At 36.4% G+C, this 58,425-nt stretch overlaps 4 protein-coding genes and 2 pseudogenes across 4 annotated transcripts; all 6 read right to left on the bottom strand.

Annotated features, from left to right (window-relative positions):
• Positions 1-22,765: 22,765 nt before the first annotated feature.
• On the bottom strand, positions 22,766-25,245 carry LOC106399776 (myb family transcription factor PHL8-like). The gene is made up of 6 exons (XM_013840229.3): positions 24,369-25,245; positions 24,192-24,268; positions 24,026-24,074; positions 23,782-23,878; positions 23,617-23,689; positions 22,766-23,532 (listed from the first exon to the last, which is right to left on the bottom strand). The coding sequence occupies exons 1-6, from the start codon at positions 24,523-24,525 to the stop codon at positions 22,984-22,986; spliced, it is 1,002 nt and encodes a 333-aa protein (XP_013695683.2). The 5' UTR covers positions 24,526-25,245; the 3' UTR covers positions 22,766-22,983.
• A 6,208-nt stretch (positions 25,246-31,453) lies between these two features.
• Positions 31,454-32,407, bottom strand: LOC106398844 (uncharacterized protein At4g02000-like). The gene has a single exon (XM_013839346.1). It carries the CDS (start codon positions 32,405-32,407, stop codon positions 31,454-31,456), a length of 954 nt encoding a protein of 317 aa, XP_013694800.1.
• Positions 32,408-35,036: 2,629 nt separating this feature from the next.
• On the bottom strand, positions 35,037-36,770 carry LOC106400367 (annotated as a pseudogene).
• A 1,502-nt stretch (positions 36,771-38,272) lies between these two features.
• Positions 38,273-40,114, bottom strand: LOC106398845 (annotated as a pseudogene).
• Positions 40,115-43,763: 3,649 nt separating this feature from the next.
• Positions 43,764-44,540, bottom strand: LOC106397244 (MATH domain and coiled-coil domain-containing protein At3g58200-like). Its single transcript, XM_013837830.2, has 3 exons — positions 44,305-44,540; positions 44,033-44,199; positions 43,764-43,921 (listed from the first exon to the last, which is right to left on the bottom strand). Exons 1-3 carry the CDS (start codon positions 44,538-44,540, stop codon positions 43,764-43,766), a joined length of 561 nt encoding a protein of 186 aa, XP_013693284.2.
• A 6,188-nt stretch (positions 44,541-50,728) lies between these two features.
• Positions 50,729-54,205, bottom strand: LOC106380394. Its single transcript, XM_013820152.3, has 6 exons — positions 53,366-54,205; positions 52,788-53,111; positions 52,386-52,646; positions 51,837-52,174; positions 51,674-51,767; positions 50,729-51,506 (listed from the first exon to the last, which is right to left on the bottom strand). The coding sequence occupies exons 1-6, from the start codon at positions 54,203-54,205 to the stop codon at positions 50,799-50,801; spliced, it is 2,565 nt and encodes an 854-aa protein (XP_013675606.1). The 3' UTR covers positions 50,729-50,798.
• Positions 54,206-58,425: the final 4,220 nt, after the last annotated feature.

Below are 58,425 nucleotides of genomic sequence, written 5' to 3'. Positions count from 1 at the left end.
TTGTTGAGCCGCCATCTGGGTCTCCAACAAAGATATGCGATCATCCTTGTCCTTCAACTGAGCCGTAAGTACTTCTGGATCAACAAAGGGCGGTGGTGCAGAAGAAGGAGGAACCGACCGGGTGCGACGACCCAAACCGACCAAACGTCCCTTCTTCTTTGGAACCGACTGAAATAGAAAATATCCAAATTTAAATCAAGAAATAAATGAATTGAACTTTAAAAAAAGAACTTACGGATTCAACGATTTCGTTGATTCGAAATCGGGACAAGTTGGTCGAAGCCGTCGAATCGTCATCCTCGGTTTGAAGCTGAGACACTTCGTCTTGCACCTGAGTTTGGACCAGGGTGACCACTTCCCTCACAAGACCGTCATCAATCTGGCCGGTCTTCTTGTTGGTATACGCCCTCTTCATTAGGGCGAGATCATCAACCGGCTCGCCATCATTTTCTTCCGCCTTGAAAAAAACATAAATTAAACAAACATTAGAAATTAGAAGAAATGCACAAAAAAAAAATTTCAAAACTTAAATAATTGAAGAAAAAACGGCTGAACTTACCATGCAATCCCCCAGAGAGGCAATAGATTGAGCACCCAAGTTATGCTTGAAGACGCCATTCCCTTTACGGTCGCTCCTGCGGTTGGTGGAGTTGGTGGAAGAAGTTTCTTTCGTCTCTTCATTATCCCAATGCGCACACAACTCCGTCCAGACCGTGTTGTTTATCGACTTTGGGACCTTTTAATAAAAAAAAAAGAAAATAGTTTAGTAAATAAAAAAATAGTTTAATAAATTAAAAAATTGTTTAATAAATTAAAAACAACCTTGTTGATTTTCCACTTCTTCTTCCACTCGTGGATCTACTTCCCATAGTTGTCCATAACTTTATGGACGAAGTGGTGATAGATAAAACGCGTCTCATCGGAATTCCAGTTGAATTCTTGATGAAAAAAAATACAATTAGTAGAAAATTTATATTAAAAATTAAAAATATAAGTAAAAAATTAGAATACTTACCGCAAACTGACGAAACCACAGATGCTGCTTGTCGGTAAGGAAGTCAGTGAAAGTCGGATGTCCCTTGTCGAGGGCCGAGTACATCATACGGTTGATCCATGCGCTGATCCCGTTCTCGGATCGGTTGAACCTAATAAAAAGAACAAATTATTAATAATGAATCAAATTTTAATGAAAAAAAATACGTTTAATTACCATGTTTGACCCCGTCCATGTGGATACGGAGTGAGATAGGGAAGATGGTCACGACCGGGCTGTCGAACCAACTCCGCAACACTCAACACTCCTGGAGGACCCGGAGGAGCAAGAGCGGGTGCAGCAGCGGGAGCGATAGGAGCAGGAGCAGGTGCAGCAGAGGGAGATGTACGGTAGGAGCTGTGGGGCAAAGCGGAATCCTGAAAATGGTTAGAATCCCAAGACTGGCTCCCCGTACCACCACGACCACGACGCTGTCGAGGCCGGGTCTGATCATCATTAGACCTGTAAATTAAAAAAAAATATATTTAATAAATATAGAAATATATAAATTTTCGGGTCTGATCATCATTAGACCTGTAAATTAAAAAAAATATTTAATAAATATATAAATAGATAAAAAAAAAAATTAAAAAAAATCCCAAATAATAGTTTTTAATCACAAAAAAGTTTTATACATATTAAAAATGTTTAATAAATATATAAAAATAGTTCTAATAAACAAAGAATAGTTTTAATAAATAAAAAATAATTTAATAATTACAAAAATATTTAATAAATATAGAAATATATAATTTTTTTGTTTAAATCCCAAATAATAGTTTTTAATCACAAATTTTTTTATAGATATTAAAAATGTTTAATAAATATATAAAAATATTTCTAATAAACAAAAAATAGTTTTAATAAATAGAAAATAGTTTAATAATTACAAAAATATTTTTAATAATATTAAAAATGTTTAATAAATATAGAAATTTATATTATATATATATATTTTTTGTTTTTAAAAAAAATCCCAAATAATAGTTTTTAATCACAAAAATAAAAAAAACGTAAAAAAAAATTCAATTCAAGTGAATACCATAATCAAACTCGATTTTACACAATCCTACCATTCACCCTAACAAAAATCTATAAATATCATTCCAAAATCATCAAATCTACTTAAAAACCTAACAAATCTAACCTAAGAGAGTGGGATAGGGTTCATACATGATCAATGACTGAAATTGAGGAGGAATAGGGCGGAAATCGCGAGAGAGAAGGAGAGCTTCGGCGGAGAGGGTGAGAGAGAAGAGAGCTTCGGCGGAGAGAGGAAGAGAGGAAGAGAGAAATGGGGAAGAAGATCTGGTTCGACCTAATAAAATGAGGCGTCCGACGGAAAATGCTCGTCGGAATTTCCTCGGAAAAATTATATATTTCCGTCGGAATTTCCTCGGAAATCATTAATTCAATTTTCGCGAAATATTTGGCGGCTTGGTTTACCCGGTTAAATGAAAATATTCTGAGGAACCATGTTTCCTCGGAATACCGTCGGAATATTCCGAGGAAATTCCGAGGAAAAAGGGTTTGGGGTTTCAAAACATCGATTTTTTTTGCCGTATTTCATTTCTTATACAATTGTAATGCATACCATTGAGGATTCTTTGTATAGATGATCATAAACCATGAAATAACAAAATTTCAAAAATAATTGAAAGTATTCTTTTTACCATTTATTAAAGTGTATAAGTGTTTCTCTTATGTTCTGTGGTTTTCGTTCATGCAATCGTAAAAGTGTTTGTTATTGGATAAAACACCAAAGTTTGACTTCATAATCTGGTTAAAACACTTAATGAAGGTTATATACGTGTTATTCAATCCGCAAAACGTTGTTTTCGGTTTAAAAACCCCTAGTTCCTCGGAATTTCCTCGGAATATTCCGAGGAAACCCTTATCTTCCTCGGAATCCCGTCGGAATATTCCGAGAAAATTCCGAGGAAAAAGACTCTATAATCAAATCCCTAAATCGACAAGGTCTATTCCGAAGAAATTCCGAGGAAAACCTATCTTCCCTCGGAATTTCCTCGGTATTTCTATTAAAAAAAAAAAAAAAGTCGATGCTACTCTGAATCTGGATCTTGGTGAAACTCTCCAATCACTGGTTCATCCTCTACGTGAACGACGGCTTCCTCTCCGAAGTCGGTTAAATCGACTACAAGGCCAATTCCAACTAAATCTTCTGCTGCACTTAAGTTGCCGGATGTGCTTGGTTGTAGTGGATCTTCCAGCTCAGAACTTCCCTGAACTCGGCCTCTCGGGTTGAGTCTTGTAACAGCAACCCATGGATCATCTCTGTTTCTTATCCGGGGGTACTTGATATAACAAACCTGTAACATTTAAAAAATTATTAGTAAAATTATAAATTAATACACATGATGATGAATCATTCTGAATAATTAACATTTAATTACCTGATCGGCCTGAGAAGTAAGAATGAAAAGATCATAATATTGCAGCTTTCTCCTCGAATTTACTGATGTAACACCAAATGCATCTGTTCTCACACCTCGATCTAGAGTGTTGTCGTGCCAATCACAATAGAAAACAATACAGCGCAATCCAACCATGCCCAAATACTTGATTTCCAAAATCTCATGTATGTGTCCGTAGTATACATCATCTCCTGATGCAGAACAAACGCCAGCATCATAAGTCGTACTCGAACGTCTCCTCTTCTGAGTTGTGAATGCATATCCTTGAGTACAAAATCTCGGATATGACTTCACAACAAAGTTTGGTCCAACGACCATCTCGCGTATCCAATCGTCAAATGTTTCACATCTGGCCAAACCAGCAGACACCTATTAATAGCACATATATATGTTATATCAATAAATGTGAATTAGTATAAATATGTGATAAATGATATTTTAATTTGTTTAAAGTACTCACATAAGTAAACATCCATCCAGCAAATTCTCTCTGCTTTATTTCTTCTAGTTCGTCCTTTGTGGCGTATCTATATTCAAACCGCTTTTCTGCCATGAAAATCTTGTACATATGATGACAATAATATAATTAATTAAGATTTAAATTTTAACTTGTTAAAATAAAAATTTGTAAGCTAATTTATTTACCTCTCATATTGAAGAACATCTTCGCAGTTGGTGAGCAAATATGTTTGCAAATTACTTCGCTCCTGCTCAGTAAGTCGACTGTCTTTTGGTTTTCCGCTAAGTCGTCCAACGTCTGTGAAAATGTATGGAACCGTAACATGATATGTTGCCCGTTCACCTCTATCATCATGCCGAGCAGGTCTTCTATTTTTGGTCTGAACTTCTGCTGGAAAGTAGTACTCGGTAAAGTTTGAAGTTTCTTCATTGATCATCTGTGCGACTATAGAACCTTCCACCCTACTTAAATTTTTCACCATCTTCTTCAAATGGAACATATATCGCTCATACAGATACATCCATCTATACTGCACAGGACCACCAAGTTCCAATTCTCTTGCCAGGTGAATAACAAGATACTCCATAACATCAAAAAATGAGGGAGGAAATATCTTCTCAAGGTTGCACTGAATCACGGCTATGTTAGTCTTCAAATTTTCAATACCTTCTAGAGTCACTGATCTCGTGCATAAATCGCGGAAGAAACCACTTATTCCTGCAATTGCTGCATGAACATTTCGTGGTAATAGTTCCTCGAAGGCAAACGGAAGGAGGCGCTGCATCATTACATGGCAATCGTGGCTTTTCAAGCCAGTAAACTTTCCTTTCTTACTGTCGATATAGTTACGCAAATTAGATGCGTAACCGTCTGGAAATTCCACATCGTTTGAAATCCAATCAAAGAACGCATCTTTTCCCTCTGCATCAAGTCGGTATATGGGAAAAGGAGTCCTACCATTCTCATCAACATGAAGTTCTGAACGAGCACATATATCGACTAAATCCAGTCTTGACTTCAAATTATCCTTTGTTTTACCTTGAACATTAAGGATCGTGTTCATGAGATTGTCAAGAAAGTTCTTCTCAATATGCATGACATCTAAAATATGCCTTAGCAGATGATCCTCCCAGTATGGCAGATCCCAGAAAATACTATTTTTGTGCCAGTTATGTAGGTCTCCAACAGTATTTACCAGAAAACGCTCATGTCCACCGACGTCTAGCGTCCTTTCTGCACCAAAATCTCTTAGTTGTGTCTTCAAATCTTTCCCACAAATTTTCGGAGGTGGACTATCAAACACCCTCTTGTTCTTCGTAAACAAATTCCTACTCCTACGATATGGATGATCAGGTGGTAGGAATCACCTGTGACAGTCAAACCAACACGTTTTTCTTCCGCGTTTTAGTTGGAAAGCATCAGTGTTATCTTGACAATATGGACATGATAGCCTTCCATGCGTTGTCCATCCAGATAACATACCATATGCTGGAAAATCACTTATTGTCCACATTAGTACTGCCCGCATTTGAAAGTTTTCTTTACACGAAACATCGTATGTTTCAGCACCTTGAGCCCATAGTTGTTGCAACTCATATATTAGTGGCTGAAGAAACACATCAAGTGATCTCTTAGGATGCTCTGGTCCGGGAACGAGAATCGAGAGAAACAAAAACTCTCGTCGCAAACACAAGTTTGGGGGTAGGTTGTATGGTGTAAGAATGACTGGCCATAGAGAATACTGTCTTCCACTCTTGCCAAACGGGCTGAAACCATCAGTACATAATCCAAGGTAGACATTTCTTCTCTCATACGCAAAGTCGGGATAATTTGATTGGAAATGCTTCCACGCTTTTGCATCTGAAGGATGTCTGATCTCACCATCTGTTGAGTGCTCCGCATGCTATCTCATTGGTTGTGTTGTGCGTTCAGACAGATACAGCCTCTGCAACCTTTCCGTCAAAGGCAAATACCACATCCTTTTATATGGCACTGGAACTCTTCCACTCGTATCTTTATAACGAGGCTTCCCACAAAATTTGCATGTAACCCGCTGTTCATCCGCCCTCCAATAAATCATGCAGTTGTCGCTGCATACATCTATTACCTGATACGATAAACCAAGACCAGCTACGAGTTTCTGAACCTCGTAGTATGAACCAGGAGCTACATTATCCTCGGGTAGAATACCTTTTAAAAAATCAGCAATCGCATCCACACAGTCTTCAGCCAAATTATAATCTGTTTTAATGCCCATCAATCTTGTAGCAGGTGATAAAGTTGAATGACCATCTCTGCAACCTTCGTACAATGGTTGCTTTCCAGCATCTAACATATCATAAAATCTCCTAGCTTGTGCATTGGGTAAATCTTCCCTTCTAAAATGATCATTTACCATCTGCGCAGTACCTACACCATAATCTACATCCGTTCTAATTGGTTCTTCTAATCTAACCGCTGGCTAAGGTTCGCTAGTACTACCATGTTCATAATCAGTTTCCCCATGATGATATCAAATTTTGTAACTTCGTGTAAACCCACTCAAATATAGATGAGTCCAAACATTACACTCTTTAATAACCTTTCTATTTTTACAATTAGAGCAAGGACATCTTAACATACCTGTTTTTGCTTCCGGTTGTCGGTGAACTAACCCCACGAATTCGGTTATACCTCGTTGGTATTCTTCCATAAGCAATCTCGTGTTCGGATCCAAATGAGGTCGATCGATCCAAGAACGAAAATAATTTGAAGAAGACATGTTTTTTTATGAATCAAATTCGTGTGTAAAGAGAGTAAGAGAGAGGATGAAGATATGGAGTGAATGAAGAGGAAGATGGGTGCTTGTATTTATAGTTGAAATCCTGCCGACAGACCGAGGAAATTCCGACGGAATTCCGACGCCAACGGCTAGTTCGTCGGTATTTCCTCGGAATTAAATCCCCCAACGGCTCTCCAACGGCTATAATATATCCTCGGAATTCATCGGTTTTTCCCGAGGAATACATTTTTCCTCGGTATTCCATAAGAATATTCCGACGGATTGATATTTCCTCGGAATTCCGTCGGTATATTCCGAGGATACCAAATTTTGTGTTTCCTCGGAATATCCTCGGAAATTCCTCGGGATATTTCGAGGATTTCATTTTCCGCCGGAATGTCCGTCAGAATACCGCTGTTTTCTTGTAGTGTAATACTCTTCGAAAAGAAACAAATACATTATTATTTTTTATATAATTCTTTCAGAATGATTCTTTATATTATTATAAGATTCTTTTTAAGAAGGGAAATTTGCCCTTATAACCATACAAAAAACACAAATACAATATCTAACCAAAAACACCCTCTCTCTCTTTATTTCTCTTCTTATCTCTCTCTAACTTCTCACTACAAATCTAATTATCTCTTTTTGGGTTATTTGGCAAATAAACCCTTTCAAGAAAGCCTTAAAAAAAAAAAAATCCCCCCTCCCCTCACTTTGGGCTTCATAGGTCACTTTTTATGAAACAACATCGGCTGCATGTTTACTTGTGCTACTTCATCTTATCTTTTCACAAAATATTAATCAATATCGAAAACCACCATAACGTAATGCCTCAATAGTCGGTTTTGCCTACGATAGGATTACAATAAAAAATTATAGTCTTGACTGTAGAAATTATAATTAGATTCTAGCTTGGGAGATTCAGTCGATATTCACCATTACTAATTATGTGGGTGTGTTCGTTTATGCTAATTATGCCTCTTAATGCCTTCTTTCCCACCTTGTTGATTCATCCGCATATCGTACTCCTAGATCTGCTTTTCCTTGCTTTGCTACCGCGCTTCTAGCTGCCCTTCCTCCACCGTTAGTTGCCCTTCCTCCAAAGTTAGCTCAGTAGAGCATTTTCTCCTCCACTAATGTCATGGATTCAGTTCAAAAATGACAACAGTCTCTAGTTTACAATGGCTCATCATTGCAATGATTCAAAAAGACCCATTTTGGTTTAATATGGTTCCCGTAATGATAATAATAAAAAATCTTACCTTCATAAGGTACCATCTTTTTCTTTATATGACTTCGGACTTCCCCTTTCTTTGCTGGCTCATTTAAATTCTTTAATGTTGTTTTAGAGATTTTTTTTAATCACATGGTACTTGGAACATTCTTAAGCATCAGGTTCTGTCTCAAAGTAACATATTTTTAAACCGAGGATTGGATATTGCTTGCAGGCTCTAAAACAAACAGCAGAAGGAGACCAGTCGTTGGTCCAAAAAACAAAATACACAATTGCTGATTTTGAGTTCCCATTTTGCTTTTCTCCGTTCTCGAGGTTAGTCCTAAAGTTGTAACTTTTCCTTTACTTAAAAAGCCGAAAACATACATTTAAAAAAAATAAGATAACGTAATCTTGAATGTTGATCTTATATGAATTTGTTTTGTTTATATTTATAAGTGTGTGTACATCTATATATCTATATATTAAAGTAATAACATTCTTTTCTAAATTGTGGTCTTTGATATGACCAATGAGATCTCTGATGTGGTCGGAGGAAAGGAAGCGGCCACCATGAGAAAGGATCCAAAAGAAGTTAAATGCAAACAAAGCAAACTTGGGTTATAATGGATAGCTGAAGGTGATATTCCCTCGGTGGGTAAAGGTCTAGTGCACAATTATTAAGACAAAGAGCTGTTATTGGTTTACAACAAACAGGCATGCTCTGATGGACTAATAGAGTCGAAGCTCATAGTCCCAATCTAAAATTAGTCTGGTCCTAACTGAGTTGTACCACATGGACCAGATCGCATGGACCGGGTTTGTCCTTCGCCGGCATCAAGTTTAGAGCATGCTAGCCGGATATAATTTGAAGATTACAAAACAGTCCCCCCATAACAGCATTACTGGTTTCTAAAATGAATTCTTATCTTTAGTCCCTGACTCCCTCTCTGGAAATAACTGCTAATCAGGTTTGGTTTACATGTTCTTGAGACTTGCAAGTTACAATTGTATATTCTCTTTTTCTTTTATTATTACAATATGTTCCAAATGGGCATGGATTTTTGACTTTTAATAATATTAGGAAAATGGGCCTATATATGATTGGGCCGAGTATGAAACATAGAACTTCGACCAATATTTGGCACTTTTGATTATAATTTGCTCGAGTTCGTGCGAATAACTAAATTATGGTTTTAATGAAAATTGTTTTTACCGTAATCATTCTTTTATTTACCCTTCCGACATATATTTGTGGTAAATTCGAATAAGTCAAACAGATAACACGTGAGCAGAACGTGCCTGAGGTTGGATCCACATAGGTAGAGATAGCAATTGGGTTCTCTGTCCTGTCCTGTCCCGTTCCGCACCGCTGCGGGTTCGTCTTCGAGCGGGTTACTGCAGGACAGACGATTAGAAATAATGAATAATGGAAGCTTTTGTGGTGGATCAAAGCAGAGAAGCTCCAGTAGAACAAGAGAACCAATTAAAATAATGACTTAGAGAGTTAGGCCCGAAAAAAATATAAATCGACAACAAACCATGATTAATCTTTCTTTACCAGTAATATGCATGCAGTCACCGTCGCTGAAGAACCCATCGTTGGAGCTGGATCTTCGTCTTCGGTGGAAAGTGAATTCACAAACTTCTCCCGGTGGCTTAAAGAAACTCCACTTTTGGAGATAGAAGACACATGGGAGACCGGAAGCATCATCTACCCTCAAATCACTATTACCGAAGCTCCATAGGTCGTCGGTGAAGATCTCTCTCTCGTTTTTTTACCCTCAAATCTCTCGTTGCTCTCTCTCTCTCGTTTTTTCAGGTTAAAACGGAAATGAAGATTACGTTTTGCAGGCTTCAATCTCTTACAAGTCAACATGTGGCCCATACCGCATTCAGCCCGATCCCGCACAATACCATCCCGTAAAGCCCGCTTTTTGGGCCTACTAAAACCTTTTCCAATTCCGCCCACAGCAGATCATTATGGGCCGGGCCCGCGGTCCAGCTCCTAGATTGCCATCCCTACACATAGGATGCGAAGGTGGTATGACTACCACATGTGCATATTAGACAGTCTTGTTTTACATCAATCAAGCTAATAACATTAATACTTTCTCCCAAACCAAGTTCGGTGATAGCCTGTTAGGTATTCTTAATTCTCTAACTTTCAATAAATTGTCATATTGGAAAATGTTTGATTAGGAAAAAGGACCATCGATATATGTTTCAAATCCAGAAAAAAAATATTTTGAAACATTATTTGTTATCTTCTAATCACTAAAACACCATTTGAAATTACCTAGCCAAGTTTACGACATTTATATTCACGAATTCAATTAGATGATTTCAACCACAGTGACCATTACACAACATATATCAGAGCCATGATTACATGACTTGGAAGATACCGCAAACATTTTCACATAATACTTAGAATAATGTGAGGGCAAAATAATTGAATTCAGACAAAATAAGATTTTTGCTATGTTTTTTTAACATATGCTTTGGAATCGGATGAGACAATGAAAACAATCCTCCACTTTTACTCTATATTTCTCTCAGCCTTTCAAAATGTTTGGTGACCATATTGAGTTGTTTATATCCTCAAATGAATCAAGTAGACAAGTACGATCTTCTCCTTTAGGTTGTCACAGAGATTCGATAATATATTCACATTAGTTTCTACTTACAATGAGTCTAACGAAAGAAGTAAAATCCAGGCATGAGTCTTTTTTTATAACAGCTTACTTTGATAAATGATATTGAGAATTTACATAGTCTGCATGTAACAGAGATGATATTGACATTGGTACATAAAAATGAAAACTGAAGGGTAGAGAAGGTTGTTGTTGCTGTGTTGCAAGTCTGTCTACCACCCGATTTGCTTCCCTCAGAATCCATTGAAACTTCACACCTTCAAATTTTGTAATCCACCAGTGTATCTCTCGTATCCAGTTATATAATCCAAAGTGTGAAGCTCGGTTGAGAATTATGTCAATAACCTTTTTGCAGTCACTTTCAATCACAATCTTTAGACCAAAAAAATTGAATAGCCATCAAGATAGCTTGTAATTCACTTTCTAGTGGACTTTGCACTTTCCTTCCCACGCGCTGAACCGAGCCTTTGTAACTTCATGTTTCATCTCAAAACCCATCATGCTCTACTTTGTACCGTTACATCGACAAAAGAATCATCCACATTGCATTTAATCCATTTTTCAGGGGGACTTCTCCAAAGCTTATGAGCTGATCTACTGTAAAGAGGGTCACGGCCAGATGTATGTATGATAGGTTCCACCAAATTCGTTTCTTTCCATTCCTTCACATCATACCAATTGTAGTAATGTTTTCCAATGCATCAGTTTTTGCTGAAATATTATTCCTACTCTTCCATAATCTACGAAGAATCCAAATAGCAGCTTCAGTAAATGAGACATTTGGGTTGAACAACAAGTCAAGCAAACTTCGATCTTGGCATCCAAAGTGGTGTTTGAACTATTTATCACTGTATTTGATATTCATGAGGCTCTCCACAACATTTTTCCATATTGACATTCAAAGAAAATGTGTTGTTCTGTTTCCATATCCATGCAACATCTTCTGCACAAAGAATCATTCGTAACATGTCTTTTGTGAGTCTTTTTGTTTTCTAATTAATCTGTATATAACAAACATGTCTTTTTTTATTGACCATTTAAAAACAAAAAAATTAATCCGACTGTTGAGTTTATTAGATTTTTTATAATCTAATAGTTAAGATCTTTTTCTATATAAGATATGATAACATCAAACTACTTTAGCAAATGATGTGTTTTTTCGCATACTCTTTTCAATGCTTACTAGGTTATGACCCGCCCCTTGCGCGAGATAAATGTTGCATACATAAAATTTTATGTATTATTATTTATTTACGTCATTTTACATATTATAATATATATATATATATATAATTAAATTGGTGTGGACATATAGATCAAAACAGTCATTTGTATTTTTATAGCAAAATTTTTAAATCACTAAAAACAAAATTTTCAAAATAGAAATTTTAATATTTTTATTAATTTATAATCAGTTTTACAAATTCAATGAAAATTTTGAAACTAAAATATTAAATTCTTAGCAATGCAATTTTTGAAATTTAAATATTTATGCATTTTATGTAATATATAGCTTAATTTAAATGATATATATATATATATATAAATATATATTTAATCTATTATTTATTAAATAAGATTTCATATTCATATAATTTTATGAACATTTGTATCTTGTTATAAATAAAAACTAAACAATTGATCCAAATTTTCAAAGTGAGATTTTTTAAATGTATTATTAATTTATAGTTGTTTTTTAAAATTCAAAATATAAAATATAAAAAAATGATAGAGGATGTAAAAATTATTATCAAATCTTCATAATTTACGATCATTAATTCTCATATATATATTTTGATTAGATTAGGTAATTTTGTATCTTCTATTTAAGGAAATAACGAATAATATTTTTATATTAATAATTAATTATATGATTAGTTTAATGAAAAATATACTATATGTTAATATGAACCAATTTATTTTTTTAAGGATTCTGAAAATGAGTCTTGTGATGACACGTGTCATGGTTCAAAAGTTGTAATATTTATCTTTTAATATATAAGAGATTTAAGTTATGAACAATGAATTTTTTCATACGCTTTTTTTAATTTTGATCGACACACTCTTTTATATATTTTTAAAAATATTATGAACGACGTTCTTTAAACTTTATTTTTAACTTCTGAACAATCCACCTTTTTAATTGATTGATAGTGTTTAGTTATCTTAATTTCTCATACACACTAGCATCATTGTCAAATGAGTGAGCTTTCTGGATTTGACCCTCATATATTTTTCTTTTAACATCATTGTCAAATTAGTGAGAAAGATATGTTGTCTTATTCTTTTGCTTATTTTACAATTACATTTCTTAAACTTCTTTTACCTTAAGAAAATTTCAGCCTATTTGATATTCTATTTTCATCACATAATATGTATGATAAAATAAATTAATAAATGTATAAAATGAATGAAATAATTATTGTTAATAGGTATTTATATTTTATTAATATTATTAAACCATTTATTTTTAGTAGAAATTTATATATCCACACGTTTGCGGATTCGTTTACTAATTTCCTTAATAACAGTTTTCATATTTGTTCCAAGTTTCATTTTTGAAATTTCTGGAGCTTATATCTTGATAAAAGCAAAATTTCATCCATATATCTTTGAGTTCATTTTTCTTCTGACTTTGCCTTTCTGTTTTAAAGGAGGAGGTATAGATAAGATCGTAACCACGAAAATACAAATGTTGTTTGTTGTATAGTGAAAGTGTGTGTCCGTAGGAGTTTCAATATTATAACGTTATAAACAATATTCATATTATTAGAGACAAAAGTTGTTTAACAAAATATTATACTCTCTCTGTATCATATTAAGTGTCGTTTTAGAAAAAAAATTTCATTACAAAATAAGTGTCGTTTTCGATTTTCAATGTAAAATTTATTAATTTTATGCAAAATTTATTAATTTTATGCAAAATTTATTAATTTTATACAAAATTTATTTTTCTATTGGTTGAAATATGGTTAGGTGTATATAGGTAATAGTATTTTTTTATAGAAAATGTACAAAATTAATTGTTTCTTTAATCCATGTGCCGAAACCTAAAACGACATTTATAATGAAACAGATGGAGTATAACTTTCTATTTTTATAAATTTGTTTAAATTTTTGAAACATATTCATTTTTAGGAAATTCCTTTTAATGAGTGTTAATACCGGTAATTTTTTTCTGAACTCAAAAGTAAAACTGTGACAACTCCAAGTTTATATCAAATTAGGTGTAAGTTTGTGGCACCAGTAAATAAAACTTTTATGTCAATTAAGGGGTAAAACCCGTAAAAACAAAGTTGAAGTTGCGTTTTTTTTTCTTCTTAAAAAGATAAAAATGTAATTTCCAAATGTTAAAAACAAAAAGGTTATCTAACAAATTATATCACAGAAGATGATCCAAGCCTTCAAAAAAAAAAAAGATGATCCAAGCCACCGCAATTCGATTGGGTTAGTGATGTACATAGATTAATCATCTCAATTTGGAAAACAAACTTATAAGCCTCGTTTCCATTAGCACATGACTCTCTTTTCCTCTATGTACTATCACTACAAGAAAACAACGGTATTCTGACGGACATTCCGACGGAAAATGAAATCCTCGGAATATCCCGAGGAATTTCCGAGGATATTCCGAGGAAACACAAAATTTGGTTTCCTCGGAATATACCGACGGAATTCCGAGGAAATATTAATCCGTCGGAATATTCGTATGGAATACCGAGGAAAAATGTATTCCTCGGAAAAAACCGATGAATTCCGAGGATATATTATAGCCGTTAGAGAGCCGTTGGGGGATTTTAAAAATTCCGAGGAAATTCCGACGAACTAGCCGTTTCCGTCGGAATTTCCTCGGTCTGTCGGTAGGATTTCAACTATAAACCCAAGCACCCCTCTTCCTCTTCATTCACTCCATATCTTCATCATCCCTCTTACTCTCTTTACACACGAATTTGATTCATAAAAAACATGTCTTCTTCAAATTATTTTCGTTCTTGGATCGATCGACCTCATTTGGATCCGAACACGAGATTGCTTACGGAAGAATACCAACGAGGTATAACCGAATTCATGGGGTTAGCTCACCGACAACCGGAAGCAAAAACATGTATGTTAATATGTCCTTGCTCTAATTGTAAAAATAGAAAGGTTATTAAAGAGTGGGATGTTTGGACTCATATATATTTGAGTGGGTTTACACGAAGTTACAAAATTTGGTATCATCATGGGGAAACTGATTATGAACATGGTAGTACTAGCGAACCTCAGCCAGCGCTTAGATTAGAAGAACCAATTAGAACGGATGTAGATTATGGTGTAGGTACTGAGCAGATGATAAATGATCATTTTGGAGGGGAAGATTTACCCAATGCACAAGCTAGGAGATTTTATGATATGTTGGATGCTGGAAAGCAACCATTGTATGAAGGTTGCGGAGATGGTCATTCAGCTTTATCAGCTGCTACAAGATTGATGGGCATTAAAACAAATTATAATTTGGCTGAAGACTGTGTGGATGTATTTGCTGATTTGGTAAAAGGTATTCTACCCGAGGATAATGTAGCTCCTGGTTACGAGGTTCAGAAACTCGTAGCTGATCTTGGTTTATCGTATCAGGTAATAGATGTATGCAGCGACAACTGCATGATTTATTGGAGGGCGGATGAACAGCGGGTTACATGCAAATTTTGTGGAAAGCCTCGTTATAAAGATACGAGTGGAAGAGTTCCAGTGCCATATAAAAGGATGTGGTATCTGCCTTTGACTGAAAGGTTGCAGAGGTTGTAGCTGTCTGAACGCACAGCGCAACCAATGAGATGGCATGCGGAGCACTCAACAGATGGTGAGATCAGACATCCTTCAGATGCAAAAGCGTGGAAGCATTTCCAATCAAAGTATCCCGACTTTGCGTATGAGAGAAAAAATTTCTACCTTGGTGCATGTACTGATGGTTTCAGCCCGTTTGGCAAGAGTGGAAGACAGTATTCTCTATGGCCAGTCATTCTTACACCATACAACCTACCCCAAACTTGTGCTTGCGACGAGAGTTTTTGTTTCTCTCGATTCTCGTTTCCGGACCAGAGCATCCTAAGAGATCACTTGATGTGTTTCTTCAGCAACTAATATATGAGTTGCAACAACTATGGGCTCAAGGTGCTGAAACATACGATGTTTCGTGTAAAGAAAACTTTCAAATGCGGGCAGTACTAATGTGGACAATAAGTGATTTTCCAGCATATGATATGTTATCTGGATGGACAACGCATGGAAGGCTATCATGTCCATATTGTCAAGATAACACTGATGCTTTCCAACTAAAACACGGAAGGAAAACATGTTGGTTTGACTATCACATGAGATTCCTACCACCTGATCATCCATATCGTAGGAGTAGGAATTTGTTTACGAAGAACAAGAGGGTGTTTGACAGTCCACCTCCGGAAATTTGTGGGAAAGATTTGAAGACACAACTAAGAGATTTTGGTGCAAAAAGGACGCCAGACGTCGGTGGACATGAGCGTTTTCCGGTAGATGCTGTTGGAGACCTACATAACTGGCACAAAAAAAGTATTTTCTGGGATCTGCCATACTGGGAGGATCATCTGCTAAGGCATAATTTAGATGTCATGCATATTGAGAAGAACTTTTTTGACAATCTCATGAACACGATCCTTAATGTTCAAGGTAAAACAAAGGATAATTTGAAGTCAAGACTGGATTTAGTCGATATATGTGCTCGTTCAGAACTTTATGTTGATGATAATTGTAGGGCTCCTTTTCCCATATACCGACTTGATGCAGAGGGAAAATATGCGTTCTTTGATTGGATTTCAAACAATGTGAAATTTCCAGACGGTTACGCATCTAATTTGCGTAACTGTATCGACAGAAAGGAAGGAAAGTTTACTGGCTTGAAAAGCCACGATTGCCATGTAATGATGCAGCGCCTCCTTCCGTTTGCCTTCAAAAAAATATTATCATGAAATGTTCATGAAGCAATTGCAGGGATAAGTGGTTTCTTCCGCGATTTATGCACGAGATCAGTGACTCTTGAAGGTATTGAAAATTTGAAGACTAACATAGCCGTGATTCAGTTCAACCTTGAGAAGATATTTCCTCCCTCATTTTTTGATGTTATGGAGCATATTGTTATTCACCTGGCAAGAGAATTGGAACTTGGTGGTCCTGTGCAGTATAGATGGATGTATCTGTATGAGCGGTATATGTTCCATTTGAAGAAGATGGTGAAAATTTTAAGTAGGGTGGAATGATTCATCATCATGTGTACTAATTTATAATTTTACTAATAATTTTTTAAATATTACAGGTTTGTTATATCAAGTACCCCCGGGTAAGGAATAGAGATGATCCATGGGTTACTGTTACAAGACTCAACCCGAGAGGCCGAGTTCAGGGAAGTTCTGAGCTGGAAGACCCACTACAACAAAGCACATCCGGCAACTTAAGTTCAGCAGAAGATTTAGCTGGAGTTGGCCTTGTAGTCGATTTAACCGACTTCAGAGAGGAAGCCGTCGTTCACGTAGAGGATGAACCAGTGATTGGAGAGTTTCACCAAGATCCAGATTCAGATTCATCTGATGATGATGACTCGGAAACAGACTAGCATCGACTTTTTTTTTTTAATAGAAATACCGAGGAAATTCCGAGGGAAGATAAGGGTTTCCTCGGAATTCCCTCGGAATATTCCGAGGAAATTCCGAGGAACTAGGGATTTTTAACCGAAAACAACGTTTTGCGGATTGAATAACACGTATATAACCTTCATTACGTGTCTTAACCAGATTATGAAGTCAAACTTTGGTGTTTTACCCAATAACAAACACTTTTACGCTTGCATGAACGAAAACCACACAACATAAGAGAAACACTTATACACTTTAATAAACGGTAAAAGGAATACTTACAATTATTTTTGAAATTTTGTTATTTCATGGTTTATGATCATCTATACAAAGAATCCTCAATGGTATGCATTACAATTGTATAAGAAATGAAATACGGCAAAAAATCGATGTTTTGAAACCCCAAACACTAGTTCCTCGGTATTTCCTCGGAATATTCTGACGGAATTCCGAGGAAGATAAGGGTTTCCTCGGAATTCCCTCGGAATATTCCGAGGAAATTCCGAGGAACTAGGGGTTTTTAACCGAAAACAACGTTTTGCGGATTGAATAACACGTATATAACATTCATAACGTGTCTTAACCAGATTATGAAGTCAAACTTTGGTGTTTTACCCAATAACAAACACTTTTACGCTTGCATGAACTAAAACTACACAACATAAGAGAAACACTTATACACTTTAATAAACGGTAAAAGGAATACTTACAATTGTTTTTGAAATTTTGTTATTTCATGGTTTATGATCATCTATACAAAGAATCCTCAATGGTATGCATTACAATTGTATAAGAAATGAAATACGGCAAAAAAATCGATGTTTTGAAACCCCAAACACTAGTTACTCTGTATTTCCTCGGAATATTCCGACAGAATTCCGAGGAAGATAAGGGTTTCCTCGGAATTTCCTCGGAATATTCCGAGTCGGAATATTCCGAGGAAATTCCGAGGAAGTAGGGTTTTTAAACCGTAAACAACGTTTTGCGGTTTGAATAACACTTATATAACCCTTATTAAGTGTCTTAGACTAATTATGAAGTCAAAAATTTGTTTCTTACCCTATAATAAACACTTTTCTGATGGTATGAACGAAATCCCCACAACATAAGAGAAACACTTATACACTTTAATGAACGGTAAAGGGAATACTTACAATTCGTTTTGATATTTTGTTATTTCATGGTTTATGATCATATATACGAAGAATCCTCAATGGTATGCATTACAATTGTATAATAAATGAAATACGGCAAAAAAAAATCGATGTTTTGAAACCCCAAACACTAGTTCCTCGGTATTTCCTCGGAATATTCCGACGGAATTCCGAGGAAGATAAGGGTTTCCTCGGAATTCCCTCGGAATATTCCAAGGAAATTCTGAGGAAGTAGGGTTTTTAAACCGAAAACAACGTTTTGCAGTTTGAATAACACTTATATAACCCTTATTAAGTGTCTTAGACTGATTATGAGGTCAAAAATTTGTTCTTTACCCTATAATAAACACTTTTCCGATTGTATGAACGAAATCCCCACAACATAAGAGAAACACTTATACACTTTAATGAACGGTAAAGGGAATACTGACAATTCGTTTTGAAATTTTGTTATTTCATGGTTTATGATCATCTATACAAAGAATCTTCAATTGTATGCATTACAATTGTATAAGAAATGAAATACGGCAAAAAAAAATCGATGTTTTGAAACCCCAAACACTAGTTCCTCGGTATTTCCTCGGAATATTCTGACGGAATTCCGACGGATATTTCCGTCGGAATCTCTTCAGAATATTTTCATTTAACCGGACAAATATTTCGCGAAAATTGAAATTGGAATTCCGAGAAAATTCCGACGGAAACTACCCGTCGGACCCTAGGTTTTATAACCACGAGCCGCTTCTTCTTCCCCATTTCTCTCTTCTTCCTCTCCGGCTCCTCTCCCTCCTCTCCGGCGATCTCCCCCTTCTCTCCGACGATATCTCCGGCGAATCCTCTCTAAACCTACACAAATCATGTAAGGACCCTATCTCACTCTCTTAGGTACTACTCCCTATGTTTTTAAAAGATGTATATTCTAGACTTTTCACATATATTAAGAAAACTCATTAAATATGCATTGTTTTTTGTGAATAACAATTTTTCATAATTTTTACCAATAGAAATTCAATAAACACCATTAATTTTTTTGAAACTTACAATTTTTCATAAAATCATACATTGAAATGGTAAAAAATATATCTTTTTGAAACAATTTTTTTTTCCAGAACATACATCTTTTAGGAACGGAGGGAGTATTTGTTAGGTTTTTGTGTAGATTTGATAGATTTTTGTTAGGGTGATTGGTTAGGATTGTGATTTGGTTGTATAATAGGTTTAGAATTGTGATTTGGTTGAATAATTTGTTTTGTTGAATTGATTTAGATTTTTTTTATAAATTTTTTATTATAAAATCGATTTTTGTATATAAATTCGATTTTTGTGTATAAATTCGATTTTTGTATTTTACAAAACGATTTTTGTATATAAATTCGATTTTTTGGATTTTACAAAACGTTTTTTGTATATAAATTCGATTTTTTGGATTTTGCAAAACATCTTTAATATCTATAAAACTTTTTTTGTGATTAAAAATTATTATTTGGGATTTAAAAAAAGAATATATATATATATAAATATTTAATATAAATTTATATATTTATTAAACATTTTTAATATTATTAAAACTATTTTTTGTAATTATTAAACTATTTTTTATTTACTAAAACTATTTTTTTGTTTATTAGAACTATTTTTATATATTTATTAAACATTTTTAATATCTATAAAACTTTTTTGTGATTAAAAACTATTATTTGGGATTTAAAAAAAAATTTATATATATATATATATATATTATATAAATTTCTATATTTATTAAACATTTTTAATATTATTAAAACTATTTTTTATTTATTAAAACAATTTTTTGTTTATTGGAACTATTTTTATATATTTATTAAATATTTTTAATATCTATAAAACTTTTTTGTGATTAAAAACTATCATTTGGGATTTTTTTTTAAAAAAAAAATTAATTTATATATTTATATATTTATTAAATATTTTTTTTTTTAATTTACAGGTCTAATGATGATCAGATCCGGCCTCGACAGCGTCGTGGTCGTGGTGGTACGGGGAGCCAGTCTCGCGATTCCAGCCATTTTCAGGATTCCCTTCGCTCCACAGCTCCTACCATACATCTCCCTCTGATGCACCCGTTCCTGCTTCTCTCGCTCCCGCTGCTGCACCCGCTCCTGCTCCTACGGTTCCTCCGGGTCCTCCGGGAGTGATGAGTGTTGCGGAGTTGGTTCGACAGCCCGGTCGTGACCATCTTTCCTATCTCACTCCGTATCCACATGGACGGGGTCAAACATGGTAATTAAACATATTTTTTTTTCATTAAAATTTGATTCATTATTAAGCGTTTGTTCTTTTTATTAGGTTCAACCGATCCGGGAACGAGATCAGCGCATGGATCAACCGTATGATGTACGCGGCCCTCGACAAGGGACATCCGACTTTCACTGACTTCCCTACCGACAAGCAGCATCTGTGGTTTCGTCAGTTTATGGTAAATATTCTAATTTTTTACTTATATTTTTAATCTTTAATATTAATTTTCTACTAATTGTGTTATTTTTTCAGCAAGAATTCAAATGGAATTCCGATGAGACGCTCTTTATCTATCACCACTTCGTCCATAAAGTTATGGACAACTATGGGAAGCAGATCCACGAGTGGAAGAAGAAGTGGGAAATCAACAAGGTTGTTTTTAATTTATTAAACTATTTTTTTTTATTATTAAAAGGTCCCAAAGTCGATAAACAACACGGTCTGGACGGAGTTGTGTGCGCATTGGGATAAGAAAGAGACGAAAAAAACTTCTTTCACCAACTCCACCAACCGCAGGAGCGACCGTAAAGGGAAGGGCGTCTTCAAGCATAACTTGGGTGCTCAATATATTGTCTCTCTGGGAGATCGCATGGTAAGTTCAGTCGCTTTTTCTTCAATTATTTATGTTTTTTTCAAGGCGGAAGAAAATGATGGTGAGCCGGTTGATGATCTCGCCCTAATGAAAAGGGCGTATACCAACAAGAAGACCGGCCAGATTGATGACGGTTTTGTGAGGGAAGTGGTCACCCTGGTCCAAACTCAGGTGCAAGACGAAGTGTCTCAGCTTCAAACCGAGGATGACGATTCGACGGCTTCGACCAACTTGTCCCGGTTTCGAATCAACGAAATCGTTGAAGCCGTAAGTTCATTTTTTTTAAAGTTCAATTCATTTATTTCTTGATTTAAATTTGACTATTTTCTATTTCAGTCGGTAACAAAGAAGAAGAGACGTTTGGGTCGTCGCACCCGGTCGGTTCCTCCTTCTTCTGCACCACCGCCCTTTGTTGATCCAGAAGTACTTACGGCTCAGTTGAAAGACAAGGATGATCGCATATCTTTGTTGGAGACCCTGGCTCAACAGGCGGGCTATGAGGCACAGAGGAGGCTGAACCAGCAAATGATGAGATGATGCAGAGGATGTACCCGAACGAGGTGTTCCCGAACGTGCCAGACCCGTAGTTTTTTTTTTTTCAAAAACTTAGAATATTTTATTTTTATTTGTACAACTTTGAATATTATCTAATATGTTTTCAATTTTAATTTTAATTTTATATTTTCGAATTTAAATTTCAAAAATTTTATTTTTTAAATTTTTTTTTTTTTTTTTAAATTCCGAGGAAATGAACCCTCTGAATATACCGAGAGACATGTTCCTCGGAATATACCGAGGGACTCATTCCTCGGAATATACCGAGGGACTCGTTCCTCGGAATATACCGAGGGCTCCGTTCCTCGGAATTTTCCGGGGGCTCCGTTCCTCAGAATTTTCCGAGGGCTCCGTTCCTCGGAAATTCCCGATGAAAATTCCGAGGAACATTTCGTCGGAACTTCCGAGGATTGGACCATCAGAAAGTCCATCGAAATATCCCGAGGAAGTTCTCCCTCGGTATATTCCGAGGAGCTTTCCGACGAACTGGTGGTCCTCGGAGTTTCCTCGAAAATTTGTTTCCTCGGAATTCCGTCAGAAATTTCCGAGGAAAAATGAATTTCCGAGGAGTTATTTCCGAGGACTTGTTTCGTCGGTATGTCGTCGGAATAACGTTATTCCGACGACATACCGACGAGTTTTTCCCTCAGTATGTCGCTGTTTTTTTTGTAGTGTATAACTACTTAACTAGTATTACCACTTTCTCATGGGGTTCCAACGAAAACTTCAAGATGGCTAATTAATAGAATAATTGAGGTATTTGAATTTGTTACCGAGGACTCATGTATGAATGGTATAAAACAACCACTGAGAAGCCAACATGCTTATCATGGTCGGGACATAATGATAAAAGCTCACTATAGTTTAATCATTTTGCATCTTTCATTGATCATAAAAGGTTCCCCTCAAATCCGCCTTTACCACATACACAAGCCTCCCCACATACTCTGTGCACACTTTTTTCTATATAGTATATTTGTAATAATCATGTTTAATAAAACGTATATTCGATCCAAAAAAAAAAGGGTATATGTGATAATCATGTTGACTCAGATAGAATATTCCCATGCGTTCTTCACCCCGACTTGCTCACAGAATCTTTACTTTAAAAATATCAATGGAAATCTACGCATATATAATAGGAGTTTTTTGAAAACCATTTATAGATCTTTAATAAAACGTATATTTCTCAAACTCAAGTCCTATGTTCGGTCGGGCACGTCCCCATATTTTTTTTTGTAACTATTCAAACTCAACTTCAACTCCTGCTCATCATCATCAACTTCAAAATCTATCTTCTTTAGCAGTTGACATTCCATGCAAACGACGTCGTTATGGTTTCTCTTCTTCTTGTCCGTCATCACTTCTGATTTGATCTCCATCAACGGAAGCTCCACCAATTGTCTCTCGTCATTATCATTATTCAGTTTTGTCTCTGATCTTTCTGAAGATGCCAAGGAGCTCTCAACTGAACATCTCAGCAGTCTAATTCCTCTAGTTTCTGTTTTCTTGCGATACAAGAAACTTTCTTGTGCGTCCTCTGCTTCTTCTTCGTATTCTTCCACCTGCGTCAGCTCCGAGAACGAAGAACTCGGATTCACCAGTGAAGCAAATCTCGAGAGCTCGGTCCTTGCAAAGTCCATGCCAAGAGTGGAAGATGTGTAGCCAGCGAGAGTTTGTTGAGCTTTTATCAGTACTGACTGTAAATACTTGCCTTGTGCCTCAACCTTCACTTGCAAATTCCTGTGAACCTAAAGCCAAAACATTTTTAAGACCCCAAAATCAATTATTGTGCTTAGTTAGAGTTAATTAATAGGAGTTTTGATTGACGTTACGATTTCGATATGTTCATGAAGTTTCTTCTGAACTTCCGTCTGCAGTTGTAAGGATTCGGTGATCTTCAAGCTTCTGCTTCAAAACAAACCAAACAATAAATTTTCAATGTATTACAATAATCAATCTAAAGAAGATAATATTTTGATTATCTGATTATCAATAACTCGTTAGCTGGATGGTTGTTTTCTTCGTTGACACTGCCTTTGAAATCTCTAGAATAGTTTCCACTCTCAGCTTCTTGGGTTTCTAAAGCTGATGAAACTGCTCGACCAAGAAGCAAATAATAAATAAGAAAAATATATGTAAAAATGTTGTAACACAATATGGTCAGATTAGGGTTCAACTTTAAGAATATGTTCTATGTATTTTCATAAAATAGGATCAATGTTATGATAAAGAAACTCAAACCTTCTAGCCTGTTATCATCGAACTTCAGGCTCTTTCCTAGTCGATATTTCTGTAGGAAGTTCAAAATAAAGTCATTCAAATTTGATCTTCCAGAAGAAAAAACACAAAAAAATCGAAAACTGAAAACACTGATCATCGAATCAAAGATTCTGCTGAACATTATTACCTGTAAATGGCTCTTGAGATGATACAAGGTAAGCCCAGGAATCTCCATAGCCTTCATCAAACTCTTAGGTGTTGCCTCTGCAGACAAAAAAAACAGAAAAAATAAAAAAAAAACAATTAAGAAATGGATAATAAGAAAAACTAAAACTAAAGAAGACGAAAACACAAAAGTATATACTGTTAGGTCCACCGAGCTGATTAACGGCTTCGACGAATCTGTGATGAAGCTCACAAGTCCATTTTAATCTAGGGTTAGCATCTGTTGACAACACAAGACTCATCTTTGTCTTCTGATTATTACCCTTATTAGTGTTGCTCGCCATTAACAAACACATACAAATCTCTCTCTAATAACAATTAAGATCAAACGACCCCAAGAAATATAAAATATAATTGGCGCCGGGCCTAGGTGGTGGACTGCAAGGTCAACACCTGGTTAATCAAAAAAAAAAAAAAAAAAAAAAAAAAAAAAAAAAAATATAAAATGAAAGGGTTATTTGTTTTCAAAGATTGTTGGGTTTGTTGGCAAAGCTATATGGAGGTTAATATATAAATATGTGGAGTGGTTGATGTTGTTCTTTTTATTGCTTCTTTCACTCCATATCTGGAAACATGAGTGGGGTTTTGTTGGAGAAGGGAATATATGCTCTCTTGACCCTTTCCTCTTTCTTTTCGTTTCTCTTTCTTTCTTTAAGTTTTCTTATTAATTGATGTTTTCATCATTTTCCGATTTCACACAGCTTTGTGTGTGTGTGTTGCCTTTTGTAATTTCGTGTTACTTTTTCTTCGATATATGAGGCAATAAGATTAGATAAAAAGAGGTTGTGTACACTTCGTTTTTGGTCGTATGGACAGACATCTATCTATCTTAATGGACACATATCGTATGTGCATACCTATTTTTTCTGTGCTTGCAATTATTATTACCGTTTTCTATTCTATTTTCAGCATGGTCCCAATTTTACTTTTCTCTCTTTTTTTTTGCTAACCGAGTATCCTGGTCTCACCGAGGTGGTCCAGACTAGAGACCGAAGTGAGCATGGACGCTGCCAGGACGTCACCATGTGGCTCACCATGTAACGGTCTACGGTCTTCGGTCTCGGGTGCTGCAGCCCACATGTAAATTCGGCAGTGACCAAGGCTACTTTTCTCTTGCTTTTCTTCTTATGTATATGTATAAATTTTGACATCACCTTTTGAAGTTGCAGGATTAGTAAAAGTTGTAGCCTTATAACATTTTCTTAAAATTTGATAGGTAATCTGTCACGGAATGGATCAATTATAACAATTTATATATGTTGTCTCTTGATAATTCGAGTTTTATTGATCTTAATGGTTTTCTTTTACCTATAAATTTTATTTAGTAATAAGCTCACATATCTACCACACAGATTGTATAATTAATATTCCAGGATAGATAGTGATGCATTTTTTGATTAAATAGTGGTGCATACTAGAATCATTCCTAAAAAGAAGGGTAAAGAAAAAGTGCAAGGTTTGTTGTTTTGTGTCTCGTCCCTATCTTGGCTTGATTTTCGGTAATGTTGCCCCCTCTATATATCAATATATACAATAATATGTCCCTTCGTCTATCATAGTTCAGACAAACGTATAACCTTTGTTTGTTTATTTAGTAACCTATCTACGAAAAAAAGGACAAAATTTGAACCTTTAAATTCCCCATTTATTTTATAACCAAGTGACAGTTAGATTATTAATAAAAATATTAATTTTATCTAAGAAAAAAACAAAAATGATTGAAAAAAGAAAATAATGCCACTAACAAAACCCTAAATCTTAAATTATAAACCCTAAATCCTAAACCCAAACTCTAAACCCTAAATCCTAAACTCAAACTCTAGATTATAAACCCAAACCCTATACTCTAAACCTAAATCCAAAACCATAAACCCTAAACCCAAACCATATATCCTAAACATGAATCCTAGACCCTAAACCCAAACCGTAACCCTAAATTTAAAAGGTTTAAATTTGGGTTTAAAGTTTACGGTTTGGTTTAGGGTCTAGGATTTGGGGTTTGGGATTAGAGTTTACGGTTTGGATTAGGGTCTAGGATTTAGGTTTACAGTTTGAGTTTAGGGTTTAGGATTTGGGTTTATAGTATAGGTTTGGGTTTAGGGTTTACTATTTGGGTTTAGGGTATAGGGTTTGGGTCTAGTATTTAAGGGTTAGAGTTAAATTTAGAGTTCAGAATTTAAGGTTTTGTTAGACATCATTTTTTTCAACTATTTTAATTTTTTTTAAAATAAAATTTAATATTTTTTATTAATTATCTAGGTGCCAATTTGATAGTAACGGTAAGTTTTAAGTGCTTACAAATAGGTTTTTTGAACAAACCATGCATTAATAAGTCAAGAAACAGAGTTTAGTTCGCACGAATGCGACTTACAAGATCCTGCAGGCTTATCTTTGCCAGAGAATCAGCCTCAGTATTAAAGGAGCGGGAAATAAAATGAAAGGAGATAGATTCAAAGTGTGCTCATAGAGCAGAGATGTCGTTGAGAACACCCTGAACCTCCATGCAGCGACCTTGTGTGTTGATGCAATCCATGAGAGTCTTCGAGCCAGAGCACACGCTCAAGATCTTGAAGTTCCTTGATGCTGCATCGGTGATAGCAGTTTTGACCGCAAGTGCTTCAGACATCAGAGCTGAAGCAACATGAGAGCAGTTAGAAGTGTTGGACGAGGACCATCCGGTTGTGGAGTCTTTGAAGACCCATCCCATTCCCCCCAAAATGAGTGGAGGCCTGCCAAGACGCATCTACCAAGCACACCAGACCAGCAAGAGAGCGACCTGGGTCTCGGTGGGCATTCTCAGTCTGAGGGGGCTTTGCGGGTGGTCGCTTTAAAAGTTGAGCAGCTTGCCAATTACGGGCCTCCCTAAGGGCCAGCTTGACCACCTCCTGTTCTTGCATCACCTGGTTCTCAAAAGTCAATCTGTTTGTGGCCTTCCACAGATAGCACCCACGGATAGAGGGGACACACCAGGCCCGAATGCGGGAGGTTAGTCAGACCTCTGCCAAGGTTCAATAGGGTAGAAGTATTTGTAGCCAATAGAACCGCTGCCATATCAGTACAAGGTACCAGTTCCCAGGTCCTACGCGCAAAGGGGCATTGGAGGAAGATGTGGCGATCAGTTTCAGGCTCTCCACACCGCTTACGAGCAGTGTCTATCATGATACCTCTTGTAGCCAGATTAACATTTGATGATAGTGCACCGCTATGCATTTTCCATAGGAACGTCTTTACTTTTGGCATGGTGTCTACCTTCCAGATGTTGTTGGTCCAATTAAACTGCTGATCCAACGGTTGGCGGGGTTGGGAGAGGAGCTTGTATCCTGATTTCGTTGTATAATCCCATGTTGCCGTAAACAGCCAAACCTGTTCGTCATTTGGACACGACCAGCTTGGTACCAATTCTCGGATCATATCCTCATACTGAGGCAAGGTGGATCTGATCACTTGGAGGTTCCACTTCTTGGAGTGCGGAAGGAGTAGATCAGACACCACTAGGTGCTGTTGCACAAGGGTAGGGGGACCCATAGGGGCCATCAGTTCCAAGAGAGAGAGCCACGGGTTCTGCCACACACCAATATCTTTCCCTGAGCCAATTAACCAGCCAACTCCCTTCTTAATGACCTCTCTTCCTGCCATAATCCCGCGCCACCCATGGGATGCAACGCATGGTATCGAAGCCTCCAGGAAAGGTGTATCCTGGCAATACTTCCCCAATAAAATCTGGCTGAGGAGGGAGTCAGGATTCGACAGGATTTTCCAAGCGAGCTTGTCCAAGAGTGCGTCATTAAAACATTCAATGTCTCGAAAACCTAATCCTCCATCCGCCTTTGCTCTTGTAAGAGTCGTCTAAGACACCCAGCTCATCTTTCTCAGTTCCGGTTTCACATCCCACCAAAACCGTGTCAAGAACGACTGAATTTGTTTGCAAAGAGATAGCGGCAACTTGAAACACGACATCGCATAAGCCGGCATAGCAGTCAACACAGCTTTGAGAAGGACTTGCTTTCCAGCTCCATTAAGGTACTTGGAAGTCCAGCTGTGAGAGCGTTGACAGATACGGTCCACTATGTTGGCAAAAAAATCTCTCTTACGGCGTGAGAAGTGCTCTGGCAGTCCAAGGTACTTGCCAATACCACCCTCGGCCTCAATGTGGAGCCGCTCTTTGACTTTGATCCTAATCGCAACTGGGGTCTTTGCGGAGAAGGTAATAGCAGATTTTTGGAGATTAATCCGCTGACCCGAGGCTGCTTCATACTTCTCCAAGATGGCTAAGACTGAATCGCAACTCACCGGATCACTCTTACAGAAAAAAACATAGTATCGTCCGCAAACAAGAGGTGATTGACTGCAGGTGAGTTGCGTGCCACTTTCAGACCCGGGAGAAACCCATCTTCCTGAGCCTTTCGGCATAGACCAGAAAGAACCTCCGAGCACAGTATAAAGAGGTACGGAGATAGGGGGTCGCCTTGTCGCAGTCCCCTCCCTGGTACAACCCGTACTCGCGGCTCGCCATTGATCAGAAATGAGTAAGACACTGACCGGACACATTGCAGTATCCAGACTATCCACACTTCATGGAAACCGAAGCTCTTAAGCACTTGTTCAAGGAAGCCCCACTCGATTCAATCGTAAGCCTTGCTCATGTCCGTCTTTATAGCCATTGAGCAGAACTTCTTGGCTTTAGATGTACGGAGATAATGAAGAACCTCGTGGGTAATAAGAACTTTGTCGGAGATAGCCCGTCCTACCACAAACGCTGAATGCTGGGGTGATATTAGTGCCGGAAGCAATGGCTTCATGCGTTTGGACAGAAGTTTTGCCACAATCTTGTAGTGGGTGGAACAGAGAGCTATCGGTCTGTAGTCGGCCACTTTCCTTGGTTCTTTAATCTTCGGGATTAAACGGACATATGTTTCATTGAAACGTGGGTTAAGCCAGCTCTCTGCAAAGAAGCTTCTGATATCTTTGCACACATCCTCTTCAATAATCTCCCATAAACACTGGTAAAAACTCGCTGAAAAACCATCCGAACCTGGTGCTTTGTCTTTATGAATTGAGAACACTGCTCCCTTTATCTCCAGGTCTGTTGGCATGGCAATCAGTAGCTGATTCATCTCCTCTGATACCATCGGTTGGATGACATCCGAGATGAAGCTGAGGCCTCCGCGGGGTGAGGAAGTGAAAACATCCCGATAGAAGTCAGCAATACATTTTGCAATTCGGTCATCCCCATAAGCTGCTTCACCGGAATTGTTTTCAATCACCGCAAGCTTGTTCACCGCATTTCTTCCTCGGGTAACCGCGTGGAAAAAACCAGTATTGCAGTCGCCATCTTGCAACCATTGGATGCAGCTGCGCTGTCTCCTATAGCTCTCCTCCTCAGAGTATGCATTGTTGAGTGTAGCTGACACCCCGGCAATGAGTTTCGGGTCAGGCACCGAGGCAGAGAGCGCCTCATCCAGAGCTACTTGTGTAGAGAGAATCAGATTTTTGCTGTTCATGTTTTGCTCCTTCGTCCAAGCTATGATTGCTTGTCTAGTCTGGCATATCTTAGAGAGAACCGACTCCGGGTCAGAGGCCTTCCAACTCTCCTCCACAAGGGTTTTGATTTCCGGTTTTGAGACTAGTCTTCTATCAAAACGGAAGGTGTCTCTTCTTTTCCGCTTGGTGCGATCAAAGAAGGTGATAAGCGGTTTATGGTCTGATCCCTCGAACCTCAGATATTTGCAGTGTGCTGTGGGGAACATCTCAGACCAAGTGCAATTGGACATGGCTCTGTCGAGCCTAGAGTGAATGAGGTGATTGTACCGGACCCCGCGCCATGAGAGAGAGTTTCCAGAGAACGGAACGTCCCACAATCCCGCATGAGTTACAAAGCTGCGGAACGCTAAAGATCCCTCCCAGCGGAGCGGGCCACCTTCTTTTTCAGAGTTGTCGAGCAATTCGTTATAGTCTCCGGTGATGAACCAAGCCTCCTCTCGGGACTGGGAAATTAGCATTAGTTTCTCCTAGAACTCTGCTCTGTCTTCTTTACGAGGGAGCCATACACGAATGATACATAAAAGGAGGAACCTTCCGCAGTAACAAAAGTATCAATGATATTAGGAGAAGAGTCCAAGATATCAATAGTTACATTATCAGTCCAGGAGAGGCAAAGTCCTCCACTTAATCCCACAGGGGGCACAATAAAATGATTAGTGAAATTAGATTTCTCAAACAGTTTCAGAACTGTTTCATCTTGATTCTTGGTCTCCATGAGGAACATTATGTTCGCAGAAAACTTGCGGTGCAATTCTCGCAGACGACAAACTCTAGGGCTGCTCCCAGTGCCCTGACAATTCCAGCACAATGCGGCTAACGAACAGGGCCTTTGGCGGTGTGAAAACCCGCCTTGGCTCTAATGATCGTCGGGATGATTGTGGTGGAAGGGGGGGCACCTGCACTGGGATCCTTAGCGCCTTTCTTCGCAGGTTGATTACCTGTCATAGCTTTCCTCTTTGGAGAATTTTGCACCTTAGTAACACGCTGCCTCTTAACACTCACTCCAGTGGGAGGAGCCGGAGGTGCTCTCTTCTTAGTAGTAGTAGCCTGCTCTGTAGCTATGCGCTTTCCAGCAGCCTTGCTCGCAGCTCTACTGCCAGCAGTGGAACGATCAACTTGTAGCGGGGGTGCAACCGGATTAACTTCCACCGGTATCTCCCCATCCTCATCAGCATTCCCAACCAGATTGATTGTATCACCCAACCGTTCAAACACATGTCGGCGATCTTCACTAAGTGATCTGATTGGTGATAGTTGCGGTAGGGATAGACGGTTCTGTATTGGGCCTCTAGAGCTTGAGGGGACTGAGTTTACTTCATTGGCCCCAAACGGAAGATTATCCTCTAGATATTGAATCTTCACATCTTGTAATCGTCCTGACTCCAGAATCGACGCTCCACGTTGGAGTAGTTGTTCCCTATCAATAGGAATTGAGAGACGACTCAGCGCCGAACCTCGTTCACGAGGTGATGTCACCACTGCAGGGTGTGTCTGGGGGGGGGGAGTCAATTGGCTCACGCTCAGGACGAGGAGACCGGGTATGAGACACTTGCGAAAATCAAGTCTGTTCTCGAGAGATTGCGGGGTCTTACGGACCCAAGTACCCCGACTGTGCCCTCTCGACGGTGAGTCTAGATTCATGTCTCTTTGGTTGTACATGTATGCAGGGTCCCTGGCTCTAGACTACGACAAGTGTGTTCCAGGGGGACGGCTGTCTGAAGATCTCCTTCCGGAGTCTCTGTAAGCAGAAGCAGCCGGTGAGGGTCGGTGGGAGACAGAGTAAGTCCGAGGAGTATCCTCCAATGACCGAGGGCCTCCCTTGGGACGCTCTCTGCGGTTGTTGTTCCATCTATCTCTCTCGTTATGAAAGTTCCTGGGGTCTCTGCCCCCTATACGTTCATCTCGACGCCGACGGGAGTCCTCAAGATGGTCTAAAGTCCTCGTCTGACTGATAGTACCGGAGTTAGACCGGAGATCACGAGAGGACAGATGAGAAGGACAATCTCCATTCTCATGAGATAGGTTGTGGCAAGTGAAACAATGCTTTTCTAGTTTCTCATATTCCAACTCCACCTTCTTTACTTCACCAGCCAAGCTGATCTCAAGATGCATCTCTAACGGTTTCAGGCCGTTGATTAGAACTCGAACCCTGCCATGGTCCACATCTTGGTCCTCGACGAAGCCAAGTTCTTCCCCTATAGTGTTGATAGTTAGCTCATTCCAAAAATGGAGAGGGAGATCATGGATCTTGATCCAAAAGGGGATTTTGGCTGGAAAGTTGTCAGAGATAATCGGCTCCCAGCGTTGGAGGATGATCATCCACTTCTTAAAGTGGTAAGGCGCCCGTAAGATAGCCTGAAGGTCCTGTTCCGACTCAAAACGGAACTGGAAGAGATGTGGTCCGAGGTCTCTTCCTGTTATCGCTCCCACTGTGGACCAGTGTTGAGTGAAGAAATCCACCAGAGCTCTTGTCTTCTGAACCATCGGATTGGTCACCCTTCCTATAAGAGTAAGCTTATTCTCCTCGATGAGCTGAGTGTTGTCAGAAGTTGGAATCACTACAGGTGGTCGTCTCGGTGGTCTGCGTGAGGCCGCAATCCACTTCTCTTTGGCAGATCTGGAATACCGGTGCGTCATAGTAACGGAAATTTAGTTGGAAGTAACTATGCAACTCTTAGAGATACCTCACACGGATGGAAAGGAAATAAACACTTTAGGTAGGGGCCGTAGAGTAGAAACCTCAGAGCGGAGGTAGCAAACTGAACTGGTCAGCAGATAATCTAGAGAAGAGAGGTAAAGGCTCCTTCCTGCAAGAAACACCTATCTAACCACCAGCGAGCAGAGAGAGCAGAGTAGGTTTTCGGGATAAGGCCAGACATCTTCACTAAAGACCGGCAGAGAAGATAGCTACGGACCTTCCGACGGCGTCGGGGGCGTGAACCCGGTGTGGTATTCCGTGGAGCAGAAAATCCAGAGGTTTCTACTAAAAAGGAAAGAATTTGAAATATGCTCTGTTCTGCAGCAAGAAAGTTGCCCGAAACAGCAAGAAACTAGCGGGTAAAGGGGTTACCCGGTAAAAAGTCAACTTGCTAAGGACTTTTTTCGCGTTTCGTGCCTGAGAGAAAACTTTGGGGCAGAGTTTATAGAGTCTAAACCACGCTTACAAATAGTTATTACATAAGAGTTGTGGAGAACAGCTTGGAAGATTATACTTGTGGTGATGCTGGGGATAACAAACTACAAAGAGAAGTTTTCTTTTTAAAACATAACTTATGGAAACCAAATAATTCAAATGATAACTAACAAAAAAAATTCTAACATACTTGTAAACTATAGCCATGGTTGAAGAACAGGATATAACTGAGAGTCTAAAAGTACATAGACTAGAGCTTAGATACTGTGAGAATATTTGGTCGCAGAAACAACTTTAAATTCGATATCAACTTTAAGCACGTCTTCCTTGTAGTAAACCTTTCCAAGTTCAGCTAAAGATAAAAACCGAGGTTAAACCCAACCCGAGTTTTTTTTCGTGTGCCATTTATCCACTGCAAATAAACAAATATCTCAGTATATATCTAGCTAGAAGACTGTATATACTGTTGTTTAGTTAGTAAGAAAATTAAAAAAAAAAATGTATATAATTGGATCCAAGTGGGTCAAGAACTCGGAAATTTGCTTGCATGAAAATATTTTCATCAGCTAAATATATAAAAATGGATAACCATTTTCCATCTGCTCTATAGTTGCCCTCCGGATGCAGCTTTAGAAACCTACATCATTAAATAATATGAAATTTTAAACACCCATACACACACAAATACACATGGCTATGTGTATATATAAATAAATATTTATAGTTTAAATTTAACGAAATCTAAAAATAAAAGTAAAACTGATAAACCAAAGAAATATAACTTATAAAAAATTATTTCTGTTTAAACTGAAAAAGCTAAAAAAGTTTTTGTAAATAGTAAATTCAAATTTTTACTTTATAGAATAACATATCTTTAATTTATCATGAGAAAGCTTCCTTATTATTAATTTATTAACACTTCCATTTACCAGAACATATGCAATTTTTACCTGGAAGATAAACGTGGCGATAGAAAGCATGGCCCATTTCACAAATTGGGCAACACTAGCATCAACACCTCCATCTTTCGAAACAACAGACTTCCTCACCGTCTAGAATCCGAAAGCAGCTCCTATAATGGCTATTCCCACAAGCGCGAATATTGCAGCCTGAGTGGGAATCAAGTAGCAAGTGTTACTATGCTTATGCTACATAGTACATACACATTAACTAGTGTAATACACATCAATTTGGAAAACATTATTCTCTTTAAAATATCAAAAAGTCTCATGTTTTAATTGTATTTGATATATTAAAAAGACCAAATTTCATCTTTTCACAATTAAACAACCTAGACTGCTTTAATTCAAAACTGTGACTGTACAAAGATTAATTATAAATCCAAGCATCACCTAAATTGTCCAAACCATCTCGAAGGTACATCATTTTGAGAAAAAAAAAACATAAAAAATGAGTGAAAGATTTCTAAAATAGTACATATATAAAATTTGAGGAATATTATTTGTAAACTCATTTTGATGTTGAAATTTTTTATTTACAAATTGATCTTTAAACTTTTACATACTTTGTTTATATCTAAACATATTAAATATAGGTGTTTTATACTTTAATAAAATTACTAATACTTTCATTAACACAATTATAAATTTATAATTCATTTTATATTCTATTAAAAACTAAATTTATGTATATAATAAATATTTGTTTAAAATAAAATTATAGTTGGATAAAATATGTATGTTTTAAAAAATACAAAGCATTATTATAATTTAATAAGAAGTATTAATAAAAAATGTATACTTAAGAATAATCTTTTGGGTAGAAAAATGAAAGGAACCATTTAAGCAAAACTCAAACTCATTTTAAGTTTGCATCATTTTAAAGGAAAAAATGAGGGTAGCCATTGGAAATGTCTCATAAAAGCTAAAAAGCTAAAAAAAACTATGTCAGCTCTACTACATGTCTAGTTTATGGTTAGCAGTACGTGTCTCGCAAGATTATATGATGATGATGCTGAGTATTACAAACGAACAATTTACAAAATGATTTTTTCTCAACATTTAAAGAATCTGTAGATTTTCTGAGCGCCTCTAAATATTTCCATTAATTTAGTCTTAATTATTATTAAATTAACATTTGCGTATATAGAAAACGATAATTGTTTTTGCTAATTAAAAAATAACCCTATCAGTTGACAAAAAAATAACCCTATGAAAATACTTTGCGTAATTACTTTCTCTGCTTTGAAAACAAATTATGTAAATTAGAAAACTCAATGATAAATAAAAACAAAGTTTCAAGAAGACACTTTGATATACAAGTAGTCATGGTAGAAGAATGGTAAATAGGGTAAAATAGAGAGGTTAAATAATGGGGAAATATTTGGTAGCCGAAACCACTTGAAATTCAATCTCAATATTCACGCATCTTCTTTATCCAAGTAAACCTTCCGAAGTTTATGTAAAGACAAAAACTGATCCCAACCCCAACCGTTGTTTGATTCAATGTGCCAGTCGTACACTGCAAGAAAATAATAAATAATAAGGGAAACATGGTTACTAGATAAAGGCGAACGCCAAATGAATGTCAGTACTTATCTAGAAGACAATAACAACTGTGAACTGTTATATAGGAAAAAGTAACTGTGTTTAAGAAAATACATTGCCGTGCCCAGTGATTAGATCCAAGTGGGTCAAGAAGTCGCACATGTCCTTGCATGAAAATCTTCTCATCTGCTTTCAGTGCAGGACTGTCAGCCAAATGGAGAAAAATGGATAACCATTTGCCATCGGCTCTAGAGAAGCCCTTTGGATAGAGTTTAGAAACTTAAAGAACATTAATAAAGTATGAACTTGTTAACATTCACATACACACATATAAATATTATATATATATATATGTTAGTCAAAAAAGTGTTCGCTGTATATACTTACCATTCCATTCCTCCCATTGAAAAAGAGTTAGATACGTGAACATATTCTATCAACTCAGAAAACTTCTTGACAGTCCAATACTTAGGATAAGGAATTTTATCATCAAAAGAAAGGATTTCCATTCTGGTAGGGGGTGGAGAAACTATGACATGAACACCAAACTCGCATTGATCACCTTCGAAGATGTATCCATTTCCAGGGTTATTGAAAGTATCATACAAAAGAACTCGCCCCAAACCCCACACCGTTTTAAGTGCATTGAACCGCTTTACTTCCACATCTGAATATATAAAAAAATTATTCCTGACTGATATACATATATGCTTTTAAGAGAGAGAGCATGGTCAGAAGTAGCTTACCTTGAATAGTAAAGTACTTGTTTTTCTTCTTGTTGTAGACAAAGAAACGGAGTTCTACGGAAATCTCATTTGGTGGTGTTAAGCTTTTGCTGTCTATTTCCACGTACATTGAAATAAATCCACTCCCATCGTCCATTTTTTTTTCCTTTGGGGTATACAATCAATCTCCTATTTATACAAATAACAAATTTTCACTAAAAATAAACTATTATGAATATACCCTAAAATGGTCGATCGGAATCTGAACATACATGATGGCTGGCAGGCCAAATATTTGCTAGAAAAGAGAAAATAAAAATATAACAGAATAAGCAAAACAAATTGCATTAGCTAGACAAGGTAAGATACTCTTTAAAAAAAACTACCAAATTCTTATAATATTTTCATGCTGATTAATGACAAATGCACTATATTAGCTAGACAAGGTGTGTATACACAACAACATTTACCAATTATATCCACCAGAGGAAAAAAGACGAGATTGGTATTTTATGATCAGAGATGGCAATCGACTTCTCAAGTTGGGAGAAGTTGTGAATTTTGAGGGAATACGACGAAGGAGGATACGCTCTCCAGTTCTTCACAATGGTTGCGGTTGACGAGTTTGAACCCATTGTCAAAGACAGAAACAATATTTGGAAAACTCTTGTTCTGCTATTATTTAACGTCGAATACGCTAAGTTGTATATACAACATAAACGATTATATTCTAATATTTTAACTTATTATTGGTTTATATATTTTTGATTGATTTAGAAATTCATATAGTATTTATAAATCCAAGTAAAATATGCAAATCCGGAGGTTTTCCCTCGGATTTGACTCTTTATATTTTTAATTAAAAAATCTAAACAAATTTATTCAAATCCATTATAAAATCAAATATATTAGTAAATTTGTACTATTGAATAACTTGATTTGATATAGAATTTATGAATCATTAAACCAATAACACATGATTTTAATACAGATTTGAAAATCATAGAACCAATAACACTAGAGTTAGTTTGAATTTTCAAATCCATTAAAATACAACAATCAATGACTCCTACTAAGATATATCTTAAAATTTGATGGAATCATCTCTAAGTGATCTCTAAGTATATCACAATAATAAAAATAAAACAGTATCACAATATGATATATACAAAAGTTCAAGAAAATATATTTCACAACAATAAGGTTTGGAACTTTGGATTTTTTATGGACTTCACTTAATAATATCAAGTTTTATAGCCAAAATATTCTATCCCAAGTGACGTGTTTAAATCTTAAGAGGAAAAAGTAAGTGAGCCCTAATTGACTTTCTAAACTTGTTTTCCCCAATATCTCCGCAACTCCTACAATTGAGAATACCACTCGAGTCTACACAATCCCATCATTTAACAAACTGTTTGATTCTTCTTTCATCTTCACTACTCATTTTAATCATTTACAAAAAAAAAAATATAAGATATGATCCATGAAAGATAAAACAATGTGGCCTTTATGTGTAACTTTTTTGTTTATGTGTAAACATAGAATTTTGTGGGAAATACCTTGTGCAACATACTGATAAAATCACCTTTGCCAACAAACTTTGCCAATTCAAGCTCTTTATTGGGTTCTACATTTGACTAGCTTCAAAGAACCAACGTTGGTCTTGTTATTATATATCTTACCATATATTGTTAATCTTTGTTTAATCAATTTGCAGTTTACTAACTCAAGCTTGGCCTAAGAACTAACAAATTACGATTTGGTTAGAGGTTTTGTGCGTTACCAGAAAGAAGAAAACACGCAGCTTTACGAGTTTTCAATATCAATTTAACATTGGTAAGAGGAATCCATTATGATTATAGCTACAAGATCACAAGCTTCTCTCACTGAGTAACAAGAAGAAAGGAAAAAGACGACTCTATATCTCTCACACTCTTTCTATCCTATCCCGTAAAGTTTCCAAAAACTGAAAAAAAACTGATGCGCTCTGATCCAAGCCAAGTATACAAATAGTTACGATTGCGGGGAAGGGCTTGGGAGGTTATACTTGTGGTGATGCTTAGTATAACAAACTACAAAGCGAAGTTTTCTTTTGAACTAGAGAATTCAAATGATAGTCAACAAAAAAGTCTGACATACTTAGCTTGTCTTATAGCACTATAGTCATGGTAGAAGAACGACACAAAATTGAGTTTCTAAAAGTAAAAATATATATATAGAGCTTAAATAGTGGGAGAGTATTTGGTAGCAGAAACAGCTTCAAATGCGATCTCAACTTTCAGCGCGTCTTCCTTGTCTAAGTAAACCTTTCGGAGTTCAGGTAAAGACAAAAACTGAACCCAGCCCCCACCCAAGGTTTTTTCGTTGTGCCAGTAGTTGACTGCAAGTAAAAAAAAAAAAAATGTGTGTCTACAAAACTGTTGTTTAGCAACTAAGAAAATAGAAAAAATATAATAATGTAACTGTAGTTTTGAATGATACATTGGCGTTGAAAGTGATTGGATCCACGTGGGTCAAGAACTCGGAAATTGGCTTGCACGAAAATCTTCTCATGCTTTTGGTTTATCACAATCAGCTAAACACAGAAAAATGGATAAGCATTTTCCATCTGCTCTATTGTCGCCCTTCGGATACAGCTTTAGAAACCTATACAACATTAACCCCATTAAATATTATAAACTTTTTTTCATTCATACGCAATTACGCACACAAACACACATGTATATAATTGATAGTGCAATATTGCATATCTCACCATTTATTTCCTCCCATTGAAAAACTTTTTGATATCTGGACATTCTCTTTCAACTCAGAAAAATTCTTTATAGCCCAAGAGAACTTAGAATCAGAGAATTTCTCAGTATAAGAGAGGACTTCCCAATTGGTAATTAAGTGGTAGGGAAACAATGACATCAACACCAAACTCACATTGACCTCCCTCGAAGATGTAACCGTTTTCAGGGTTACTGAATGTGTCACATGGAATAATCTGCTGCAAACCCACCCCCCCCCCCCCCCCCCCCCCCCCCCCACCCTCCCCACACCGTTTTAAGTGCATTGAACCGCTTTACTTCTATATCTGCATATATATATATATAATATTTATATAAATATGCCTGAAAAAAATATATATATTGATGATTGAAATATATGTGAATCTATAGGGAGAGAGAGCATGCGAAGTAGCTTACCTTGAATAGTAAGGTACTTGTTTTCTTTCTTGTTGTAGACAAAGAAACGAATTTCTGCAAAAACCTCTGTAGGTGGTGTAAGCACCATCAAGCTTTCGCTTTCTATTTCCACGTACATGGAAATATATCCACTCCCATTATCTTTTCCGTTCCCTTGTGGGTATATGATCAATCTCCTGTTTTTATAACCACATTACATTAGTTAATGATGCATTATTTTGGTTTTATATCTAAAAACACTAAACGAGTACACGATCCATACCAGTTATATCCACCAGAGGAGAAGATACGAGATTTGTATTTATGATCAGAAGAGGTAGTCGACTTTTCAAATTGTGAGAAGTTGTGAATCTTGAGGGAATACGACGAAGGAGGATGCTCTCTCAATGTCCGCACGTTTGTAGAAGCTGCGGCTGACAAGTTTGAACCCATTGCAAAGAGAGAAAATATTATATTTGGAAAACTCTTGTTCTGTGTTCAAAAAAAAAAGGAAAACTCTTGTTCTTTTAGTATTTTATAGAAGAACAAAACTTAGTTTCACCTCATCCTTTATGATTGAACCTTTAAATTAACTTCATCCTTTATAATCAAATTAATACATAGATTATTAATAAAAAAAACATTAAACTAAATAAAAAATAGCTACAAAAAATAAAAACGTTAATTTTAATGACGCTAACGCTTCCAGCGAAACCTTAAACCCTAAATCTTAAATTCTAAACCATATACCCTAAATTTTAAACCCAAATCCAAACCCCTAAACCCAAACCCTATATCCTAAACCCTAATCCAAGACCTTAAACCCAAATTATATACCTTAAACCCAAAAATAGACTATAAACCTAAACCATATACCCTAAACCCAAGTCATAGACCCTAAACCCAAACCGTAAACCTTAACCCAAACCCTATAGCATCTAAGTTTAAGGTTTGGGTTTAGGGTTTACCGTTTGGGTTTTAGGTCTAGGATTTAGGTTTAGGGTATAAATTTTGGGTTTAGGATTTACGGTTTGGGTTTAGGATTTATCGTATGGACTTATGGTTAAGGTTTTGGGTTTAGGGTATATAATTTGGGTTTAAGGTTTACGGTTTGGGTTTAGGGTCTAGGACTTGGGTTTAGGGTATAGAGTTTAGGTTTATAGTCTAGTTTTTTGGTTTAGGGTATATAATTTGGGTTTAGGGTCTAGGATTAGGGTTTAGGGTATAGGGTTTGGGTTTAGGGGTTTAGATTTGGGTTTAGAATTTAGGATGTAGGATTTAGAATTTACGATTTAGGGTTTAGGGTTTAACTGGAAGCGTTAGCGTCGTTAAAATTAACGTTTTTATTTTTTGTAACTATTTTTTATTTAATTTAATGTTTTTTAATTAATAATCTATGTGTCAATTTGATTGATTCTAAAGGGTGGGGTAAATTTAAAAGTTCACCTTAGGGGGTGAACCTAAGTTCTGTCCTTTATAGAAGACACAATATATAGCATATATTACATGTCACAAAAAAAAATATATATATATATATATATATATATATAGCATATATTAAAAGAATAAATTTATCATTATTTAGAAATATAATATTTCCATTTACGTTTATCTTTTTTCAATCATTTATGTTATCTTAATTTAATAATTTATAGAAATTAGATATAATTACTTACATATATTCTATTCTCCTATACAATTATTTATACACTATATTCATTATTAATAAATTTTTTTTTTGACTCAATATTTCTTTTTAAATTATATAAAATTAAAAGTTTTACTTGAGGAAAGAAGGAGGATGCGATCTCATCTTTATGTTATCAGTTTATTTGAACAGACGATCTCATCTTTGTGTTCAACAATCTAATTGTACAAAGACTAACTCTAACTCCTAACTATCCCCTAAACTCTCTCAAAGCTGAGTACTCATCCCTGCCAAGTTAATGGTAAGTACTACACGATACGTGTGGTGCAAGTAGTTAAGAATTGTTGCCTCGACGGTTGAATCTGTTTCACTATCAATGTACTGTGTATCATATGGGTTCTACGTTTGACTAGCTTCAAAGAAAGAAGAAGACACGAAGGTTACGAGTTTTCAACATCACTTCAACATTGGTAAGAGGAATCCACTACGATTATAGCTACAAGATCAAAACACTACAAGAAAAATGAGTTTCGATAGCAGTAGAGGATAACGTTTTTTTTCTTTCTGCTATGGTTGATATACCCGTTAGTTTTAGATAGCGTTTGTATATTTGGAAACGCTATGATAGAATAGTATAATTGGAAACGTTATCATAGCTTATGTTTGATAGCAAAATAATTAAAACGCTATGTTTGGTCTTTTAAATATCTTAACCCTAAACAAGTTTTTAAACCCTAAACTCTAAGTATAAACCTTAAAACTCTTATATTCTCTTACTATAACTTCAATTCTTGAATTTGAACTCAAATTTATTCTTTTTAATTTTAATATATAACTTCCAAACACACAATCTTAATTCCTCGATCAAACTCTATACCCTAAATCCTAACATCAAACATATATAAACATAGCTCGTAAATTGAATCAAGTCTAAATCATAAACATATAAACTCTAAAGCACAAAACATATAATTTGTATAATAATTTCAAAATCATAACACATAGCTCTTAAATTTTTGTTAAAAAAATACTTAATATAACTCTAATTATTCAAACCCTATTATGAAAATTTTTAAAATCATAAATCTACAAAATCCAAATCAAATTTATATTTCAAATGTTAAATTATAATATCTAATCTTTAAATTTAGGAAAATTCTAAAAGAATTAAAAAGAAATGTAAATACATTAAACTTTAATTTAAACTCTAAATCATAAATCAAACTCCAACCTTTTAATATACACGAACCTTAAACAAAAAAACAATAATGTGTACTGAAGAAAAACAAAAAGTTGTCGAAGAAAAGGTAAAAAATAAAAAAGGCTTTTCTATTGGCCAATTCATGAATCACGTGGATTGCAATACAAACCCTTAGATTAGTTTATCTAACGATCACAACTCATTTGTGCTTCTGTTCTTTGTTTCATTCTCTCTCTCTCTCTCATACCTCTTTCCCTTCCCCTTCCCCTTCCCCTTCGAGTTTTAATCTTCTACTCTTCTCAACTATTATTTTTTTAAGTTTGGATATTGAGTTTGATTTAGCAATTCGACTCGGCCTCTGGTGCCTTCAACACCTCCTCTGGCGCCTTCAATTTCAGACTCTGCTGCTGCGTTTGTCACTCAAGAGACATCTCGTTTACTCTATCAAAATTTAATCTCTAACCTCTCTCTCATCTCTTGTGTTTCCATTTTTTTCAATTATCCAGATTTAAAAAAAGTAACGAGACTGTTGGGACAGGTGGGGAGAGCATTCTCAGAGATGAAAACGGCAACGAAGCTCAAGCACCACCGTCTTCAATGCCAACATATTGCGATGCTCCTCTGCCTGATGATGAAGCCCAGAGACGAGCCGTTTTTGATTGGGTCGAGGTGAAGCTCTCTGAATCCGCCGCTCAAGACTCTAACTCCACCGCGTCTCTGATGAAGAGGAGAGAGGATGAAATAGAAGAGGAGAGAAGATGAAGAAGACCAACACCGGATCTGACAAAGCTTTGGTGTGGAGATGGCAGAGGAAGCTAGTGGTGGTGGTTGAGGTGGAGCCGAGCAAGAAGAAGAAGAGGAAGAGAGGCGGAGTAGGAGAGAAGTCAAGAGACACGACGGCTTAGTAGGTTTAGGTTTAGTTGTTTGGTTTAGTTTGGTTAACTTTGATGTACCGGTTTTTGATTTGTAACAATTTCGATATATAAATTTTTTTAATTTTTAATAAGGTAAATAATAACACAAAAACAATGCTATTAAAAAATATTTAATTGCATATACAAAACCGCTATAGTATATCGTAATATGATAGCAGTGCAAAAAACCGCTATCTATTGTGTCTGACCTATTATGACGGGCGATGATACAGCGCTTCATAAACCGCTATCGTATCATTAGATAGCGTTTTTCGTCCGCTAATAAAAGCCATTTTTCTTGTAGTGCAAGTTTCTCCCTATGAGTTACAAGAAGAAAGGAAAAAGACTATATTTACCACTCTTAAGTTTTGAAGTATATTATCCCTTAAACTCCATGAAAGCTGAAAAGAAACTGAGGCCACTATGATACATGCCAAGTGACGGTACGTTTTAAATGTGTTACAAATAGTTAAAACTTAAGAGTTGAGGGGAACTGCTTGGTAGATTATACTTGTGGTGATGCTGGGGATAACAAACTACAAAGGGAAGTTTTCTTTGTAAAACAAAATTTACGGAAACCAGATAATTTAAATGATAACTAACAAAAAAAAGTCTGACATACTTGTAACGTAGCAACATAGTCATGGTAGTAGAACGGGATATAATTGAGATTCTAAAAATATACAGACTAGAGCTTAGATAATGGGCGAGTATTTGGTCGCAGAAACAACTTTAAATTCAATCTCAACTTTAAGCATGTCTTCCTTGTCCAAGTGAACCTTTCCAAGTTCAGCTAAAGATAAGAACCGAGACCAACCCCAAGCCGGGGTTTGTTCTGTGTACCACGTTTCCACTGCGGGTAAACATACATCTTTAGTATAGATTTAGCTAGAAGACTGTATATACTGTCGTTTAGTTAGTAAGAAAATTGAATAATTAATAATGTAACTGTTTCAGAAAATACTTTGGAGTTTAAAGTGATTGGATCCAAGTGGGCCAAGAACTCTCATATTTGCTTGCACGAAAATCTTCTCATCAGCTTTTGGTTTATCACAATCAGCTAAATACAGAAAAACGGATAACCATTTTCCGTCTGCTGTAGGGTCGCCCTTCGGATACAGCTTTAGAACCCTACACAACATTAGATATGACGAACTTGTTAACATTCTTAGGCACACAAACGCACATGTCTATGTATATAAATAGATAGTACTTGTTAGTGTTTTATATTCTCACCATTTCTTTCCTCCCATTGAAAAAGTTCTCGATGTGACATCCTCTTTCAACTCAGAAATTTTTTTTATAGTCCAAGAGAATTTAGGATCAGAGTATTTCTCAGTGAAAGAGAGGACTTCCCAATTGGTAAGAGGTGGAGCAACAATGACATCAACACCAAACTCACATTGACCTCCCTCAAAGATGTAACCGTTGTCGGGGTTATTGAATGTATCACATGGAAGAACTTGCTGCATCCCCCACCTCGTTTTGAGTGCATTGAACCGCTTTACTTCTACATCTGAGAATATATATAATTTTTTTATATGTGAATATGTATATATATAGAGAGAGAGCATGAGAGGTAGCTTACCTTGGATAGTAAAGTATTTGTTTTCTTTCTTGTTGTATACAAAGAAACGAAGTTCCGCAAAAACCTCTGTCGGTGGTGTTAATACCATCAAGCTTTTTTTTTTTTTTTTTGAACTGGATACCATCAAGCTTTCGCTATCTATTTCCACGTACATGGATATAAATCCACTCCCGTTGTCTTCTCCGTTCCCTTTTGGGTATAAGATCAGTCTCCTGTTTTGTACAAAAGAACGTTACATTAGCTTGATATATAGTGTGTGTGTTTGTGATGCTAATTAAAGACCTAATGAATAAACGATGGGCTTTTTGCAAAAGTGACTCAAAACTTGGAGTCAAACAGAAAACTAACCTTTTCTTTTGACTCCTTTTTTTTTGAGATTTTAACCTCACACCTGCACTTTATCTACGAAAATGCCATTAACATTTTTTTTTTTTTTTTCGAAAATGGCTTCTTTACTGTCTCAACCTCATCTTCTTCAAGTATTTACAATACTGCCACTGCAATGAATAGTGGCAACAACCTTGTACGAACTGTTTGGAGCTTTTAATGCCCTTTAATGCACGTAAATCTCTTTACACTCTCTCTGTTTCAATTGTTATGAACTAAAAACAACATTTCTTTCACTTTCTCTCTATATTCATCCAAAAAACTCAAGCTTTTGATTCAAAATATGGGCTATGGTTGCAGAGCCATATTTCTTTCGTTTTGACTTACGGTTGCTTTCGTTTGAGGTTCTGGGTGGTTGGAGAAGACCCTGTGTGCAAACGAAGTCATCTCACCTAGTTTAAGGTACGAATTTGAATTTTTTTTCAAGATCTGTTCGCGTAGAAGACTTACTAGTAAGTCATCTGTATGTAGAAGACTTACTGATGAGTCTTCTGGTCAAACGGACGACTTAAATTAAGTCGTCCAGCTTTGTTTGTTAAAAAAAAACACTTCAGACGACTTATATATACGTCGTCTACGAGAAACGGGCTAGTTTTGCATTTGACCGAATCGTGTCAGATCTTTGACTATTTCTGGACGACTTATAATTCAGTCGTCTCTGGGAAAGTTAAAATTTCAATATTTTATGAAAACTTGACGACTTACGTGTAAGTCGTCCTAGGTTAGTTTTGTAATTGAAAAATAAAACTTCATAATTTAACTTTAACCAGACGACTTAATATAAAGTCGTCCCTCCAGAAGACTTAATTTAAAGTCGTCCGGGGAAAGCAAAGTCGTCCAGAATTTTTCCCAATTTTCTGGTCAAACCTTGCTTATCCCGGACGACCTTAAATTAAGTCGTTTAGCTGGACGACTTTCATCTAAGTCGTCTGGAGAAAGTTAAATTTCAAGTTTTATTTTTCAATTACAAAACTAACCTAGGACGACTTACGTGTAAGTCGTCAAGTTTTCATAAAATATTGAAATTTTAACTTTCCCAGAGACGACTGAATTATAAGTCGTCCAGAAATAGTCAAAGATCTGACACGATTCGGTCAAATGCAAAACTAGCCCGTTTCTCGTAGACGACTTATATATAAGTCGTCTGAAGTTTTTTTTTTAACAAACAAAGCCGGACGACTTAGAATTAAGTCATCCCTTTTAATTTTCAATTGCAAAAGTGACCTCTTTAGACGACTTACCTTTAAGTCTTCTGGACGACTTAATGCTAAGTCGTCTGCGGCAATGTTTATTGAACTTCTTCATTTCCCTTTTCTCTATGTTTACTAATGTGTTTTATTTTGAATATTTGCAGATGATTTTTCAGTTACATGCAGTGTATGGAGAATGGTTGTTGAGAGATTTCCGTTGGGATTTTGTGGTTGATGATCTCAAAGGAGGAAGATTGTTTTTATTGAATGAAGATTCAACACATGCTGAACTTGTTGCAATGGCTCAAGAAGATTATAACCTGGACATGAGAACAATGAGTGTGGAGATTAGCTACTCATTACCAGCAGAAATGATGATGGCTCCAGGCAGTCTTCCCATTCATGTTACAAGTGATAGACAAGTTCGAAACTTGCTGGAGATACTCAAAACCCATAGAGTATGTCTTTGTGTATCAAGCCGCAGCAAGGTCGAAACGGTTTCAGAGAAAAGGGATATTGATGAAGCTGGTGAATGGGAAAAAGATGTTGGTGATAATGATGAAGCTGGTGAATGAGAAGAAGATGTTGGTGATAATGATGAAGCTGGTGAATGGGAAGAAGATGGGGAGGAGGAAAATGGGGAGGAGGATGCTGATAATTCTATTGTTGGTGAAACGGATCAGAATGGTGGGGATTACAGTCTTTATGGAAAGGTTCCAGATGAGGACGAGGAAGATGATGATAATATTTGTTTTGAAGAAATCCAAAAGACATATGCTAAGACAAATGCTATTGAAGGAGGAAAATCGAATGGTACCAGTATCTATGTCAACCAGAGTTTTGTTAGCAAGGGTGCTCTGCTTTCAGAGCTGCGGTTGGCAGCAGTGAGGGGTAAGTTTTCTTTCAAATTATACAAATCAACGAAAACTCTCGTTGTGGCAACATGTCCGGTTAGCTATTGTGGATGGAAGGTCAGAGCGAGTGTCAAACATGGGACAAACACGTTTTGGGTAACAAAGTATGTGGAAAAACATTTATGCTCAGCGGGAGACCGAATCGCTCAGCGGAGACACTGTACTCCGAAGTATGTAGGTAGTCTTTTCATTGATCGTGTTGGAATCATTGATGGGATAACTCCGCAGCATATCACTGATGCAATGAGGAACATGTTTGGCATGGCGCTTGATTACACCACTTCATACAGAGCACTGTTATATGCACAAAGATTGGTGAGAGGATCAGCAGAAGAAGGGTATTCGCGTCTGGCATCATATCTCGAGCAAATCTCCATTGCAAATCATGATTCTATCACGGCGATAGAACTTGATTCTATGAAAAGATTTAAGTATCTATTTCTCTCTTTTGGAGCTTCTATCAAAGGTTTTAAGTATCAGAGAAGGGTCATTGTGGTGGATGGAACTCACCTAAGTGGAAAGTATGGAGGAACTATGTTAGTTGCAGCCGCACAAGATGACAATTTTCAGATATTCCCATTGGCTTTTGGGATCGTGGATGAGGAAGATATACCTTCTTGGGAATGGTTTTTCACAAAATTGGCTAGTTGTATATCTCATGACAAGCCTCTGGTGATAGTCTCCGACCGGCACAAGGCCATTAAAAGTGCGTGTGATAAGGTGTTTCCTTGGGAAACCCGAGGAATATGTTATTATCACCTTCAAGATAACATTGTCAAAAAGTTTAAAGGGAAACATCTCATGTACTTGGTGAAAGGGGCTGCTTATGCTCACACGGTTTACGATTTTGACCGGTACATGGCTGAGATACGGAGTGCAAACCCGGAACTTGCAACGTATTTGGAGAAAGCCGACGTCAGGCTATGGTCAAGGGTTTATTGTAAGGGGAACAGGTTCAACATAAAAACAAGCAACATTGCTGAATCTATTAATTCCGCACTGAAGCGAGCAAGAGGATTTCCGATTACGTTCCTGCTGGAGTTCATAAGGCAGAAGTTAGGAAAATGGTATTGGAAAAGGAGACAAGATGCTTTGAGTCTCACAACTGAACATAGCGGGGGTGTTGAATACTTGCTTGCTGTTCGAGAAGAGATAGCGGGTACGATGACGGTCGAACCAATTGATGGATGGCATTTCTTTGTCAAAGGTGGCAAAATGGACTGTGTGGTTGATTTGGAACATGCAAAGTGTGATTGTGGTGTCTATGGAGTGGAGAAAATACCTTGCTCTCATGCTATAGCTGCTGGAATACATGCTGGTTTGCATATCTCCACACTTGTATGTCCACTGTACTCAAAGAATTATCTGTATGCAGGATACTCAGAGAATATATATCCTATCGTGTCACAACATATTGAGGAACGAGAATGCTTTCCTCCAGAACTAAAGCGTGGTCGGGGGAGACCGAAGAAATCAAGATGGCAATCTTGGTTGGAGCTATCTAGGATGAGAGGACACAAACCCAGGAAGAAACACAGGGCACGGAGATGCTCAAACTGCAAGGAAACTGGCCATACGAAACCACAATGTACACAAAATTTTTAAGTCGTCCAGTCTTGATTACCCGTCCAGACGACTAAATTTTTAGTCGTCCAGTGTATTTTATTTTTAGACGACCTTCTACTAAGTCGTCCAGTGTATTTTATTTTTAGACGACCTTCTACTAAGTCGTCCAGTGTATTTTATTTTTAGACGACCTTCTACTAAGTCGTCCAGTGTATTTTATTTTTAGACGACCTTCTACTATCCCTTCAAGTGTATTTTATTTTTAGACTACCTTCTACTATCCCTTCAAGTCGTCCAAACCTTCTAGACGACTTATTTGTAAGTCGTCCAGTTGGAAAACCTTCCAGACTGATTACGCGTTTAAGCACACACCAATTAACCTAATGTGCCAACAATACCACAATCGAATGGTATGTCATTGTAGCATTTTAGGATCGAATCCACAGAGAACTAGAGACTTATAACACCAAGAATACACAAACCTTCCTAATCTAAGCAAACAAGAAGATAGATGATTTGTAACAAACTAATATCCTAGAAATATAAACAAGTGAATCCATGGGCTAAGGGAATTGACTTCAAGTAACTAAGATCCAATCTAGGTGACAAGCTTTCAATCAAAGTAATCTCTTAAGTCTAAACACAATTTTAGACAAGTCCTATGTCTAGGTAAATGTCCATTTGCTTAGAAATCATTAAACATCAAATGTCTTTGGCTTAATTCAATCAAGCAATCTTTAAGTTCAAGTTTAATAACTATCTAGCAATTTTAACATCAAGTGTCCTTGGCTAATCTCACTAGAGCTTAGTTGAGTTGATTCAAACACTTCATCTAATCATGTCTGATGAGAAGTGTTTAGAAATCAGGTTTAGAGTGATCAAGACTAAACAAGCATTAAAAATACTCAACAAGCAAGTTCATACAAGGATCTAATACAATAACACCATAGATCTTCACTAAGTTACTCTAATCTCCCTAACCCATGAATTCTTAAGGAAACTACTCACTAATCTCCATGAAAACACTTAATCTCATAATAGATTGAAGCATATTCAAGTAGATACAACAGAGAATAAAGATAAACAAGGATTAAACAAGCAAATTCAAGAGAATAAGAAGAAAAGAAACTAAAGATTCAAGCTTTCTCTCTCAAGAGTTCTTGTGTTCTTCATAAAAAAGTAGATAGATCCCCCATTATTGTCTGAAAAGTAGTTATATATTACTAAAACTCGAGCTGGGGTTGACCCATAAAAACAGATATTTTTCTCCGTAGTGACCATAAAAGGTCGCTACAAGAGGTCACTACGCCTGTAGCGACCTGAAATGCCCGCTACGGGTGGCCGCTAGGACACTTAGACGATTTTTTCGCATTCTTGAACTCATAGCGACCTCATTATGCCGCTACGGAAGACCGCTACAGAAAGCGCTTCAACTATAGCGGTCTCTCTAACCCGCTACACACTCCCGCTACGGTACTTAGGCGCCTCAGCTCTATCTTATGTAGCGACCATATTTTGCCGCTACGCCTGGCCGCTAGGAATGTCATATTGATATGTGTGTAGTATTTTGATCATAAATCCCTCAATACAGCTCCAAACGACTTGAAACCACCTCCATTGTAAAGCTAACTCAATTTCCAGTGTCTCCACAAATTTTGAGCTTCAGAAGAGATCTTTAAGGCCTTCATACGTGTTCATCTTTCACTCTTTGGACTCAAAATCCCTCCAATGGTCTTCTAACTCATCCATGGTGCTCTCCAACACCTGATATGTACAAATGCAATGATATGTAACCTAAATGTGCCTAAATGATACTCTAAATGACCAAACCATGCAAGAATAAGAAGTTAAAAACATGTAAATTCACAAGATATCACAGACGACTTATAATAAGTCGTCCAAACCTTCTAGACGACTTATTTGTAAGTCGTCCAGTTGGAAAACCTTCCAGACGACTTATTTCTTCCAGACAACTTATATATTTACAAGTTCAAATACAAACACTAATCTTCCAGACAACTTATATATTTACAAGTTCAACTTATATATTCAAATACAAAGACAAGTTCAAATACAAACACTAATCTAATCATACAAGCCCACGAACCTATCACCATCCACATTTTCTTTTAGATGCTGATCAACAAGCTCCTTCCATATATCCACCGCCATATTATCCCTCATTTTCTTTGCGTTACACCTAGCAAAGTCTTTAGGGTCAAAGGAGACACCGAGACCATGACATTCAATGTACTTTACAGTGTACACGCCACAATCACCATTGTTGGCCGTGGGTACACCTTTCAGCGGTCTCTCATATGTGTATGGCTCCAACCCGTATTTGACCCGTATTTCGTCGGTGGCTGCGCACTCAACAAGCAGATAAGGGACCATCTGGAGAAAAGGCTCCATTATCGCATCCCATGCGTCTGGTACACTAGATGAAGGTATGCTGTCCCAGACGACTATGTGCCTCTTTGGGATCAATATCCAAATAGCAACCCAATGCTTGTCGTCCAAGTTCACTGGCGCATAGATATCATCAATGTCCTCCCCCCACTTCTTGTTTGATTGGCAAAATGAAGGTATTGATCCGTCATAAAAATACGACGCCCCACCAGGTAGAACTCTTCCTAAACCTTTGTGATCAGGTTCCGATGTTTTGAAGAGGTGATACTGCTCTCTCCAAGACTGGGAAAAGTTGTGATCCAGGAAGCACATTCGCTCGCTCCTGAAAGCTTGTGGGTTCTCCTGATACCTCTGCCTTAGCACATTAATCCAAGCATCTATATGCTGCATATTAAATATAACAAGTTAGAAGTTACCAGACGACTTAAATATAAGTCGTCTACGTGGTCGTCCAAGTAGACGACTTTCCAGACGACTTATAATAAGTCGTCTGGAAAGTAGTCTACTTGGACGACTTTGTAGACGACTTAAATCGTGTGCAGAAGACTTACGCAGTCTTCCAGCCATCCTCTGGCTGTCCGGAGGAAGTGGTACCACCTTGTTGGTGATGTACGTGGTTTGTCCTCGGTCTTAGTTAAATAATGACTGCAAACAAAAAAAGCAATCAGTTTTGGACGACTAAATCAAGCTATTATGGGTAAAGCAATCACTTACGGATCAGTTTTCAACCAATCAGCGAGTTCCTTCAACCGATCTTTGTTTATTGGCGGAAATGGATTATAGGCTCCCACTTTATCTTTTTTTTTCTCTGCCGTATAAGGAGATCTCACAGTGGGAGCTGGTTTCTTCGCTCGTTTACTCTTTGCACGCTTGTCCAATACAACCAGGCTCGGTTCTGAAACTGGATCGCTTGGCTCGGTGGAAGCGAGGCTCGGTTGTTGATCGGTGGAAGCGAGGCTCGGTTGGTGATCGGTGGAAGTGACAGCAACAATCTCTTTGGAGGTCTTATTTACCGAGTTCGCCTCGGTTGCTGTATCCTCCGGCAACCATCTCTGCAATAAAAGTTGCACACAAGTTAACTCTGGACGACTTAAACAAAAGTTGTCTGGACGACTAGTTGGACCTGGACGACTTAAAATTAAGTCTTCCGTGGTCAACTAGTCGTCCAGACAACTTACGTTTAAGTCGTCCAGGGTCAACTAGTCGTCCAGACAACTTTTACAGTCGTCTGGACAACTAGTTAACCCTGGATTTGATACTAACCTCTTTGATTTGAGGAGGCTGTTTCTTTTGAGGAGGAGGCTGCTGCAGTTTCTTTTGAGGAGGAGGAGGCTGCTGTTTGGTTTGATGAGGAGGAGGCTGGTTACTAACCACGGTTTCATTGGCATGAGGGGTAGCCTGTTTGTTTCTACCCCCGGTTTCTTTGGCAAGAGGGGTAGGTTGTTTATCTTGAGGGGTAGCCTGTTTGTTTCTACCCCCGGTTTCTTTGGCAAGAGGGGTAGGCTGTTTATCTTGAGGGGTAGCCTGATTGGTGACACCAACCTTCTTCTCCACAGCTTCCAATCTATCGGACAACTTCCTAAACTCCCTCATGCACTTATTAAACCCTTTTTTCATGCAGTCAGCTACGCCCTTGAACATAATTTCCAACTCCTCTCTGGTCACCCCTCTAGCCTCTTCTCTAGCCTCTTCACTAGCCACTTTAGGAGCCTCTTTACGAGCTTTCTTCCGAGGTCTTGGATTGTCTTCCTCCTCCTCCTCCTCCTCCTCTAACACAACCATCTCTTTGGCCTTCTTTGATGGAGTCACAACCTTAGGTTTTGTATTGACCTTAGTACCAGTGACTTCCCAGCAATCCATGGTCCACTTCCACGGTCTCCGCTCATACATGACTTTAATGATGTTCTCCGCGGGCAGGTCCTCAACCTCAGAGTCCCATTTTGGCCACATTTCACTAATGTCCTTCTCAACAAAGTTGATCACGCGGGTCTGCAGTAAATAGAAGAATCGAGTTAGATATTTGAAAAAAAATACTAAATAGACGACTTAATTATAAGTCGTCTACTAAGTCGTCCAGCTGGAAGACCTTCCAGACGACTTATAATAAGTCGTCTAATAAGTCGTCCATATGGAAGACTTTCCAGACGACTTAATTAAGTCGTCCGATAAGTCGTCCAGCTGGACGACCTTCCAGACGACTTATAATAAGTCGTCTGCGCAGTCTTTTGGATTGAAGTAAATACCTGACTCAAGATAGCAGCTTTCATTGATCTGCGGCCTCTGCTGCCCTCGTAAGCCAGTATCGGTGGAGACGGACTGTCTGCTCTGGGACCACCAATACTAGCACCCAATTCCGGCATAGCTGTGTACGTCCAGACCTGAAGAACTTGTATAAACCCATCCACGGTGTAACAGCCAGCAATTTCTTTGTTCCACAAAGAGTCCATCAGCACCTTAAATGCGACTCTCCCCCATGGATAATTCTCAAACCGTTCTAAATCCATCACTAGCCTTGCCAGAGTAGATCGTGTAGCGGTTGAAAACTTTCTCCCTTCAATGAATCCAGTGAAGATGGAGAGGTACGCGAGCCGCTTGCGATCTTCCCTGGACCAATCCCCGCATCTCTGCAGTGCTGCTATTATCTGATCAGTAGTTGGCCCAGCTTCCAGATGAACTCCCAGCATCCCCCAGAAAGAAACCATCTCTGGGGTAACGTCACATTTTGGTGTCTCAAGGTCCTCGATGTACTCGCAGTTTAGACCAGTGAGGTTTTCAAACTCTAACAGTGAAAACCTCAAAGGTTCTGGACCAACGAGAGACCACATCTCATACTTCTTCTTAATGTCCAGCTTGAAATTGAGCATGTAGTGAACCAGCCTTGAAGCCCAACCAAATCCCTGCTCCTTGAACTTGATGAAAACTCCCAAACTCGACTCCTTGAGCTCTTCAAATTCGTCATCAGTAAGAGCTTTCCTAAGAGCAGTATGCAACTTGCTGTTATCCGTATGATACGAAATGCTATTGTGGGCTTCTGGTTCTTCCCCTGATGTGTATAACCTACGGGGGAGTTCTGGAATATCCATCCTTTTTGTCTGCAAAATAATCAAAGACAACAATATAAGTCCAGACGACTTAGTAGACGACTTATAATTAAGTCGTCTGGAAAGTCTTCCAAATGGACGACATATATTTAAGTCATCTACTAAGTCGTCCAGTTGGAAGACTTTCCAGACGACTTAAATTACTTACAAGTCTTCCAGTCGCAGAAGGAGTTGGAGTACTCGTCATTGCGGTTATAGATCTGAAAAAATAAACGTGAAACGGTGAGAATGAGTAAATTGATAGAGACAACGTTTTATGTTCATCTTTTCCTCGAGATTGATGACTTAGCGGCGTTAGGGTTTACAGAGAAACGGCGCTAAGGTTTACAGAGAAGAAGCGGCGGCGCTAGGGTTTAGAAGAAGCGGCGGCGCTAGTGTTTAGAACGTTGGTGACCACGGTGGCGAGGGCGACGGTTTGTTCGGAAATAGTGGAAGCGGCGGCGCTAGGGTTTAGAGGAATCGGCGGCGCTAGGGTTTAGAGGAATCGGCGGCGCTAGGGTTAGAAGAAGCTGCGGCGACAACGGTGAGAATGAAGTGAGATAGATAGCCGATGTTGAGAACGATGGTTTGTTCGGAAATCGTGGGAATTCGAAATCGCCTTTGAGAGAGAACTGTTAGGGTTTCTGAATATCGCGAAAAATGAAACAAAAAAAAAAATCACCTTATATATTGGGTAAATAATCCGGTTAGCTTAAAATTACATTGGTAAACTTTAAGGTTTGGTCCGGTTTAGACGACTTATTCTGGCTGATAATGTACAACAGACGACTTAATATTTAGTCGTCTGTTTTCAGACGACAAAATATTAAGTCGTCCTAGACCCTAAAATGAACCCCTAAACTAAAATGACTAGATTAACTAACTAACCACGTTATAAAATCAAATTATACTTAAATAGTGTTTACTATACACAGAAATGAACACGCATAAGTAATTTTAAAAATTTTCAAAAACGGTTTTAATGCTTTCCAAAATCTAACCCTAAGAACACATACAATACTACAACATATGTTGATGAAACATAAACTTAAGAATATCATGACTCACTACTTTCACTCATCTATGCTGAAAAAAATTGAAATTTGTTATATCTTAATTTATACCTCCTAAGACATATGTTAATTACATAATTCCCATTTTTCACTTATCAAAATATTTTTTACAAAATTTTTAAATTATGTTTAAGACTAACTGTCCAGACGACTTTAAGTTAAGTCGTCTGGACGACTTATTTTCAAGTCGTCTAAACAGACGACTTGCGAGGGGTAGAAACGTAAAAAGAATTCCGTTTTTTTGTTTGGTCACAAGGGGATAGTTGTAATTTCAATAGCCTTTTAGGTTACTTTTGCCTTTGACCCAAGTTGGGGTATTGTTTTGGGTTTGACTCCAAGTTTTGAGTCACACTTGGCAATTCTCCCATAAACGATCGTACCAGTTATATCCACCATAGGAGAAAAGACGAGATTGGTATTTATGATCAGAGGAGGCAGTCGAATGCTGAAGTTGGGAGAAGCTATGAATCTTGAGAGAATAAGAAGCAGGAGGATGCTCTCTCCAGTTCTTCACAATCGTAGAAACTTCTGCTGAGCTTGAACCCATTCTAACCTAACGCCGTGCAACTGTTCAAGTCTAAAATCTAAAAAACACCAGTAAGTATATTGTTGATATATATAAAGGAATAAAAATACTATTATTGATTTTTTTTATTTAGTTTCCTTTTAAAAAATTTCCAATATAATAAAAAGGAAATATTTATAAATTTAAAAAAAAATAAAAAAGAAAATATATATATATATATATATAATATGATTTCATTAAAAAGGCAAAGTTCACAAAATTGAAATATTCCATGTAAAAATATTTTTAAATAAAATAAAATATACTTTTGAAATAATAAAATATTTCTTAATATATATATTTTCTTAGATGAAAATGTATAGTTATATATATGATTTCATAAAACAAAATTTACACAGATAATTTTGAAATTAGAAAAAGAAATAATATTTCTTTTAAAACATAATATACAAAAAATATATAGATTTTCAAAGTAATAGAAACTAGGTGATTCACCCGCCTCATGTGCGGGCATGCTAATTTTTAAAAAATCAAAATATAATAATTTTGGATAATATTTTGTTATTTTTAGTTGTATTTGTATTTGTATTTTTATGTTATTTATAAGTTATTTAGCTGCATTGTTATATTTTTTTTGCAATATATTTAACTTGGCCATGATATTTATTTCTGAAATTCTAAATCATCAATGCAAAATTTGATCTTAAATGTGTTAATTATTTTTGATTCACCTTTACTAACTTTTTCTCAACTTCTTAACTAAGTCATTACTTTTAATTGTTGCATGAATACGGTTCCTCTTCTTCAATTTTGATTTTTATAATTGTAGCATTTGCAGAAGTTGAAAAATATGAATTTTAGAAATTATCTCATCATCAGTCGAACCATTTATATAGAAACAACCTCTTTGAGATATTTTTTTCAAAACCTGTTGATGTTTATTATGACCTTGCATATATCTAAAAACAAGGAAATTTTCTGATGGAAGCCATGGAGTTGTATTCCTACAAAGGAAATACTTTATTTTTTTATGAATAAGAAAAAAAATTCGATGAACGATGAATGATTGACTGATAGTTTATATTTATGTCGATAGTTTAAAAGTTTAAATTTATGAGAACCAATTGTTTATGTATGGTTTTGGAGGCATTCAAATAGTTTTATGGTTAAAATAATTATAATGTAAAAATAATTGCATAAAATTGTGCGGATATCTTTTGTGGAAATAAAAATTTGTATAATTATCAAAGGTATAATCACATAATTTATCATCATTAAAATTATTATAAATTTTATTTTTTTATATTTGTGAAACTTAATATAACAATAATCAAAATACCAAAGCAAATATGGATTCTCATTTTTAAGTTTATTTAAAAGAAATTTGAGTTTACTATTAAATAAATCTAAGGCATAAAATTATTTATAGATTATAAAATATTTTAATTATTGTAAATAATGATATGTGTCCATGATCAATGCTTTATTTTCTATTATATTTTTAGAAAAAACTAACATATAATTTGATAAATATTATGAAAATACATGCACATTTAAACGATAAATTAATTTAATTTGATTTTACATAATTATAATAAAAAAATAATTATACTTCAGTTTGAATTTGAAAGAATATATGTAACTCAATATGCTTACAACATGAGTGACTCGACTAATCCAACTTATATCTAAAATCATAGATTTAACTGCAATAATAATATATAATTGTATAAGAATAATTTATTTTATAAATGTAAACTATAGGATGACGCAAAACATATTAACAAATGAAAAGAAAATATTAACAAATTGTTACAATTTAGTTGTTTTGTAAAATTTATATATACAAATGAGACTGTCGAATATTATCGTTATATTAATTTAGGTAGTTTGGAATAGGACAATAGTTTATTTTTTATTTCAATATAAACAAAATATATCTTAAGTTATACATAACTTTCCACAATATTTACATATCTAAGACAACAACCAATGTAAATGCAAATAAGAAATTAGTCATAGTTTTAATATATTTAAAATAGAAAAATATAAGTTAAATTCAGAGAAATAAATGCAATCTAATATATCAAAATAATAACTAAATCGAATGTAAAAACAACAAAACTAACAAAATATAACATATCTAAAAATATGTCTAATTAAAGTAACATAATATTATTAATATAAACTATGCATACAAATTATAAATTAATTTAAAATTAAAAGTAAATAATAGTCAATTATTATAGTATATTTACTTTATAAAATATTTATATCGGTGCATGAGCACAGAAAATCACCTAGCATGTAAGTAGTTTTAGTTTTTTCGATAATATGGTAATAACTCATAAATCATTATTAAAATAAATCTATTCAAATATGTCATTAAATAATACTTTGTCCTTTACATAAACAATGTCACTTTGATATTTTTCACATAAATTAAAAAAAAATGATTGAATGCATTAAAGTTCTTAGTATTTGAGATAAATGAAATTATTTATAAAATCAATGCATTTGTAATTAATTTTAAGCTAAAAGTTGCATTGAAATTCTAAAATGACACTCTTTTTGTAACAAGAAAAAAATGATAAAGTGACACTTAATATGAAAGTACGATAAAA

This window comes from Brassica napus, chromosome C6 (assembly GCF_020379485.1).
Source record: "Brassica napus cultivar Da-Ae chromosome C6, Da-Ae, whole genome shotgun sequence".
NCBI lineage: Eukaryota > Viridiplantae > Streptophyta > Magnoliopsida > Brassicales > Brassicaceae > Brassica > Brassica napus.
This window is presented reverse-complemented; position numbering and strand designations above follow the sequence as displayed.

What these genes read in the sequence shown, in the direction of transcription:
- LOC106398844 (XM_013839346.1), bottom strand. Translation starts at nt 32,407, where the DNA reads ATGACGCACCGGTATTCCAGATCTGCCAAAGAGAAGTGGATTGCGGCC.
- LOC106399776 (XM_013840229.3), bottom strand. Translation starts at nt 24,525, where the DNA reads ATGTGTTTGTTAATGGCGAGCAACACTAATAAGGGTAATAATCAGAAG. An exon ending in ATCTCAAGAGCCATTTACAG is followed by an intron (nt 24,075 to 24,191) that starts GTAATAATGTTC and finishes AACTTCCTACAG; the next exon opens with AAATATCGACTAGGAAAGAG. An exon ending in CGATGATAACAGGCTAGAAG is followed by an intron (nt 23,879 to 24,025) that starts GTTTGAGTTTCT and finishes TTGGTCGAGCAG; the next exon opens with TTTCATCAGCTTTAGAAACC.
- LOC106397244 (XM_013837830.2), bottom strand. Translation starts at nt 44,540, where the DNA reads ATGCAGCAAGTTCTTCCATGTGATACATTCAATAACCCCGACAACGGT. An exon ending in TCAATGGGAGGAAAGAAATG is followed by an intron (nt 44,200 to 44,304) that starts GTGAGAATATAA and finishes AATGTTGTGTAG; the next exon opens with GGTTCTAAAGCTGTATCCGA. An exon ending in CAATCACTTTAAACTCCAAA is followed by an intron (nt 43,922 to 44,032) that starts GTATTTTCTGAA and finishes GTTTACCCGCAG; the next exon opens with TGGAAACGTGGTACACAGAA.
- LOC106380394 (XM_013820152.3), bottom strand. Translation starts at nt 54,205, where the DNA reads ATGGATATTCCAGAACTCCCCCGTAGGTTATACACATCAGGGGAAGAA. An exon ending in GATTGGTTGAAAACTGATCC is followed by an intron (nt 51,768 to 51,836) that starts GTAAGTGATTGC and finishes TTTTGTTTGCAG; the next exon opens with TCATTATTTAACTAAGACCG. An exon ending in GAGGATGGCTGGAAGACTGC is followed by an intron (nt 51,507 to 51,673) that starts GTAAGTCTTCTG and finishes TTTAATATGCAG; the next exon opens with CATATAGATGCTTGGATTAA.